The sequence below is a fragment of the Marmota flaviventris genome, chromosome 9 (assembly GCF_047511675.1).
Source record: "Marmota flaviventris isolate mMarFla1 chromosome 9, mMarFla1.hap1, whole genome shotgun sequence".
In the NCBI taxonomy this organism is placed as follows: domain Eukaryota; kingdom Metazoa; phylum Chordata; class Mammalia; order Rodentia; family Sciuridae; genus Marmota; species Marmota flaviventris.
This window is the reverse complement of record NC_092506.1, coordinates 57,637,077-57,709,165: the sequence shown is the minus strand read 5'-3', so window position 1 is coordinate 57,709,165 and position 72,089 is coordinate 57,637,077. Positions and strand designations below refer to the sequence as shown.

Sequence of the window (72,089 nt, the reverse complement as noted above, 5' to 3'; positions counted from 1 at the left end):
TACTTCCCAAGGCCTAATTTTCAGGACTGGGATAGCAGTCAGATTTCAGATGATGGGGCACAACTGGACAAAAAAAGATCTGTCCTTTTGTGCTTGTCTGTCTTCTGAAGAACACCTTGAGGTAGATAACAACCTCACCTCGCTGATCCAAGCTAGAACTGCCCATAAATAATGCCAAGGAGAAGAGATGGTTCTACTATACTCTACCTTGGAACACTGCCACCTCCTCCTGGACAAAAGGAATGGACCCACGGAGGGTCCCATGACTGCCTGGTTTGTGAGTTATCAGTGTTCCTGTACAGAAGTCCTCACTCAAGAATGATAATAAATCAAAGGAAAGGGAAATTACAACAAAAAGTAAAAACAGACAAGATTGATGACACCAAGGGACAATATCACTCCTTTCTACTGAGAATGCTTCAGTATAAATGGACAATAATATCTTAGCAGCTTTTTATAGACAAACTGTCAGGTCACGGCTGATTCTGAGAGAGTACAGGAGCAATTCTACCCCAAGAAGGAAACTGAACTAAAATGAGGCTTGAACAAGATTGTCTAGAGAAAATATGTGTTGCAGAATTTGTGGATTCTTATTGTGTTATTTCACAGCTAAACTGAGAGTGTCAATTCTCTTTACGCTTAGGGAAGAGGTTACAAAGTAATCAAGCATCAGCATACTATGTGGACAGGAATCAAAAAGATAATTTACCAAGAAAACTGCTTGGGGGCGTGGTGAAAGCAGATTTCTGTTTTACGATTACTGTGTCAGAGCCTGTCTTGGTCCCTGAACTATGTCAAAAGGTAATGTGGAAAGAACTGGGGATGGGTTGGGAGGAACTGGCATTGGAAGCCAGGTAGCCTCAAAAGCATATGAGCATGGGGTGGCATTGTAGTCTCCTATCACTGATAGCCGTCCTGTGGCATTTCAGAAGGGATGCTTGTGAGAAACTTTATGGAATACCCAGACTGAATTGGATATAGATAGAGTTTGTCCAATTGACAATTTTATGGGAAACCCAATAGTTTTGGATTCCTACTTTATAATTCTCACATAAACAAAAGAATTTCCCAAGCAAATAAACTGTGGAGGCTGGGGTTGTAGCTCAGTGTAGAGCACTTGCCTAGCAACTGTGAGGCTCTGGGTGCAATCCCCAGCAACACATAGAAATCAATAAGTAAAATAAAGGTATCATGTCCATATACAAGTAAAAAATAAATTAAAAAAAGAAAATAAAGTATAATTAAAACAACTATAGGGACAGAGGAGGAATCAAGTGATGTGGATACCATCTATCCCAAGTTAAATGGGGTATTTGGCAGTGAGCTGACTCTTAATTGCAGGACAGTAGGGGAAGCCATATGTCTAAGGAAATGTTAATAAAAGCAATAACAACTCAAAGTGTGTATAATCTGAAATGCATAAATTTAAGGAACTATTCCAAAAAAATTTCACAATTATTTTATTCGTTCTTCAAAACAACAATAATAAGATCAGTACCACCATTTTCAAGGTAAAGAAACCCATGGTCCATGAGATAAGCCCAAATTCATGAAACCTGAGTACACAAGTTTAGCCAAATTGTCTGATATGAGAATCAAATTCTAAAGATCCAGACTATCCTAGTGCTAGTCTTCACTGTATAAAAGTTAATTTAGAGCTGGCTATAGAAATAAGGCTCTGTGTTAGGTACTGTAAGAACAATAATAGCACCAGGCTCAGGGGCACATGCCTGTAATCTCAGCAACTTGGGAGGCTTAGAAAGGAGAATTTCAAGTTCTAGTCCAACCTAAGTAACTTAGCAAGACCCTGCCTCACAATAAAGACTAAAAAGGGTTTGAGGAGAGATGGAATTCAGTAGTAAAGTGCTACTGGGTTCTATCCCCAGTACCAAAAATAAACTAATTAATTAATTAATAGAAAGGAATGGGGATGTAGGTAAGTAGTAAAGTACCCCTGTTTCAATCCTCAGTAGAGGAAAAAATAAAGACATGGGGGAAAAAAACATTAAGGGCATAAGACATGATTGTTGTTTACATGTAATTACAAAGGGAGGAAGGAAAGATATGTAACATTAAAATATCCACTTTGTTGCACACATTTTAATCTTGATTTCCCTACATACAGAAAAATAAAAGTAATCATGTAGAATTAGAAAGATGAATAAAATACTGTCTCAGCTTAAAAGAAGATTAGGACATTGTCTGAGAAATATAGCTACTTGAGAGACAAAGTAATGACAGCTGAGAGGACCTGGAAGAAACTCCTTCTGTAGAAGGTGGCCTGTGAATTAAGCCTCGTAGGAAAGATGGGGTTTGGCAAATGAAGATATGAGTAAAAGAAGGTTGATATCCAAAGTGTCAGATGGTGAAAGAGAGACAGCAACATGGGCATAAAGAGCACTCAGGAAATAATGAGCAGTTCATTTTGGCTATAGTGGCAGAGAAAGCAAAGAAAGTTCAGGGTAAGTCGAAAAGTATGAATATGAAAAATCTGAAATTGAAACTTCTGTAATGTATGAAAATTTTTGAAAGATTTCAAATATAAAATAACTAATATTAATAAATATTAATATAATTTATTCAGCAAAGATAAGTATACAAAAGAAGTAGGATAGCTCAATTGGAAAAGTTGACAAATGATGCTTGGAAAAATCATGGGCCTGAAATCTTATTTTTTATCTCCCAAGAAACAGGCTACCACTGTAAAATATGCATTGGAGATACTGCACTAATATGTGGCATGATTAAGAAGGAGATCGCAAAATTTTGGAACACACTTTTCTATGGAAAAAAAAAAAACTCTATAGCTGTCTTTTCCTAGATGCCTGGAAAACTGTGAGCAGCTTTACCAGCCACAGCTCAGGATGGAGGATGAGTTACACAGAGCAGGGGAGGGCATAGATATGGCAGCATACAGATGCAGTTCTTGATGATGTTTCCTGCACACTATCTTAGTCTAGCAGAAAGGATAGGAACTGGAAGAGAAAAGAGGGCATTTCTAGCTATAACAAGACAGCAGCCCTGACCACAAATTGGCCAGTGATGATGGAAGGGTACTGCAGTGGATGGCAGATGGCCACGTAGCGGTCATAGGCCATCAACATGAAAGTGAAGGACTCCATCATCAGGAAACTGTCCATGATGAGCATCTGGAGGAAGCAGGCAGAGAAGCTGATGGGTCTCATGTCAAACCAGAAGATGGCCAAGACCTTGGGGATGACAGTGAGGCAGAGCACAATGTCCAGCAGGGAGAGGAGGCTGAGCAGGTAGTACATGGGCTCATGCAGGGAGGCCTCCAGCCAGATGATGAGGAGGAGGGTGGTGTTGGCCCCCATGGCCAGGAGGAAGAGGAGACTGAGGGGCAGGGACAGCCAGTGCTGCCAACTCAGGTAGTTAGGGAAGCAGATGAGGAGGAATTCAGAGATCAGTGCAGTGGAGTCGTTGCTGGACGATGACATAAAAAATATCCCAATCAAACTGGAAATATAAACTATCTTACAATGAAGTACTGAAGTATATGATCACAGAAAGTATGTATCCTGGATGTGGTGGACTTCGGGTTTACACTGGAGCCCAAACCTGTCTCAATGAAATTTTAAAATAATCACCAACATCATCATCATTATCATCATCATCAACATCATCAACAACAGCATCACATCGTTAAAATTATTAACATCATCAACATCATCATTGTCTAACAACAACAATTATCTGAGCATGTGTCCTGTGCTGGGCACTATGTTGAATGCTTTTACATTCATCATTTCATTTCATTCTTTTAAAAAATACTGAAGAGTAATTAGTATTCTCCTAGATATTTCACCAATAACAAATGGAGATTAGAGAGAACAGAGTGGTTAGATTATACAGAGCCAGTAAGTAGAAATGCCAGGACTATGAGCCACAGAGTCCAACAGTAGGATCCCTGTTTACAGACACTAATCTACTCCACCTCCAAAAGCATATTTACCTAATGGAACACTTTGACCCTTTCTTCTTTAATTCCTCTCTTGCTTCCTTTCTTCTGTGTTTAGAAGACAAGGCTATATGGAGAGCTTCAGGAATAATAAGGGTTTGGTTTGGCCAATTCCAGATAGACCCAAGGAATGCCCAGCCCTCTACTCCTCAGACCTGGACAGGTCCTGACTTGAGGATTCTTTATTTTCATTCTTCAGGAAGCACTGAAGTGTAGAGGCTGCCAAGAGCAATAATTTCTTCTCTCTCCAAAGAGGATTTCATTTGAAAGCCATGGTGTCTGCCATTCACTTACTGAATTATTTGCTGTTGTTTTTCTTTGTAAAGTCTCAAAAAGACTTTCTTTGTTTTGGTGCCTCTGGAGAGGACTATGATTATCTCACCCTAGTGACAGAGACTGGGGACACCAGGAAGAAGATGAAAACTTGTGGGTGCTTCTTCAAATGAATGGCAGGATCTTTGAAGAGCTTTTCAAAAACAGAACATACCTTGAATCTTAGAAGACAGGAGAAATATTTTGTTATCCTGGGAAGAAAATTAAGAGAGGTCCAGAGGCTTTGGGAATGATAAGGGTTTGGGTCTAACAGTACCCCTCCACATCTGGAGGTCTGAGTGGGCTAGCTACCTTCAGCTGGCCCATATGGGTCTCTTGATTTATACTGCTCTTATCAGGCTATGAGCTAATCTGTCACAGGAATATTGTGCAAGGATGAGCTGCTCTTAAGGTGCCTTGAGTGCTATACTTTTAATCCTTTCTTCTCCTTCTCTGAGAAGCACAGCCTCAGACAGTTCACTATGAAAAAGGAAGGTGAGACAGAAGTACTCCTGGTATCTGTGGAGTCTGCTCCCTACTCCACCATCTGGATGACTGTTCAGAAGGACCCTCTGAATTGTCCTGTCTCCAAATTTCATCAAGATTTTGCCTGCTCCTTAGATTGTGATCCCTTTCCTTATGTCAAAGGCCATTTCTTTATTTATTATGGACATTAAGACATGAATTGATGGTGACATATGGCTGTAATCCCAGTGGCTTGGGAGGCTGAGACAGGAGGATTGGAAATTCAAAGTGAGTCTCAGCAACTTAGTGTGAGGCTCTATGCAACTTAGCATGACCCTGTCTCCATATAAAAAAATTTAAAAAGGCCTGGGGATGTAGCTATAGTTCAGTGATTAAGCACCCATGGCTTCAATCCCTGGTACAAAAATGATTTGAAATGACATTCCATAATCAAAGTCAGAAGAATTACATGTGGGTGATGACAGAAAAGAAGCACTCAGGATTCATTATTTAACCATACACAAACATGTACTTGCCACTTGTTATCAATCAAGGTAATGTGAAACACACTGAAGAAAGATGAATAAGACAGGGCCTTCAATCTTATGTCACAGTGTTAGTGATTAGTTTCTATTTTTGAGCTTGTGTGACTGAAAAAATAAACTTTACTGAGAAATTAGAAATGAGAATGGGAGAGAGAAGAGGATTTCAAAATAGATTTATATTTAAAATTTTAACCCTGAGATATTGGCAAAATATCCAAGTAAAGTTTTCCAGATATCATTCAAAATATGATATGTCTAGGAAATTCAGAGTGCAAGTGAAAATGTGCTTTTTGCTTTTTTGAGGGGGAAAAAATAAGGTAAAGAAGCTATTGGTATGTTTTCAAAAGTGAGAAAGATCTAAGCATGTCTTTAAAGTTTAGACTAAGCATTTCCAAGTGGTATTGGTAGTTGTTAATTCAGAAGAAAAAGGAATCATTTGATGGAATAAAGTTTCAGAAAAGATAGCAGAGGGTTGTTTCAATATCATCAGTGAGAGCTCTTGAATAAAACAATGACAAGGACAGCGTTTCTGGCTTCCCACCACTCCTCTTTTCACAAAAGAAATTGTCAAGTCTGGAAGCCAAGAGTGAGTACTTATCCAAATGGTAAAACCTGTGGCTTTGTGTTGGGTAGTTTGGTGAAGGGGAAACAAACAAACAAACAAAAACAGAATGAAAACCATGAGACTGGCTCTCCCACAGAAAAAATAAATCCATGTTGGACCCCCAGCTATAGTAGTATTTTAAGTTGCAAATGAAAGCAAATGTCCTGTTACCTGGCATCAAAATGACTTTTCCTCTGAGATAGGAGGAAATTGTGTTCATAGATATTTTAAAGATAAGAGGGAAAGTTCTTTTTTTTCATAAAATACAGTTACTTTCTGATATCTTACCCACCTCTCTGCCCCAAAATGCATTTTATCTTAGAAATCTTCCAAAGATTAACTTTCCATACTCTGTACATATTTTTAAATCATAAATGTCTGACACAGCAAGAATTCCCAACATAGGTATCCAATAGAAGGCTCTGCCAGGAGATTTGATTACCATCAGGCCATCCCCTAGCCCCAGGGCAAACTCTCTCCTTTCTTTTCAATAACTATTTTCTTTGGAATTAATTTCACATCTTAATGAAGAATTCCTATTAAAGATAGAGTATCTCAAAGATTCTAAGGAGATCAAAACTCTCGCACAAGACACCTCTTTGAGGACCAGAACTAGATACCTTCAAGAAAAGTATAGAAATAGTTGAGGTTCACCAAAGGTTGAATAGAAAGTGTGAGTTTTAGACAAAAAAAGACCTAGGCAATTCATTTACCTTGTAAGTAAAATTATCAATGCTTCCCTTTTTCCCTGGCTGTAATTGTCCTAGTATATGGGATCCACATTCTGAACATTTATCTGCTAGGGTTCCAGTTGTCTCTTTGAGGGATACCATCTGTTTTTCCTCTGACTAAATAAAGAGCACGTGGTCAGGTACCTAGAAGGATAATGGCTACCACAGACAAGAAATCAAGAGAGAGCCAAGAAGTCCCAGCAGGATGAGAGAGAGGGCCACAGTCATATAATCCGTGTGGCTGGAATTACTGATCCTGCACACCTGTCCCATTGGATAAGTCTCCTCTAGGAGAGATGAGGTTTGTTTAAGAAAGTATCTGACTTCCTGAATAGAAAATAAAGATAATAAATCTGATCCAAGGACTTGCACTTTGAAAATCTCAAGCTTCCAAACACAGATTGACTGGAGCGGGTGGGAGGAGACTTCTACCCATCATAGGGCTTTGTGACAAACTAGAATTCAGGGCTTAAAACTGGAATAAGGACAGTTCTGTATCGGTTTTCCACTCCACTTACATATATGATTAGGAAAATGACTCTCAGCATGAATCTGAGAGGTAACATGCATAGGAAACATACCACCACTGGAAAGGCTTTTCCTTTCCAATAATCTCAGATATGACTCCAAAGAGTGTCTTGGTCAATTTGAACAAGTGAGAAAATCAGAGCACTTTCCCAAACTCAACCCCTAGGCTAGACCCACCCAAAATGTTCCTGAAATCTACCTTCATGTTCTGCTTTGATGATATCAGGAGCATCCAAGTATAGAACATGGATTAAGCAAAAATCGCTATCTTCTGAGAGCTTACTTAATTAATAGAGAAAAGTGGCTTTAGAATACACATTTAGAGTACAGTTGTGAATGTCATTTTTTAAATTTTTATTGTTGGTTGTCCAAAACATTACATAGTTCTTGATATATCATATTTCACACTTTGATTCAAGTGGGTTATGAACTCCCATTTTTACCCCGTATACAGATTGCAGACTCACATCAGTTACACATCCATTGATTTACATATTGCCATACTAGTGTCTGTTCTGTTCTGCTGCCTTTCCTATCCTCTACTATCCCCCCTCCCCTCCCTTCCCCTCCCCTCTTCTCTCTCTACCCTCTCTACAGTAATTCATTTCTCCCCCTTGTATTACTTTTAGCTTTCCCCTCACTTCCTCTTGTATGTAATTTTGTATAACCCTGAGGGTCTCCTTCCATTTCCATGCAATATCCCTTCTCTCTCCCTTTCCCTCCCACCTCTCATCCCTGTTTAATGTTAATCTTCTTCTCATGCTCTTCGTCCCTACTCTGTTCTTAGTTACTCTCCTTATATCAAAGAAGACATTTGGAATTTGTTTTTTAGGGATTGGCTAGCTTCACTTAGCATAATCTGCCCTAATGCCATCCATTTCCCTGCAAATTCTAGGATTTTGTCATTTTTTAATGCAGAGTAATACTCCATTGTGTATAAATGCCACATTTTTTTTATCCATTCGTCTATTGATGGGCATCTAGGTTGGTTCCACAGTCTTGCTATTGTGAATTGTGCTACTATGAACATCGATGTAGCAGTGTCCCTGTAGCATGCTCTTTTTTAGGTCTTTAGGGAATAGACCGAGAAGGGGAATAGCTGGGTCAAATGGTGGTTCCATTCCCAGCTTTCCAAGAAATCTCCATACTGCTTTCCAAATTGGCCGCACCAATTTGCAGTCCCACCAGCAATGTACAAGTGTACCCTTTTCCCCACATCCTCGCCAGTACTTGTTGTTGTTTGACTTCATAATGGCTGCCAATCTTACTGGAGTGAGATGGTATCTTAGGGTGGTTTTGATTTGCATTTCTCTGACTGCTAGAGATGGTGAGCATTTTTTCATGTACTTGTTGATTGATTGTATGTCCTCCTTTGAGAAGTGTCTGTTCAGGTCCTTGGCCCATTTGTTGATTGGGTTATTTGATCTCTTATTGTCTAATTTTTTGAGTTCTTTGTATACTCTGGATATTAGGGCTCTATCTGAAGTGTGAGGAGTAAAGATTAGTTCCCAGGGTGTAGGCTCCCTATTTACCTCTCTTATTGTTTCTTTTGCTGAGAAAAAAACTTTTTAGTTTGAGTAAGTCCCACTTGTTGATTCTAGTTATTAACTCTTGTGCTATGGGTGTCCTATTGAAGAATTTGGAGCCCGACCCCACAGTATGTAGATCGTAGCCAACTTTTTCTTCTATCAGACGGCGTGTCTCTGATTTGATATCAAGCTCCTTGATCCATTTTGAGTTAACTTTTGTGCATGGCAAGAGAAAGGGATTCAGTTTCATTTTGTTGCATATGGATTTCCAGTTTTCCCAGAACAATTTGTGGAAGATGCTATCCTTCCTCCATTGCATGCTTTCAGCCCCTTTATCAAATATAAGATAGTTGTAATTTTGTGGATTGGTTTCTGTGTCCTCTATTCTGTACCATTGGTCCACCCGCCTGTTTTGGTACCAGTACCATGCTGTTTTTGTTACTATTTCTCTGTAGTATAGTTTGAAGTCTGGTATCGCTATACTGCCTGATTCACACTTCCTGCTTAGCATTGTTTTTGCTATTCTGGGTCTTTTATTTTTCCATATGAATTTCATGATTGCTTTCTCTATTTCTACAAGAAATGCCATTGGGATTTTGATTGGCATTGCATTAAACCTATAGAGAACTTTTGGTAATATCGCCATTTTGATGATGTTAGTTCTGCCTATCCATGAACAGGGTATATTTTTCCATCTTCTAAGATCTTCTTCTAATTCTCTCTTTAGGGTTCTGTAGTTTTCATTGTATAAGTCTTTCACCTCTTTTGTTAGGTTGATTCCCAAGTATTTTATTTTTTTGAGGATATTGTGAATGGAGTGGTTGTCCTCATTTCCATTTCAAAGGATTTGTCGCTGATATACAGGAATGCCTTTGATTTATGCGTGTTGATTTTATATCCTGCCACTTTGCTGAATTCATTTATTAGCTCTAATAGTTTCTTTATAGACCCTTTTGGGTGTGCTAGGTATAGAATCATGTCACCTGCAAATAGTGATAATTTAAGTTCTTCTTTTCCTATTTTTATGCCTTTAATTTCTTTCGTCTGTCTAATTGCTCTGGCCAGTGTTTTGAGAACTATGTTGAACAGAAGTGGTGAGAGAGGGCATCCCTGTCTTGTTCCAGATTTTAGAGGGAATGCCTTCAATTTTTCTCCATTCAGAATGATGCTAGCCTGAGGCTTAGCATAGATTGCTTTTACAATATTGAGGTATGTTCCTGTTATCCCTAGTTTTTCTGGAGTTTTGAACATAAAGGGATGCTGTACTTTGTCGAATGCTTTTTCCGCATCTATCGAGATGATCATATGGTTCTTATTTTTAAGTCTATTGATGTGGTGTATAACATTTATTGATTTCCATATATTGAACCAGCCTTGCATCCCAGGGATGAATCCTACTTGATCATGGTGCACAATTTTTTTGATATGTTTTTGTATCCGATTCGCCAGAATTTTATTGAGGATTTTTGCATCTAGGTTCATTAGAGATATTGGTCTGTAGTTTTCTTTCTTTGAAGTGTCTTTATCTGGTTTAGGTATCAGGGTGATGCTGGCCTCGTAGAATGAATTTGGAAGTTCTCCCTCTTTTTCTATTTCCTGAAGTAGCTTGAAAAGTATTGGTATTAGTTCCTCTTTAAAGGTTTTGTAAAACTCTGCTGTATACCCATCCGGTCCTGGGCTTTTCTTAGTTGGTAGTCTTTTGATGGTTTCTTCTATTTCCTCAATTGATATTGGTCTTTTAGGTTGTCTATATCTTCCTGACTCAATCTGGGCAGATCATATGACTTAAGAAATTTATCGATGCCTTCACTATCTTCTAATTTATTGGAGTATAAGGATTCAAAATAATTTTTGATTACCTTCTGTATTTCTGAAGTGTCTGTTGTGATATTGCCTTTTTCATCCCGTATGTTAGTAATTTGAGTTCTCTCTCTTCTTCTCTTTGCTAGCATGGCTAAGGGTCTGTCGATTTTGTTTATTTTTTCAAAGACCAACTTTTAGTTTTGTCAATTTTTTCAATTGTTTCTTTTGTTTCGATTTCATTAATTTCAGCTTTGATTTTAATTATTTCTTGCCTTCTACGTCTTTTGCTGTTGTTTTGCTCTTCTTTTTCTAGGATTTTGAGATGAAGTATGAGATCATTTATTTGTTGGTTTTTCCTTTTTTTAAGGAATGAACTCCAAGCAATGAATTTTCCTCTTAGAACTGCTTTCAATGTGTCCCATAGATTCTGATATGTTGTGTCTGTGTTTTCATTTATCTCTAAGAATTTTTTAATTTCCTCCTTGATGTCTTCTATAACCCATTGATCATTCAGTAACCTATTGTTCATTCTCCAAGTGATGCATGATTTTTCCTTCCTTCTTTTATCGTTGATTTTCAGTTTCATTCCATTATGATCAGATAAGATGCATGGTATTATCTCTACTCCTTTATATTGTCTAAGAGTTGCCCTGTGACATAATATATGATCTATTTTTGAGAAGGATCCACGTGCTGCTGAGAAAAAAGTGTAACTGCTTGATGTTTGGTGGTTTATTCTATATATGTCAATTAAGTCTAGGTTATTAATTGTGTTATTGAGTTCTATAGTTTCCTTATTCAACTTTTGTTTGGAAGATCTGTCCAGTGGTGAGAGAGGTGTGTTGAAGTCTCCCATGATTATTGAATGGTGGTCTATTAGACTCTTGAACTTGAGAAGAGTTTGTTTGATGAACATAGCTGCACCATTGTTTGTGGCATATATATTTATGATTGTTATGTCATGTTGGTGTATGGTTCCCTTAAGCAGTATGTAGTGTCCCTCTTTATCCCTTTTGATTAACTTTGGCTTGAAATCTATTTTATTTGATATGAGTATGGACACTCCTGCTTGTTTCCGAAGCCCATATGAGTGATATGATTTTTCCCAACCTTATACCTTCAGTCTATGTATGTCTTTTCCTATCAAATGCATCTCCTGTAGGCAGCATATTGTTGGGTCTTGTTTTGTGATCCATTCTACTAGCCTGTGTCTCTTAATTGGTGAGTTTAAGCCATTAACATTTAGGGTTATTATTGAGATATGGGTTGTTCTTCCAGCCATATTTGTTTATTTATGTTACTAAATATGGTTTGTTTTCCTCTTTGATTATTTCCCCCCCTTTACTGTCCTACCTCCCACTGTTGGTTTTCATTGTTATTTTCCATTTCCTCTTCCTGTAATGTTTTGCCGAGGATGTTTTGAAGAGATGGTTTTCTAGCTGCAAATTCTTTTAACTTTTGTTTATCGTGGAAGGTTTTAATTTCATCTTCCATCCTGAAGCTTAATTTTGCTAGATACACAATTCTTGGTTGGAACCCATTTTCTTTCAGTGTTTGAAATATGTTATTCCAGGATCTTCTAGCTTTCAGAGTCTGTGTTGAAAGATCAGCTGTTATCCTGATTAGTTTACCCCTAAATGTAATCTGCTTCCTTTCTCTTGTGGCTTTTAAAATTCTCTCCTTATTCTGTATGTTGGGCATCTTCATTATAATGTGTCTAGGTGTGGATCTCTTATGATTTTGCACATTCAGCATCCTGTAGGCTTCTAGGATTTGGGATTCTGTCTCATTCTTCAAGTCTGGGAAGTTTTCTCGTATTATTTCATTGAATAGATTGCTCATTCCTTTGGTTTGGACCTCTATACCTTCCTGTATCCCAAAGACTCTTAAGTTTGGTCTCTTTATGTTATCCCATATTTCTTGGATGTTCTGCTCATGGTTTCTTAACAGTCTTGCTGAGCTGTCTATGTTCTTTTCAAGTTGAAATACTTTGTCTTCATTGTCTGATGTTCTATCTTCTAAGTGTTCTACTCTGCTGGTAGTATTCTCAATTGAGTTTTTAAGTTGGTTTATTGCTTACTGCATTTCTAGGATTTCTGTTTGTTTGTTTTTTATAACCTCTATCTCCCTGTATAATTGATCTTTTGCTTCCTGGATTTGTTTATGTAATTCATTGTTGAAGTGATCTTTCATTGTCTGATTTTGCTGTCTAATGTCTTCCTTGAGACTCCAGATCATCTGAAGCATGTATATCCTGAATTCTTTATCTGACATTCCATCTGCTGCAGCTGTTACCTCTTCTAAAGTTGAGTTGACCTGCACTGCTTGTGGTCCTTTCTTTCCCTGTCTTTTCATACTGCTTGTGTTTCTTTCTGCTTGGTGAAACTGTTGTGTTTTTGAAATTTTCCCCCTATATATTTATATTGCTCTTGTATAGTTGAAAAGTCTCCCTTGCAGGGGCGGGCAGCTCTGTTCCTCCTCCAATAGGGGTGATCTGTCTACCATGCTGACGGGCCGCTGGGCCTGTTCTGCCGGTCAGTCGCAGGTCTGCCTACCTTGTAGGCGCGGGCGGCGGCCCTGCTCTGCCCCTACTCCAATTGGAGTGATGTGACTACCACGCCCGCGGACCTCTGGGCCTGTTCTGCCGGTCGGTCGCAGGGCTGCCTACCTTGCGAGCATGGGTGGCGGCTCTGCTCTGCCCCTACTCCAATTGGGGTGTCATGACTACCACGCCGGCAGGTCGCTGGGCCTGTTCCGGGCACGGGTGGTGGCTCTGCTCTGCCCCTTCTCCAATTGGGGTAACGTGACTACCGCACCGGCGGGCCACTGGTCCTGTTCCGGGCGCGGGCGAAGGCTCTGCTCTGCCTCTACTCCAATTGGGGTGACGGCCACTGGGCCTATTCCGCCTGTTGGTCGCAGGTCTGCCTACCTTGCGGGCACAGGAGGCGGCTCTGCTCTACCCCTATTCCAAATGGGGTGTTGTGACTACCACCCCGGCAGGTCGCTGGGCCTGTTCCAGGCGCGGGCGAAGCCTCTGCTCTGCCCCTACTCCAATTGGGGTGACGTGTGTACCACGCCGGCAGGCCACTGGGCCTGATCCGCAGGTCGGTCGCAGGTCTACCTACCTTGCAGGCGCGGGCAGCGGCTCTGTGAATGTCATAATAGTAATTATAGAACAAAGGGAAAGGGACAAAATACAAGTGAATGAACAAGTGGGATATGGTATGGGAGTAATAGACAACTCTAGATAGGGCAGAGGTGTGGGAGGGGATTAGCAAGGATGGTGGAATGTGATGGACATCATTATCTAAAGTGCATGTATGAAGACACAAATTGGTGTGAATATATTTTATATACAACCAGAGTTATGAAAATTGTGCTCTATATGTGTAATATGAATTGTAATGCATTCCACTGTCATATATTTAAAAAATAACATAAATAAAATAAACTCGCTAGCATCCAGTTTTCCCATTTATGAAATAGAACAAATGATACTTAAGCATAGGTGTTACTGTGAGAAGGGAAAAATGCTATAATTTCCTAAAGTCCTGTTAGGTCAGGGAACATAGAAATCTAATAGCAAAAAAAAAAAAAAAAAAAAAAAAAAAAGGTGCAGAAAACAGGAGAATGAAATCTTTCCTTTTAGGCAATGATAATAACAGAAAGACCTGTGTAGGGTGATGATAGTGATGAGGCATTAGGAGCTGGTTCTTTAGAAGAAGGAGGCAGAGAGTAGAGTACCAGGGTACAATGTTTAAGGTAAGCAGGGGCAGCTTTGTGAAGATCCTTAGTCGTTTTTCTGAGAGTAGGCATCGTCATGTGCACTATAGGGAGTGAATATTTGGAAAAGGGGGAAATTTCAACATGGCGGCGGGTGCTGAGAGATCAGTCTTGTGACCTCCTCAGCTGCACTGGCAAAGACAGATGTCAGACAGACTGAACGCTGTTTGCTCAGGAACATTTGCAATGGTGGGCTGAAGTGGATCTTGAGTGAGCAGTTTGAGCCTCTCAGAGGCCACACTGAGCTTGGCATGGGTGAATTCAGGTGGCCCCATGTGCAGTTTCTGGCTGATTGTGTTCCACCACCAAACCACTACAACTCAGTGCTACAGAGACGCTCGAGCGGAAGAGAGAAACAACTCTTCAGTTTCCATAGGCCAGCAGACCCAGAGCTGAGGTGGGACCTGGGAGAGACAGACTGGACCCACCCTTCCCATCAGACACCCAGGCAGAGATAAAAGTGTCCACCATGGCAGAAAACTGATGTCACTAGAATTCGGCAGATGGGATAGCTCTGCAGTGAGAGCATTGACTGCAGGTGTGTGACCCTCGTCCCCCCCCTCTCCACACAGCCAGGAAATTTCAAGCACCCCTCCCAGCTCTCTATGAACATGATTGTCAGCCCCAAGACTGTCAGGAGGGGCACCTGACCCCCCGCTACCACTCCCACCAGTGCTGAAAACTGAGGCCTCTTTCACCACCTCCCAGGGGTGTGGCTGCCAGAGGGAATCAGGCAAAATAAACTGACGGCCCCCAGCCCCACACACCACAACCTTGGGGTCTTGGTGAATGGCAAACAGAGAGAGTGCCCAGTTGTTCAAGAAAATAGGGACCCAGGGAGAAGCAGGCCTGGTGTGTAGCTAGTTCTGTGGTGAAAGTCACCAGTGAGCAGGGCCTGGGAGCAAGAGAAGCGAGGAGGAGGCTGGAGACCAGGAAAGGCCCTGGGTGACCAGGATTGGAGATCCACAAAGTGGGGGAGGAAGAGCCGCCTCACAGGGATTGTTTCCTTCATATTGAGAGGAGAAGCTTGGCCCAGTGGGCACAGCTCCACCTACTGGAAGAGAAGTTAATCGAACTTTAAGAATGCATTTATCTTTTTTTTTTTTTCATTTCTTTTCAATTTCCTTTTTTCACTTTTCTTGTATTCTACCTATTTTCTCCTTTCTCTCATTCTCTTTAGTGACTTCTCCCTTCCTCTTCTTAAACCTTTCCTCCCAAGCATTCTGATTCTGTTTATGTGTAATTTACTAAATGTATATAGGTAAATGTTCTGAGGTGATCTATAGTGCTCACAAGTCCCTAGATACCCCCAAATACCTCGGACCATTCTCCTGTTAATATCCCCCTTCAGTAGAGCAATCTTCCAAGTTTGCCAAGATATACGAACCCCTATAACTTCACATCACCCGACCTAAACATAAAGTGCCAAGACCAAACGGCACATCACTATATGTCATCAGAATCCATATGCATTTTATGAAACAAATGGATCTGCATTAAAGTACAATAAAGCTACACATTTCTAGACATAGTCTCCCATCACAAAGGAGAGACCCCAGAGATATACAAAACCAAAATAAATTTATAGGAGTAAACACTAACCCAGAGTCAAACAGAGCCAGAAGTTAAATGAGCATCATGAAAAAACAAGGAAGAAAAGGAGTACAAACAATGCAGGACAGCCTAAATCTACAGGAGAACCTAGAGGCATCAGAAAAATGGTCAGATAAAGAACTCAAGGAATACCTTACTCAGATGGAATGGAATCTTAAAGAGGTCATTAGAAAGCAAATGCAAACAATGAAAGAACACATTGAAAATGAATTACATAAGCAGATTCAAGAAGCAAATAAGCAATTCTACCTGGAGATAGAGATTAGAAAAAAAATCAAACAATAATCCTAGAAATGAAGGAAACTATAAACCAAATTAAAAACTCAAACGAGAGTATCACTAGTAGATACTCTAAATGAACGTCAGAACGTCAGACAGTGAAGACAAAATATATCATCTTGAAAAGAGTCTAGCCAACTCAGAAAGGCTGATAAGAAACCATTAGCAAAACATCCAAGAGACATGGAATAACATAAAAAAAAAAAAAAAAAAAAAAAAAAAAAAAAAAAAAACTTCAGGGTTATCGGGATAGAGGAAGGTATAGAGGTACAAAACAATGGAATGAGCAATCTGTTGAATGAAATAATTTTAGAAAATTTTCCAGACATGAAAAAGGAAACAGATATCCAAATTCTAGATGCATATAGGATGCCGAGCATACAAAACCACAGTAGACCAACTCCAAGACACATTGTTATGAAGATATCCAATATACAGAACAAAGAGAGAATATTAAACCTACAAGAGAAAGGAGGCTGATTACATTCATGGGTAAACCAATTAGGTTAATGGCTGATTTTTCATCACAGATGCTGAAAGCAAGAAGATCCTGAAACAACGGATTTCAACACTGAAAGACAATGGGTGCCAACCAAGAATTTTGTATACAGCAAAATTAAGCTTCAAGTTCGACAACAAAATAAAAATCTTTCATGATAAACAAAAGTTAAAAGAATTCACAGCCAGAAACCAGCACTGCAAAGCATCTTGGGCAAAACACTACACGAAGAGGAAATGAAAAACAACAACCAAAACCAACACTGGGAAGTACCTCAGTAAAGGGAGGGTGGAAAAAAAACTAAATCACAGAGGGAAAAACAAACCAAATTAAAAATAAATAAATAGATACATAATCAAACATGACTGGACGTACAACCCATATATCAATAGTAACCCTAAATGTTAATGGCTTAAACTCACCAATAAAGTGACATAGGCTGATAACCTGGATTAAAAAAACAGATCCAACAATATGCTGCCTTCAGGAGACACATCTGATTCGAAAAGACATACACAGGCTGAAGGTGAAAGGTTGGGAAAAATCATACCACTCACATGGTCCTCGGAAGCAAGCAGGGGTGGCCATCCTCATATCGAATAAAATCGACATGAAGCCTAAGTTAACCAAAAGGGATAAGGAAGGACACTATATACTGTTAAAGGGAACCATTCACCAACAAGACATAACAATTATCATTATTTATGCACCAAAAAATGGTGCTGCTACGTTCATAAAACAAACTCTCCTCAAGTTCAAGAGTCAAATAGACCACAACACTATAATTATGGGTGAGTTCAACACACTTCTCTCACCAGTGGACAGATCTTCCAAACAAAAGTTGAATAAAGAGACTATAGAACTCAATAACACAATTAATAACCTAGACTTAACCGACATATATAAAATATATCAACCATCATCAAGCAGATATACTTTTTTCTCAGCAGCACATGGATCCTTCTCAAAAATAAACCATATATTATGCCATAGGGCAACCCTTAAAAATTGTAAAGGTGTGGATATAATACCATGCATCTTATGTGATCATAATGAAATGAAACTGGAAATCAACGATAAAAGAAGGAAGGAAAAATCCTACATCACTTGGAAAATGAACAATATGTTACTGAATGATCAATGGGTTACAAAAGACATAAAGGAGGAAATCAAAAAATTCTTAGAGATAAATGAAAATACAGACACAACATATCGGAATCTAAGGGACACAATGAAAGCAGTTTTAAGAGGGAAATTCATTGCCTGGAGTTCATTTCTACAAAAAAGAAAAAAAAAAAACAACAAATAAATGATCTTACACTTCATCTCAAAACCCGAGAAAAAGAAGAGCAAAACAACAGCAAGTGTAGCAGAAGGCAAGAAATAATTAAAATCAGAGATGAAATCAATGAAATTGAAACAAAAGAAACTATTGAAAAAAATTGACAAAACTAAAAGTTGGTTCTTCAAAAAAATAAATAAGATCGACAGACCCTTAGCCATGCTAAGGAAGAGAAGAAGAGAGAGAACTCAAATTACTAACATATGGGATTAAAAAGGCAATATCACAACAGACACTACAGAAATACAGAAGATAATTAGAAATTATTTTGAGACACTATATTCCAATGAAATAGCAGATAGTGAAGACATCAACAAATTTCTTAAGTCATATGATTTGCCCAATTTGAGTCAGGAGGATACACACAACTTAAACATACCAACATCAATGGAGGAAATAGAAGAAGCCATCAAAAGACTACCAACAAAGAAAAGCCCAGGACCAGAAGGGTATACAGCAGAGTGTTACAAAACCTTTAAAGAAGAAATAATACCAACACTTTTCAAGTTATTTCAGGAAATAGCAAAAGAGCGAGCTTTTCCAAATTTATTCTATGAAGCCAACATCACCCTGATTCCGAAACCAGACAAAGACACTTCAAAGAAAGAAAACTATAGACCAATGAACATAGATGCAAACATCCTCAATAAAATTCTGGCAAATAGGATACAGAAACATATCACAAAAATTGTTCAATATGATCAAGTAGGATTCATCCCTGGGATGCAAGGCTGGTTCAATATACAGAAATCAATAAATGTTATTGACCACATCAATAGACTTAAAGATAAGAACCATATGATCATCTCAATAGATGCAGAAAAAGCATTCGACAAAGTAGAGCATCCCTTTATGTTTAAAACACTAGAAAAACTAGGGATAACAGGAACTTACCTCAACTTTGTAAAAGCTATCTATGCCAAGCCTCAGGTGAGCATCATTCTAATGGAGAAAAATTGAAGGCATTACCTCTAAATATGAAACAAGACAGGGATGCCCTGTCTCACCACTTCTATTCAACATAGTTCTCGAAACACTGGCCAGAGCAATTAGGCAGACAAAAGAAATTAAAGGCAGAAAGATAGGAAAAGAAGAACTTAAATTGGCACTATTTGTGGTTGACATCATCCTATACCTAGCAGACCCAAAAGGTTCTACAAAGAAACTTCTAGACTAGTAAATGAAATCAGCAAAATGGCAGGATATAAAATCAACACACATAAATCAAAGGCATTCCTGTATATCAGCGACAAATCTTCTGAAATGGAAATGAGAACAGTCACCCCATTCACAATATCCTCAAAAAATAAAATAAAATACTTGGGAATCAACCTAACAAAAGAGGTGAAAGATTTATACAATGAAAACTACAGAATCCTAAAGAGAGATATAGAAGATCTTAGAAGATGGAAAAATATACCCTATTCATGGATAGGTAGAACTAACATCATCAAAATGGCGATATTACCAAAAGTTCTCTATAGGTTTAATGCAATGCCAATCAAAATCCCAACGGCATTTCTTGTACAAATAGATAAATTAATCATGAAATTCACCTGGAAAAATAAAAGACCCAGAATAGCAAAAGCAATTATAAGCAGGAAGAGTGAAACAGGCAGTAGATCAATACCAGATTTTAAACTATACTACAGAGCAATAGTAACAAAAACAGCATGGTACTGGTACCAAAACAGGCATGTGGACCAATGGAACAGAATAGAGGACACAGAGACCAATCCACAAAATTACAACTACCTTATATTTGACAAAGGGGAAAAAAGCATGCAATGGAGAAAGGATAGCATTTTCAACAAATGGTGCTGGGAAAACTGGAAATCCATATGCAACAAAATGAATCTGAATCCCTTTCTCTCACCATGCACAAAAGTTAACTAAAAATGGATCAAGGAGCTTGATATCAAACCAGAAACTCTGCAACTGATAGAAGAAAAAGTTGGCTCTAATCTCCATTTCGTGGGGTCGGGCTCCAAATTCCTTAATAGGACACCTATAGCACAAGAGTTAAAATCAAAAATCAACAAATGGGACATACTCAAACTAAAAAGGTTTTCTCAGCAACAGAAACAATAAGAGAGGTAAATAGGGAGCCTATATCATGGGAACAAATTTTTACTCCTCACACTTCAGATAGAGCCCTAATATCCAGAGTATACAAAGAACTCAAAAAATTAAACAATAGGAAAACAAATAACCCAATCAACAAATGGGCCAAGGACCTGAACAGACACTTCTCAGAGGAGGACATACAGTCAATCAACAAGTACATGAAAAAATGCTCACCATCTCTAGCAGTCAGAGAAATGCAAATTAAAACCACGCTAAGATACCATCTCACTCCAGTAAAATTGGCAGCCATTATGAAGTCAAACAACAACAAGTGCTGGCGAGGATGTGGGGAAAAGGGTGCACTTCTACATTGCTGGTAGGACTGCAAAGTGGTGCAGCCAATCTGGAAAGCAGTTTGGAGATTCCTTGGAAAGCTGGGAATGGAACCACCACTCGACCCAGCTATTCCCCTTCTTGGACTATTCCCCAAAGACCTAAAATGAGCGTACTATAAGGATACAGCTACATCGATGTTCATAGCAGCACAATTCACAATAGCTAGACTGTGGAACCAACCTAGATGCCCTTCAATAGATGAATGGATAAAAAAAATGTGGCATTTATACACAATTGGAGTATTACTCTGCACTAAAAAATAACAAAATCATGGCATTTGCAGAGAAATGAATGGCATTAGAGCAGATTATGCAAGTGAAGCTAGCCAATCCCTAAAAAACAAATGCTGAATGTCTTCTTTGATATAAGGAGAGTAACTAAGAACAGAGTAGGGACGAAGAGCATGAGAAGAAGATTACCATTAAACAGGGAAGAGAGGTGGGAGAGAAAGGGAGAGAGAAGGGGAATTGCATGGAAATGGAAGGAGACCCTCATTGTTATGCAAAATTACATATAAGAGGATGTGAGGGGAAAAGGGAAAAAAAACAAGGGAGAGAAATGAATTGCAGTAGATGGGGTAGAGAAAGAAGATGGGAGGAAAGGGGAGGGGAGGGGGTATAGTAGGGGATAGGAAAGGCAGCAGAATACAACAGACACTAGTATGGCAGTAGGTATAAACGTGGATGTGTAACCAATGTGATCCTGCAACCTGTACACGAGGGAAAAATGGGAGTTCATAACCAACTTGAATCAAATGTATGAAATATGATATGTCAAGAGCATTGTAATGTTTTGAACAACCAATAAAAAATATATAAGTAAATAGCAGTAAGATCAGTAGAGGGAAGAGAACAGGGGAAAGAGGAAGGGAGGAAAAAGGAAAAGTACTGGGGACTGAATTAGCACAAATTATATTCCAGGTTTTTATGATGATTTTTTTGATGATGATGTCAAAATGAATCCTAACGTTTTGTATAACAAAAAAATAAAATTAAGTTAAAAAGTGTAGTGTCAGTATAGAAACAGTTCCATAAATCAATGGAATAAAATTGTAAACTGAGAAATGAACTCATATTTATGACAACCTTCCATAATCATTCCCTGGAAGAAATAATAATCTCTTCAACAAATGATAGAAACACAAGTGGATATCCCTACTATATACAAAAATTAAATTAAATTAGATCAAAACCTAAACACAACTATAATAATAAAACTCTTAGGACAAATTATAGGAATAAATCTTCGTGACCTCATCTTTGGCTTCTTAAGTGGGACTATAGAAATGAAGCAGTTAAATAAATAAGTTGTATTTCATCAGGATCAAACATTTTTGTGATTCAGAAAATGCTATCAAAAGAGTGAAAATAAAATCAATAGGATAAGTTAAATTATTGAGAAGTCATATATATTATAAAGTCTAACAGCTAGAATATATAAAGAATTCTTACAATTCAGGAATGTAAAATAAACAACTTTAGCAATGCTAAAATAAACAATCAAATACGATCAAATGTCTTCAATACACATTTATTTAAAGAACATGTAAAAATGTCCAAGTGCCCTTTAAAAGATGCTCAATATCATTAGTCATTAGGGAAATGCACATCAGAAACACGGTGAGATACCACTCGGAAACTATTAGGATTGCTGCGATTTTAAAAGTTCAGAAATAACACATCTTAGAGAGGCTGTGAGAAGTGGAAACTCACACATTGTAAGAATGTAAATTTTGCAGTCATTATGGAAAACAATGTGGTGTTTCCTCAGAAAGCCAAGAAGAATTATAAGACCCCAAATTCCATTTTTGTGTATATATGCAAAAGATTTAGAAACAGCTGTTCAAATAAAAACTTGTGCAAAAAAAAATTTTTACAGAAACACTATTTATTATAGCCAAAATTTGGAAACGATACAAATATACATCCACTGATAAATGTATAAATAGAATATGATATATCCATACAATGGAATACTACCTAGTCATTAAAAGGGATGAGATATTTCTTCATGCTATAATATGTATATACTCTGAAACTATTAGGCGAAGTGAAAGAAGCCACACACAAAAGACTACATATTGCATGACTCCATTTATAAACCATACACAATAAGCTAAACCAAAAAATTTATAGAAGCAGAATTCAGAGTAGTGGTTCTCAGGAGATGAAAGGAAGAAAGAAAGTTAGTGACTGATTAATGGATATAGCATTTAGTCTTAGAGTAATGAAAGCTATTTGAAACTAAATAGCAGTGATAATTGCAAAACAAAAAAAATTCACTGATTTGTAAATTTTTAAATAGTAAATTGTATATCATATGCCTTTTGTGAAAATAAACAGAAAACAGTTACTGATTATATAAATATCCAATAGTTCCCAAAGGATTATTCCAAGTAGTTCATAAACTGACAGAAAGTTCAGAAAGGAGAGCAAAAGATTAAATGGGTCTTGTCATAAATATTATGTGCAATAACAAGAACTGACAACTGACTGAGTCAGAGTCAGAATGTTTAGAGATTTCCCTAAAGGTTCTCTTTAGCTGATGTAATGACAACGGGGAATTACTATTCACTTGAACAGGAGATTCTCTGGCACCTAGAGACTTCATTACTAACCCCCTACCTCAACTTTACTAACACGTTGAAGGTAACTGATGATTTTTTTCCAACCATATATATACACGAACTGAAGGCACAGTTGTTACATGACTCTCTGAGACAGAGGAGGAAATCTTGATAAGTGTTTGCAGTGTATGTTTAGACTTGGAATTTGGACTTACACAAGTTGAGTGGAGCATACTGGGTTAGGGAGTGAAATGTCACATATTTGTGATCTAGGAAGAGAGAAGGAAGAATAAGTTGGGAAGAAGTAAGGGGAAAACATCCTTGCTGGGCACCTACAATATTTCAGACATACATGACCCCATTTACCCCACCCAATACTATGGTGGATAGTACTATGCTAACTTATATATGAAACCAAAATTCAGAAGATGATGTAACTTATCTAAAGTCAGAAGGCTAAGAACGGAATCAAGACTCTATCCCATTCCTTGGTGCCACACATAAATAGCCTGTGTTTTGCTCATTCTTTCTGCACATATTGCCTTTATGGACATAGAGTGTATAATACACAAATTGATTTTTTTAAAACCATAGTAAGCAAAGGCTAAATTGATGAACTTGAAGTCTTTGCAGTTAGATGGCTGCACACACACCCTGCTAAAGAAAAGGGTGCAACCTGGTGATCAGCTCCTGGTATCTCTTCACACTTCATGCTTCAAAGAGATTAGACTGAAACCAAAATTGATTATTGGGAGATATGAATTTATGACTGAGTTCAGGGGCCCCACATAAGGAATGAGGTAAAATGATTAGATATAGCAGTGAAAAATGATAGCTTTGTAACTAAATGAACAAATGTATACTAAAGAATTTGGCTTTGCCCCAAGAGAGTTCTGACTTTTGCTTTTGGCTCCTGGGATGTAATCTACACCACACCTGGTAGGAGTGTCATTTTTTAAGTGGGGATTGGAAATACCAAGTCTTAGGATAGGGACTGGCCATGCCAGGAAGACCAAGAGTAGGATTTGGGGTGGAGGCTTTTGATCATTTGGCATCAGTTAACTTCAATATATGCAACAACATGCATAATATAATGCCCTCCTCCACTAAACCTCCTCCCCTACCATGTCTCTCTCTTCCTCAACAGCATTGGGGATTGAACTCAGGATTGCTCTACCACTGAGCTACAATCCAGCCTTTCTTATTTTGATTCTGAAACAGGGTTTCACTAAGTTGCTCAGGTTGGCCTTCAACATGTGATCTTCCTGCCTCAGCCTCCTAAATTTTGTGGATTACCAGCATGAGCCACCACACTCAGCAATATTTACTAATACTTGGGTGCTAATGCGTGTTTTGTTGTGTTCCACTCTCTTTTTCTACTCTTTTTTTGGAAGTAGGTACACTAACACAGTTTCATAGAAAGTATCAAATCCCAGTAGTGCAAATCTTACAGACTTACTCTCCTGTGAGGAAGTTTTGTCTATTCTAGATCCTTTTACTCTCCTCAGGCCTTATCTTTCTAACACTACTTCCATTAGCAAGTATTGCACAGTCAGATCCAAATCAATGTCACATAGCTTAGTTTCAAACTGTTTCCAAATCTTGGACTCTTCTGCTTATTAACTTCCAAACAAACGGGAATTTAATAAATATATTGAAAGCTTTCTCTTCCATAAAAACATATCTTGGTAGTATTTTGTGTCAGGGAATCATGGGGAGAACTAAACAAGATGATACCTGTAAATGACATCAGATGCAAAGAAAAATAGCATATGTCAAATTAATCATAGCTGATATATTGTGGTAGTGATCATTATCATCAGTTTTCTTATCCTTTATGATGTTCTTTTCTTGAATAAGAGGAAAGTAAGTACATTTTCTAATCTGAACCCATAATTTCACAAGAGGTATGGTGTTAGCTTCTAATCAGCTGCTCATCCTCTCCCACTTCCAGTACAAAAAAGGAGTGTCACTAGGATAATTTATGGAGAGTCAAAGGAAAGAAAAATAATCAAAGGCCTTTAGAGAAACATATTCCCATTATCAATCCTCTGTTCATAGCCTTTTATTGTTTTGAATTTTGTAGAGTTCAATGAAGTCTGGAGGCACTGTCCAATGGAAACTGGCAGCAATCTTTAAAGCCATGACTGCCCTCAGCCTGCAGAAGAATGTCTTCTCCCAATGCCTCTGAGTCCCACCCTTCCTCATTCCTGCTCTTGGGAATTCCAGGATTGGAGGCTGCACAGGTCTGGCTTGGTTTTCCTTTCTGTGTCATGTACCTGACTGCTCTTGTGGGAAACCTTGTCATTCTGTTTGTGATCTGGACTGATCCTAGACTCCACCAACCCATGTTCTACTTTCTGGCCATGTTAGCAGTGATTGACCTGAGTCTCTCTACCACTACCATCCCCAAGATGCTGGGCATCTTCTGGTTCAACCTTCAGGAGCTGTGTTTTGGGTGCTGTGTTGCTCAAGTGTTTTTTGTGCACTTTTTCACAGTCATGGAGAGCATTGCACTTCTGGCTATGGGCTTCAATCATTATGTGGCTATTTGTAACCCTCTCAGGTACACCACAGTCCTCACCAACAGAATCATTGGGGTGATTGCTGTGGCCGTGGTTCTGCAAAGCTTGTGTACGATTGCACCTATCGTTTTTCTCCTCCTGAGGCTGCCTTACTGTGGGAATAGAATCATCCCTCATACCTACTGTGAGCACATGGGTGTGGCACGTCTGGCTTGTGCCAGCATCCGTGCCAATGTCTATTATGGTCTAGGGAATATTTCTTTCTTGTTCCTGGATGTGCTTCTAATCATCATCTCCTATGCTAAAATTGTATGCACTGTCTTCCACCTCTCTTCCCAAGATGCACGCCTGAAGGCTCTCAACACCTGCAGTTCCCATATCTGTGTCATCTTAGCCTTCTTTGGCCCAGCTCTTTTCTCCTTCCTCACTCATCGTTTTGGTCATCACATCCCCCAGTATATCCATATCCTCCTGGCTAATCTCTATGTAGTCATCCCCCCTGCCCTCAACCCAGTCATTTATGGGATCAGAACCAAGCAGATCCAGGAGCGGGTGAAGAGTCTCTTTACTACAAAAGATTGAATGAGAGTAACTTATTTAGGTTATGGAAGCCAAAGACATAAAAGACTGAAATTTATGATAAAAATTAATAAAGAAATTTCTTTTGTCAATTTGACCTTCAATTGAATATACATATTAAATATACATAAATACATATATATGAAATATTGAACACATTTATTGGAGATGTGTGTTTGTGTGTGAGTACATATTCTCTATTGAATCCTAACACAGAATATGCCATTTAAGTGTAAGTTTCAAGGAGGAGAACTTGAATTCATTGAGGGAAGTACTTACTATTAGAACTATCTGACTATAGATTTCTTTAAGGTAATAACAAAATTTCCTTCATAGAGATATTTAATTAGAGGTCAAGTTAAGAGTTAAATTAACCAGGATGTAATTTGTCAATATTTACTAAAGTTATGATACCGTGCTGACTTATAATGTAATTCTAGGAATATAATATAAATTTTACTCACTAACAGGAGAACTGGAATTTGGGTAGTGATAATTCACACAGAGGAAGATATGAGGAAGTTTAATCACACATTATAGAGAGAGCAAGAATGAATATTTATTTATTTGTGTACTGGTTTTTAACTGGATGAATTTTAACATCAAAATGTTTAAGAAAAAAAGAACACTATTCATGAACTTCAAAAAAATGTAGGAAAATGGATGGTAACAGAAAACAAATTGTAAATAATCCTAAAAAATTTGGAGTATGGAAAGTTTAATATAATAAGGTATATAAAATGGACAAAGTACATAAATAATAAGTTCATGGCTTTCAAAAATGGCAACAGAAAAGATAATTACAATAAAGAGCATTTTAAAGGAATGAATAATGTAAGTAGAATATTGCTCAAGAAAAGAAAAGATCAAATTGGACTTTGGAAGTCACTATTAACAGCATTTCACTCACTTCTATGACAATCCTAGTGATTTCTATTAACTTAACATAAAACAAATATTTTTTTTAAATGTTATTAATGAGGATCATCCAATTTCAGTGAAAAGAGTTAATATTGAGGTAATTGTTAAAAATACTGTGTCCAAAAGATTTTATACTCATCAAGGACAATAATTACCAACCAAAAATCAAATAAAAAGACAACATTAAAAATTTCAAAAGAAAATCAGTGGGATTATAAAAGAAATATGATCATTATACACAATAAATTGGATGGTAAGATGAAATTTTTCAGCCATAAACTGGAAAGCAATAATAACCAGTGAATTTTATTTTTTGAAATTGCATTAATTTAAAAACATATTCAATAGGTGAGCTAACAGCATATCATACCTAGATGAAGAGATAATGAACTGAGAGTTATCAAAATAACATCTATAATAATTCCTAGAGAAATAACTTGGTAGAAAATATGAAAAACAATATAGATTTAGAAAATAATCAAGTTATATATATATATATATATATATATATATATATATATATACACACACACACATATACGTGGGTCATAAAAGAGTTAAAATATAGGTTAGAAGCAATATTTTTAAATGAAGATTATAAAATTTATTAAAGAAATCAAGCCAAAAATTTAAAACATGATTTATTAAAAAAAATTCACCTAAGAGGGTCAAAGTAAAACCACTGGGAAATAGATAAAGAGAAAATTTCAAAAAAGTCAAAGGGGTTGAGGGGAATATCTTCAACGAAGCAATAAGAAAACTAACAGCAAATATCTTTTTAAAAAACTATGAAATAAAGAAAATGGTAAAATATTTCCAAAACTATAGTGGAAAAATGAACTGCCAACCTAAATTTCTATGCCCAAGAAAATATCTTCTTCAGGGTATAGAAATCCAAGTTGGAAGTTTATTTTTCTACTACATTTTTCAATAGCACTATGAAACATGATAAGTCCAACAACTGATGTTTTGGACTTTTCAACTCAAAGTATAAATTTAAGGTAAACCAGGTAAACAATGTGGAACAATCAATAATTTTTAAATCCTCTTGAGTTATATATTGAATATAATAAATATTTCTGAGAGTTTATTTGCCCATTTGTTTTCATTTACAAATTATAACATAGATTCAAAAGATAAGAGCCAGACCATCTTAAAGAACTTTTTAGGGTTTATACTATTACAGTCCCAAATCCATTCTATAGCTTCACTAACCAGAGTTGTGGGATATGTGTACAAGAACAGGCAAACTGGTATAACAGTTTAGTACAGAACAAACACATCCACATACAGACATGATTTAGGACAGACAGCACTGCAGAATACCCAAGAATGCATAGTGTTTTTATAGATGGGGCAGAGCCAAATGAGAAGCCAATTTAAATCCATAGGATAGTGACTTGCCCTTGAATCACTTCCCTTTCAACATGATGTTTAACATTTTCCCATCAAGAGATGAGCTTATTTCCCTACCCCTTGAGTTTGGGCAGGAATATAACTTCTTTTGAAACCAGTAAATGTGATGCAAACAAAGGCTTAAAAAGAGCTTGTGAATTGGAGTTTCTTGCTGTACCACTTGAAACCCCAAAATTGTCATGAGTGAGTCCTAGTTGACCTGCTGAACTGCAAAGGGCAATGAAGAAGAGCCCAGCATTCAGCTCTCAAATTTCTGGGGAAGTTAGATGAAACTGTCTTCCACCATCCAGCCAAACTATGACTTGACTTATAGCAAATGCTGGAAGAGATAGAGTGAGAGAGCCTATTCGGAAATAATCTCTCATCCAACCCTAAGAATTTTGAACCAAAAGGGTTGTACTTTTTTTCTCATATGTGGAAGACTGAAGAAAAGAAGTCTCATGAAAATGGAAGAAGGGGATCAGGAGGAAAGAAGATAAAGGGGAAGGAATGTACTAGAAAATAAAATTGAACAAATTATATTATGTGTACTATGAATATGTCACAATGTATCCCACTATTATGTATAACTATGATACACCAATAAAAATTAAAAATAGTTTTTTTAAAAAAGAAAATGTGTTAAAAAAGAATTACTCTTTTTAAGCAACTTACTTTACAGAAGTTTTTTGTTTGGTTTGGTTTGGTTTGGTTTTTTTGTTTTTGTATTTTTTTTATGTCACTAAAGTTAAATGATGTAACAGAATGCAAAATGCAAACACCATGAGGCAAAAGTTTGGTTCATTGATCACATTACATAATCCTCCCTGATGGTACCCAACCAAGGAGATATGAAGGTTTCCTATACAGGACACAAGTAAGATGGAGATGGTGATGAAAACAGTTATCATCCTTGTGTAAACCATAGTAAGCCTACATAGCTGCCTACAAGATGGGGTACAGCAAGAGTTAAATTATCCAGGATGTAATTTGTCAATATTTAGTAAAAATGTGGTACCATGCTGACTTATAATGTAATTCTAGGAATATAATATTAATTTTACTCATGTATATAAGAAGTCATAAGAAACACAAAATTTTCATCATAGTTTAAAGTGAAACTAACAAGAGTTATATTGGTAAAATATTCAACAAAGCAGCAGTGCATTGGACTTCAAAGTCTTCAAGGAAGTAGGAGTATTGACTGTATTATGTCATGAGTATCAAAGTAGATTTGATTTTTAGAGATAAGGAGTGGATATTATTCCAGTGGTATCAATGAGAATAAATGAGGGAAAGTCTTCCCCAAGGCTTTTCAGTGTGAGGAGTTATAGTGGAAAAACATCCAATCCCTAAAAAGTTTTCAGAGAAGCAGTGTCCTCAGGGAATAGCCAGCTTTCTGTCTCACAAGTAAAATCAATAGAGCATCAAAATGGTTTAAGGCAAAAATAATACTGCTGTTTATGAAAATTTGATTCCGTAAGTCATAGTGAAATAATTTTTGGCATAGGACCAGATTACGATTTATACAATCATATGGTGTTATTACCCTCAGGTCTGGAATTTTCATATTCCAAGAATAATGTTATTCAATAATGCCTGAGCACTTCTAACATTTAAGGTATTATGCTAGATAAGGTGAGTTAAACACCACTGTAATAACAGTCCACTAAAATAATGGGAAAGATAGAAAACATTAAATTCAATTACACATGTCCATGTTATGATAATGTTTTACACTGATATGAAAATACAAGAGATCCAGAGATCATATCCATTTGGCTGATATGGAAGAATAACATTGGTTATTGAGGAACAGTTGAGAGGAAGTGGAAATAAGTAGTAGTTATGTTGTATGTAGGACTTTCAGTCACCAAATAAAAGGATATGCATTATGAAGTTAAGAAGTACAACTAAAGTTTAAAAGGCTGATTGAGTACTGAGAAAAGGACTTTGGCAACAACAGTGCTTATTGTATCCTAAAATTTCCCTTGTATATCATGGACAAAATAGAGGTCATAGGAAGATATTTTAAGCATAGACTGAATAGAGTTAGGCTCAATAGGGGAAAACAAATGGGGACACATTAGGGAAGATGGACTCAATGAGGGGAGGGCAGGAAAATAGAACATAATCTTCTCATTAATTAAAATGAATGAAATGAACAAGAGAATGTAGTGGATTGAACCGGAATCTCTTCTGGACCACAGATATTGCCATCTCTATGGTAACAACTCAAAAAAGACTAAACTTAAAAGAAAAAAAAACCAGCTGAATAATTCCATTGTCCATCAGTCTCTTTTATGTTCTAGTTGGGAAAATCAGAATCTGTGGCCTGCCCTGGTGTCACCATCAGGTCCACTTCACCACGTCTAGGAGGGACACCCTCAGGACACACTTCTGTGCTCTGGCTTGAAAAGACAATATCATGGTTTTCTTAGGAAAATGTAGATTTTTTTCCCACCATCAACCAAAAGAGCTAAACATATGTTTTTCCGGAGACTTTATGTTCACCATAGTTATAAACTGGGCCGGAGACTCGCTGGCTTGAAAGAAGCTGAAGCTGTTATCTGGAGGCATGCCCTCTCCCAATAAATAGAGCTGCCCCCATTGGGTCTCATGTGCTGCCACAGAGTCTACAGGGTCTGTTTGAGAATTCTACTCCTTCTTCATCCTTTGAATCCTCAATTGTGACAGTAGACAAACTAAATCTGAATTTATAAATTTCCATTAAACAAAACAGAACAGTTGCCAAGGGCAGTTTCCTAAGATGTCATACTTTGAAGACTTTATAGTATGAATTTAATATTTTCAGGGTTCCTGAGAGAGGCTAACTCAACATCATCTCCCAAACAGACTCCCCAAATCAGAATATTTCCATTCATCACATTCCATGCCACATCTCCTGCCCTGCACTTAGGGGTTATATCTGGTACAGTGTTTCTCTGCAGATGCAATAGTGTGGGGAGAAAGGGTTAGAGAGACTTAATAACCCTTGTCCATGTTTATACCCAGAGGAGTCTGAAGACTAAGCTCAGAGATTCTGGGACATTCCTTAGATTCACTATAAAGTTTTTTTCTCTGTGACCAGGTAGGCTTGCGGCCCAGAGATTTGAAGAGGCTTCCAAGCACCATCTTTAAGAACCTGGGTCATGTTGCAAATATGCTCCAAGTTAGAGCTGGGAAAAGAAATGTGAGAGGTAAGAATGCTTGAACAGGGAAGGTGAGATGCTACAGAGAGGAAAAGGAAAGGACAAATGAAAGAAAAGGACAGGAGCCTCCCTTTTGCCAAACAGTTATACCAAGTGCCATTAACGTCACAGACAAATGCATTAGAGCATGTAGGATTGTACAGCGTCCACAGCTGAGGACTGTAGCATACCAACGAGTAATACGCATATACAGAATTTCTTTTTTATTTTTGTTTTTTTGCCCTTTATATCCATTTATATTATTTTCCCTCTCTTTCTTTCTATTATACACCACCCACTGGCCAACACACACACAAATATTCAGATACCCAGTACACTTGCTCTAGACAAATACCACAAATATAATCATATTGACACCAACTGTCAAAAATAATGAAAATTGCTCAGACTAGCAAATTTACATATTACAGTGGGAAAGGCCAGCAACTAAACTCACTCTGGTTTATATAAGACAGAAAGACACCCCTATAAGACACTGTCATGTATTTGAGTTGGGGGTTGAATGGTGATTAATGTCAATTTCCAAATGGAATGACAAATATTTGGTCTGCACTATGTTCTTCAAATTTTGTCAACTTTATGAAACCAATTCCAAGCCTTTATCTGTATAAATAAATACCACTGCTACAGCAGCCAAACTGAGCCTGCCTCCCTAACCTATTTCATGACTCAGTCTTGAAAATGCAGAATTAAACCGTGCACTATACACCTGTAATCTCAACAGCTCAGGAGGCTGAGGCAGGATGATCATAAGTTAAAAGCCATCCACAGCAACTTAGTGAACCTCTAAGCAACTTATCAAGATCCTTTCTCAAAATAAAATATAAAATGATCTGGGGATTTGGCTCAGTGTTTCAGCACCCCTGGATTCAATCCCCAGTACCAAAAAAAGAAAAAATGCTTAAATAGAGATTATTACCCACACTCATCAACTGCCTTGGTTCCACAGAGTTTAGGAGATGAAAGAAAGAACACAGTTCCCCTCAAAGTGAGCAAAGTTGGGTTATGTTAATATTAATAAAGATTTAAAATGAGTATAAATGCCTTGCCCAACAACACTCTCTCTTTGGTCTCATATGTGACAATCATCATTCCCACCTCCTTCATACATACCATCTGAGAGTCAAAGATGACTTAATTATGAATGAAGGCCTTTTAAAAAGAAGCCTGTTATTTTTGCTACCACGTGATTTACTGTGTTAATATTGGGGCTAAAGGAAAATATAATATTGGGAGGCATTGATAATATAAATACTATTTTGGAATACTCTGAGAGCTAGTTCCTTGATTTACATTGATCTTATCAGCCATTAAAAAAATGTTACTTAGATTTATTGTTTCCAATGTTATGGATACAGAAACGAATCTGGAAAGTGAAAGAAATTTGCCTAAAAGTTTCCAGAAAGCAAATGATACAGCAAGATTTAAGCCATTTTAAGTTTGAATGGGTTCAAAGTACCAATACTCTTAATAGCATACTAGAGTCAGAGAAATGCACTAGTCAGCAGAGAAAAAGACACCATGGACTCAGTGATCTTAGCATTGGTGGACAGTAGAAGGGTAAGATCTTCAACTATTATAAATCTAGATTTTGAAATGGACTGTAGGGCTGGGATCTTTGTACCCGTCTAAAGCAGGATGAATGTGTCACTTTGCCTTCCAGAAATAATCTTCTGGATCGCACTGTCTGCCATTGTTTGTGGCTCACAGCTGCATCAGGAAGGAGGCAAGCACCCTGGTCTGAACTGCCACAGGGTAAGTGTCCGGATATACCATGAAAGACTGGTCTCCTATGCCACTCCCCTGGAAACTTCTTCCTCTGCTACTGAAGGGTCATACTGAAAATCTCCACCCTGAAGATAGAACTGACTCTGGACTGAAATTCCATGACCTATCACCCTAGATATTTCCTCAGACTATTCCAAGTTGTACAAGCAGTTTCTCTCTGATTTCTCAGCCTGGCTTCTTTCCCACAACACTGGAAAATATTATGCCCCCCTCAAACATGTACAATACTCTCCAGTTTCTCTGGAGTTAAAAAACACTCCTTTCCTTCTCATATAGAACAGGGGATTATTAACTCCCTTGCCTAGACATTTCTACTATGGGGTAACTACCTGGCAAAGTTACAGGACAACTGTTATATGCAACATGCATGATATAATATCTTCCTCCACTCACCTTCCTCAATCTCTCTCTCTGTGTCTCTCTGTCTCTCTCTCTGTATCTCTCTCTCATACACACACACACACACACACACACATAAACTAGGAGCTAAATTCTTTTATTTCAATGTTAGGTATATTAAAATTAATATTTCCTTGTTCTTTAACCTGAGTAGCAGCTATTCGGAAGGCAAGGAATGATGGAATCAGCTTGTGTTTGTTGCTTCAGAGTTACACAGTATCCTGGGGCTACAAAGGATTAAAATAAGATACTTTTCTTTGTTATATTTAAGGGACCAGGGAAGATTCCTTAACAATGATTTAATTTTAGTATCAATAAAACTTGTAGGATATTTGGTCTGTTTATATCTGAAAGAAGGCATGATTTTAGGACATATCATAATGTTAGATATTATACATTGATGTTATATGTTATAAAGAAGAAAAACATAATTTGTCTGATAGGTTACTGTAGAAAAAAATAAGAGACCATGAATATGGGATTGGAAACTAAGCAATCCAACAAGATGAGGAAAAATTTAAAAATTAAAAAAAGAAGCAATGCTCTCATAGAATAACAGACTAGTCAGGGAAGCACATTTTAAATGAAGAAAATTCTAAGACATCTGATTGATCTTCCTTTTGTCATGTGATTACATTAGACACTTGAGGCAAATCCTTAAATTTATATCAAATCAAAACACTGATAATGGTATACAGCAGCAATTCTTATTGTAACTTAGAATTTTTTCTTTTATTTTTCACCTGTTGTAGACTTTTTAAAAATTTTTATTTGTTTTCCTTATACTGGTACATTATAATTTTAGTAACAGTGGGATTCTTTGTTACTTATTTGTATGTGTACCCAATATAACTGTATAATTTAGTCCATTTTATTCCCCAGTACCACCCCTGTCTCTTTCTGGCTCATTCTTCCCCCTGGTCATTTTCTCTACTCTACTGATTATACTTTTTATTTCTAGACAATTCAAGAAACATTGGATATGGTGATTTCCTCAAGGTAATGGATAGAAGGGAATGCCATAAAACGTGAACATACACTACATTGTAAAATATTTCCTCAAAGAACTCATGAATTAGGAAAAAATAAAACCATGGACAATATTACCTGGGATAAATCTCAGAACAATAACCTATGTTGAGTGACTTTCTATTAATTTTGAAACGAACAAATTCCAAATGTGTGTAAATTAACACATATCATTCCATCCAGCACAATGATTGATGTTTTCCTGTCTCTCCAGGACCTAGAAAAGAGAAGATTCTAATGAAAGCAAGGATGCTTGTACTTGATAGGAATTCGTTGACACTTGCTATGATAAAGCCATCCATCAATAATACCCAGTTCCATCCTCCCTTCTTTATCTTGCTAGGAATACCAGGACTGGAAACTATACAAATCTGGATTGCTTTCCCCTTCTGCATTGTGTACCTGACGTCCCTTGTGGGGAACAACACCAATCTCTTTTTGATCAAGACTGAGCACAGTCTTCATCAGCCTATGTTCTACTTCCTGGCCATGTTGTCCATGATTGATCTGGGTCTGTCTACATCCACTATCCCCAAAATGCTGGGCATTTTCTGGTTCAGTCTCCAAGAGATCAGTTTTGGGGGTTGCCTTGCTTAGATGTTCTTCATCCACATGTTCACTGGCATGGAGACTGTTTTGCTGGTGGTCATCTGCAATCCTCTCCACTACACGGTGATCCTCACCAATAAAACCATCAGCCTTCCAGCCTCTGTTGTCATTGGAAGAAATTTAATTCTTGTAAACCCATTTGTATTTCTCATTTTGCGGCTGCCCTTCTGTGGCAATCACATCATGCCTCATACATACTGTGAGCACATGGGTCTTGCCCGACTGGCCTGTGCCCCCATCAAGGTCAACATAATCTATGGGCTTATGGTGATTTCTAATATTATTGTGGATGTGATCCTAATTGCCTCTTCCTATCTGCTTATCCTTCGAGCTGTCTTCCATCTTCCCTCTCAAGACGCACGACTAAAGGCTCTCAATACTTGTGGTTCCCATGTGTGTGTCATGCTGTGCTTTTACACACCAGCCTTTTTTTCTTTTATGACTCATCGCTTTGGCCATAACATTCCCCAGTACATCCATATTCTTTTGGCTAATCTATATGTGGTCATCCCACCTGCCCTTAACCCTGTCATTTATGGTGTTAGGACCAAGCAGATCCGAGAGCATGTTGTAAAGATATTTGTACAAAAAGAATAATTCTATTGAAAGTTTGGGTAAACATATCTATATGCAATTCAAGTTGTAATAATAATCTAGCTCCAATTTAAATATTTTATACCACCCGCTTAGGGTTTACACCTTTCATTTTTATTGGAAGTGGTTTAGAATTGACAACAAAACTTCTTTTGCTGCCCGTTCTCCTCATCTCCTTCCCGTATCTGGACAAAAGAAAAAGACTAATAGAGAAGATGCTGGAGGTGTCAGTAGCCTTGAAGTAGGAGTCTGGAGAAGATATTTCCAGATATCTTCTCATGCGGTAAACTTGGATCCTAGAGGAGAACAGATCTAATAACATTTTAGATGAAGAAATAAGGTTCAGTCCATGGGATAATGGCAATGTCTGGATGAAAACATCTAATGCTCCAATTTTCTAACCTTTACAGAGATACCAAATTTTATCTTCATCTCTAAAATCTTTGATTTATTTTAATTTTAATGTTCTGTCTGTCTTATTCTTACTCTGATTTCCAAGATTCAGTCCTATTTCCATACTCTAGATCTGAGGATGGTGTCTTTGCTTTAAAATATTCAAAGGAGCGCTGAACTGAAATTTGTGACTGACTATAGAACTCTCGTTTAAAACTCAGAAGTGTCCTTCATGTCCGGTACTTTGGAAACATTTTCTATGACTGCATGACAATATGTAAAATACACAAAAACATACCAGGAAAGATTATTAGGAAATAGGGCAGGTATAACCAAGAAGATAGAAGAGGAACACTATTCAGTTCCTGTGGACCTGGGCAACTCTTGGCATTAAATTTGACCCCAGCAAATACAATTCCTGCTGCCCTTGTGAAATTTCCTGTCTCTGTGCATGGGTTATAATTTGGTTTGAGTGTTTTTTTTGTTTTTGTTTTTGTTTTTGTTTTTGTTTTTTTTGGTAGCTGTTGTTGTTGTTGTTTTGTTTTGGATGTGTTGTTACTGATTTACTACCTTCACTTCAAATTTCTAAAATTTTATAGAAACATCAATTTTTAAAGATGGAAATACATTTAACATTATCCATCCCATTATCTTATGAGTAAAAAGGCTGAGGTCGAAAGAAACACAGGCGCTAATGTACATAAAATAGATAATATCACACTCATCTTTAATATCATTTTCACATACAAGAGAAGGAAGATCACTCAGATAAATTCTTTCGTCCAGAAATTCTTAACTCTTATAGAAGATTTAAGTAAAAATATTCTATGTAACTATATGAGGTCACATCATGGCCCTCAGGTAGAGATATCTAGAAAAATGGAAAACAGAAAGTAGCCTAGAGTTGGTGTTGATAATGAAGAGCTAGACTCAAGAATTTCTGTGTGGGAGCAGTAGATCACTAATAAACAGTGACTGAACTTGATCTTGTCTTTCTCACTGTGGTCCACAGTACTGAGTGGTGAGCATCCTGATCAATACCTATAACACACACACAAACATGCTAAATAAAAGGGTTTCTTCTTTCAGTGATATTAAGAAGTATGTAGCATGTGTAAGGCAATTTTCCAGTTAAATGTATTTATGGAAGTGGGAAAAGCTTAAACATATTAGTGCATACAGTGTGGATTGAAGCACATAGTAATGCTGGCTCTGAAGTGGTTCATAATCAAACTGCAATACCAAATTTACACGTGGGGATATAGCACAGTGATAGAGAATCTGTCTAGCATAAGCAAAGCATTGAATTCAATCCCTAGTACACCAGGGGGAAAAAGAAAGAAAATGCTTAGACCTGGCTAAGCAGAGTCCCTGATCTGGGTTTTCTTGTCAGGAAAACTTTTTGTGCTTTGGAGTAGCTTCCTCAAAATTTTAGAAGTCCACATCTGGTGCATGATAACAACAAGGATCTCTGGGTTGTATGCCCTGACCCTGAATCAAACATAGAAGTCCAATTCTCCTCTGCAGAGAACTCTGTTAATATCTTCTTCCTATAACCACCAGCTTGTGGAGTTACCCATTTTCCCCAAGAAGCTCTGTGATTTCTGCCTATTGGACTGTCCTGGGGCCTCATGGCTGGGACTTGGCTTCAAGAGAATGGTTTGGTGACCAGATGAGATTCCCTCTGAATAGTATAATTTTCTTTCATGGAATCACACAAGATGAGGCCACCATAAGGTGTTAATGTGCTAATGTGGTGTGATTCTTAGATCAGACTCAAGATGTAGTCAGGATTCTGGTTTACCAAAGTTTCATGGTTGAACCTTGGGCTCAAGCTATATGTTAGGGCTGTATGTTGTATCTCACCCATCTCTTGTCCAAAAGCAAACACAGCCTTCTATCTTTAATGCTCAGGGTGGCAGAGAGAACAGAAGACATTACCATCCCATGACCCTGGCACCTGGACTCAGAGTGGTCATTCCAACCCCGCAGCAGTTCCCACATAACCTGTCAGGCATTTGCACAGAAGTGGCTGCCTTAGCCTTTTTTTATATACCAAAGATTGAACCCAGGGATACCATGCTACTGCAAAGTCTTTGAGATCATTACTCTGAAATGCCACCATGTACTTTCAATCTATGTCCTGATTAACCCTCTGTGTATGGATGAGAATGTTAATCCCACCCTACCCCACAGCACATCTCCCCCTACTCTAGCTGGTGGCACTATTCAAACAGAAGCATTATGGTCAACATTAAAAGAGATCCCCTAGAAATGAAGAAACCAGGGTCTAAATAGTTCAAGTGGTTGAAAGATGTTTTTCTACACTTATGCTATAAAGTTCCTAACAAAAAAAATAATATGAACAGTAAAAATGATCATTCACATTTTAGAGGGAACGTGGGAGGAATAGACAAACTCTAGATAAGACAGAGGGGTGGGAGAGGAAGGGAGGGGGCAGGGGGTTAGAAATGATGGTGGAACGTGATGATCATTATTATTCAAAGTACAGGTATGAAGACACGAATTGGAGTGAATATACTATGTATACAACCAGAGATATAAAAAATTGTGCTGTATAAGTGTAGTAAGAATTATAATGCATTCCACTGTCATATATAAATAATAAAAAAAGATTGCTATGGTTAAGCCTGGTATTTGTAGTCAACACCAATGAAGCACTAAAAGAAACTTTGAGCCAGGCATGGTGGCATGTGCCTGTAACCCTAGTGGCTTGGGAAACTGAGGCAGGAGAATCCCAAGTTCAAAGCCAGCTTCAGCAACTTACTGATGCCCAAACCAAGTTATTTTTTATTATGAGACAGGGTCTAGAGATATGGCTCAATTGTTAAGCACCACTTTAATTAGCACTAAAATTTAATTAATTGATTGATTAAGTTTAAATATAGGAATCTACAGAAAAAGTTTAAGACTGCTTTGTCAGTATTAGTCAAGTCTCCAGGAAAAAAAAGTTGACAAATTCAAGTTGAGCCCTTTAAACTTGCCCAAGTATGTGGGCATTTTAGGGAAACCACAAGGGACATTAGTGACAGTAATTGTAGGATATTTACAGCTCCTCGCTGGAAGAGGGGCAGGGGTTCCTGGAATCTAGAGCCCAAGAGAGCATTCTGGAAAAACCTAAATATCAGGAATTGAGATTGATTGTGAGGCCCATGGAAACACTAAGGACATTGTCAGTGAGGGAGCAGGCAGAACCCGAACAAATTTCTTAACCACAGTCTCCCGCTGCCCTCCTGTTGGCATGTTCCCTTTTCTGAACCCAACCTGATGCCGTCAATCAAAGGAAACTATCACTGAAGGACATAGTCCTGAGTCCTCAGCAGAGTACAGAGTATACCTGGAGAGACAAAGGAGGTCACAGACAGCACACTGGCCCAAATACATGAAGAGCTGAAGGAAAACAGACTTTCATGAAGACCAGAGTTTTTACATATTCCCTTTTCAATTACTTCTTTGCTCTTTATTTCAGGATTTTTGTCTCTAATACTAGATACTGTGTCCCTTTGTGTTCTGAGTTGTTAGAATAGTTTTGCATTATTTTAGATATTCCAAGAGTTAACTAAAATGATGTTGATTTAAAAAATCATTTACACTAATACACTTTGAATTCAAATCTAGTATGTTTGCACTGAGGTTGACATGGGAAAAATGAAACAAACCTTGTAATCACCACACATATTACATGCTTATACTCCTAGGTTTCTCACACAATTTTATAGAATTAATTATACAAGGTCCAAAGTGGTGTGAAGAAACAATTGACATGTTGAGAGTATCCTTTCCTATTAGAGTATTCACAGATATTGAAGAAAACATTGCACTTTCTAAAGTTTTGATGAATGTGTAATTTAAACACATGAAAATAATAATGTATGGTGAGATTATCAAACTTTATAAATAATAACTAAATTATTAGGAAAAGTTACCTATGTCCTTTATATTTGTTTGTTCATCATAGTTATACAAAGTAGTGGTGTGCATTTTGACAGATTCATAAAAGCATATAACATAGTTTAATCCATTGCAATCCCCAGTACTTCCTCTTTCCTGCTTCATATTACTGTATTGCAAAAGAAATAAGTGCTTCTTCAGGATAAGATTGTTTTAACCTTGGAGATATGCAAGCAAAGATATGCCTAAAATACCTTCAAAGTTTGCAGTTAGCATGATAGCTCACAGAAAAATTCACTTTATTTGTTTAAAAACTGTACTTGATTTGATGATTACATATCCATTTTCCTCAAAAGACAAAAAAAAAATGTTAATTTAGCTTTAATTTATTATCCATTTATTATTATTATTATTATTATTATTATTATTATTAATTTTATTTTATTTAACATCTAATTATTATATTGTCTCAGCAGAAATTCAACAAATGTAGACTCAATTAATCAAGGAGCTTCAGTTTGGCATATGAGCATTACTGACATCTAGTGGTCAAACTAAATGCATTTCTTGAACAAATAAATGAGGGTCCTTTACATGAGCAATCTAGTAAACTAAAAAGGTAACTGCTATTGGTCCATCTGATATTTAATCTGGTTTTGAACACCAATAAATTCTATTTAAAATAAGTAATAAGAATAATGTTCATTTCAATAAGTGTATGTATCTGTTTTCAAACACACTGCTACTCTAGCCACATAAATCCTTTCACTTGTTAGAAAAATTATGTATATTGTCATTATTATGACTCCCGGGTGTTTTACAGATAAGCATTAGTTGCAGAGAGGTTAAGAAATGTTTTATCAACTATCAAATTACAGAAAATAGGTCTAAAGTTAAAGTAACCATAAACTATCTCTGACTTCCAAGTGTTAACTTCAAAGATAAGGTTGTTAAAAATTATAAAAATTGCCAGTGTTTGTTTATCAATAAATGCCTAATAGTTTCTGAGAACTTTGCAAGAATTACATTATTATATCGTTACAGAAATCCTATACATTGACACAATATTTTATCATTTTCCATGTGAGTAAACCAAAACTAGGACTTAGAATGTCACATGAAGTAGATCAAAATCGTAGAAAAAATTTAGTGGATCAGAAGTTATGTTTTTAATCTGTTCTCTAAACTTATTCCCTTTATATAAATATATATTTATTTTTATGTTTCTCTAAATTAATAACATATAGAGAGTTAGAGTCACTAAATGCTCACGGAAATCATGTAATATAATTCTTCAGTTATAAACCTTGAGATATATATAGTTCAAGGTTTGGAAACTAGTTAGAATCATATCTCTGCTACTTATCCATATTTCTGAGTTGACTTTGAGGAGCTTCTGGGTTTTCCTACAGTGCTCTTTTTTTGCCTGTGCTGCCTCTCTACCAAAAGTAACTGTTCATTGAGTGACACATTGGGATTTAAAGTGTTGGTGTGAGGCCACTATTACACCATTTCTGACTAGACTTATGGGGCCTGTTCAGGAGAGAATATTCACTAGAGGTTGCACAGATAGCAAGTGACTGGGAACCAGAAGTCTCTGACTAGAAAACAGAGCTCTGTCCTTGGGGATATGAAAACCCTCTATCCCAGGTCTAGAGACACCACCTTCTTGAGAAGGCTTTTCCCAGGGGACTAGAGTGGCTGTCAAATTTCTTGGTCTTAGCTTGTTAGAACTCAGTCACATTGAGTTTGCAGTCTGTGGCATCCAGTCTTTGAGAAATGACTTCTCAGATGCTGGGCAGAAGTAGGTGAGTCAGCTCCCCTGGTTTTGTTGAAAGAGGGCTCCAGTGACAATAACCAAAGCGATCCCAGGGGTGGTAGAGCTCCAGTGAATCAGCCAGTGCTTCTGTAGAGGGCCATTTCCAAGGTTTGCAGGAAGAGAGAGAGGAGTCATGTTGAGAATAATCTGGATCAATTGCCACAAGGCAGACACTACACAGAAGCACACAGCAAAATATGCACAGTGACAAACAAGCAATCCAGTTTTAGCAAATGCAGGAGCATATGCATAGACACAAACATATGAACAAATGTTATTATATGAGAACACTTATGGTAACCTACCAGTTGTCATGATTGATGTTTTTCTTTCTCTAAATCCTTTCATTTTGTCACTCAGAAGAGAAGCTCTTAGTAGTCAGTCATTCCAGGAGGAGAAGATTTATAGCATATTCAAAAATGGAGAACAGATGGGTTGTGGGATGGGAAGCCTTTAAGCCTGGGTAGAGAGGTTATTAAATATTCTGCCTCTGAGGATGGAAGCCAGTCACTAGGAAGAGTTCAACATAGCTGAACTGGGGAATTGAATATCTGAAAGGGGAAGAGAGGTTCAGAAAGGGAAAGGAAGAGAGAGCCTCAGAAAGTTATGGTGGAGAAAACCTTAGACAACATGCATGAAAGTGCATATTAAACAGAAAAAAGTACAAAGTATATAAAAGGTGAAAATTATTGCATTAGTAGAGGGCACAATGATGGCAGCAGTTTGCAAAGAAGTAGTGACATAGTAGAACTTTATTTTATTTTATTTTATTCTGCTGCTGTTAAGCTTATTAAATATTCTGAATTTGTCATATATTTAGAATATCAAAGAAATTTTAGAAAGAATATTAATAAATAAGTGGATTCTAATGACCGCAGAAATCTTGTTTGAGACCAGGAAGCAAAATATTGCAATGCTAGGATTTAAGCCCCATGAATTTGAGGACTTTGATTAAATGGCTGGTGTACATCTGCATTTGGTGCAGCACCTCCCACAGCATGCTATAAACGTTTCTCTTATGGGAACTTCTGTAATATACCTGATGGGGTCAGAAAATGGTAGTAGTGGTTAAGTTTGCAGATGATTCTGAATATAGAAGGTGGGAGACTTAAGTGACTAGAAGCAGCTAGAACATGTAACAATTTATAAGGTTTTAGGACGTTGACACATGACCTGTATTGCATATTAAAAACAACATAATAAATAAATACCTGTGAAATTAACATCAACCTCCACCCACTCATTCTAAGTGCTGTCACAAGGAGTCAACGGGATTTATAAAATATATATACATATAAATATAGAAGATATATATACATATATAAATTTTTGAGGATGTATCTATACATATCCTCAAACCCTTTCCCTTAGCCCCACACAGAGTTCTGCTCCCTTCTCCCTTCTCATAGCATGTGAATCACTGCTTCCCAATCTCAATGATTAATCTCATTAATAATTAAGGTTAATATGTTGATCAATTAGATGCTTTTCAAAAATGAAAAATATGAAGTAATTTTGGTGAAAAGAAATGAATTAGGGGGGAGTTGTGGTAAAAGATATCCTGTTATCTCAGTATCAGTAAGAGAAAGAAAAACTGATTGAATAGTAGTTTCTGAAGATTAAGCCTACTAAATTATTTTTAAATTGACCTGCTCCAGACAACCCCCATCACTAGCAGCAGGGTGCAACATAATGTCATCTCCAATCCAATGTCAGTGATAAACTTGTAACTGATTTGGCTACATGTATTCATACTTGCTTTAATACACTTTCTCAGTGCAAGCAGATTATGGTTTTTGAATTGCAGTTGAATCATGTTACACTGAAACTTAAAGCTTACATTCTTTTCCATTGTTCCTAAGACAAGATAAAACTTCTTGGATTAACCACAAGAGCCTACATTCTGGTTTTCTACCAACTCTCATCTCATCTATTCTGTGCCTTCTTTCTCAGCCAGGTTCACGCTGACCTTCCATTCCTTCATCTTTGCCTTGTTATTCCTCACCACTCAAATCTTTTCCTATTCTTTTCCATAAACTAAATTTTTTTCTCCCCAACTCACCCTTCATTCTCATCCTTCTGCTGTCAATTTAGCCAAAGCTCCTCAAGAAATCATTCCCCAAAAGTAATGACCAGATTAGTTAAGCCCCTAGTGTACAGCAACTCCTCTTTGTAATCCAGTTGCCAGTTAAATGATCTGATCAGTGTTGGTCCTCCTCACTAACCTATTTGACCCATAAGAGCAGGACAAGTCTGTCTAGCTACTTGAACATTGATACTGTGTACCCAGTGATTATCTAGTATTTAAGTGCACTTGAATGAAGAATTGATGAGTGTTTAGAACTGAAGAGTGAGGGAATGCAGAGAAGAGGAAAGTACTGAGGATGTCTCCAGGGTTTCTTTCATGGGACAATGTGTGTATCACACCATTAAATAGGGTTGAGGAAAAAGGAAGAGGAATGGTTTCAGAGAGGAGATGATCAAGTTGAAATGACCTTTATTAAATAAGATGTTACATCTGTGGAAGTTATTTTGTAAGCAGCTGATGAAGCCCGGGGCCATAGTTTGCAACCCCAGAAGATGAAGATTTCACTTGCTTCTGTAATGGATTTGATTTAAAAAGAAAAAAAAAACTATTTCAACATCCAACAGAGGAGAAAGGCTACTTTACATGTTAAACCTAGAAATATTTTTTTTCATTGATAAGAGAATTACTAGACATTTTTATTTGCAGAGTTTAACTATGAAAATGTTACTGAGGTTATTTGAGTTAATTCACTGTGACAGTGTTAGTGGGCAAATACTAACACCAAAGCTAGTTTAAAACATTAAGGAAACAATATAATTTTCCAATGCTAATTTTTTTCTTTTTAGTTATTTAATAGGTTCCTACTTATACATAACATTAGGATTTATTTTGACAGAATTATAAATGCATGGAATACAGTTTGCTCCAATTCAGTGGCCAGTACTTACCCTTGCCCTTTGCCTCCTTCCTCCCCTGTTCCCTACTGATCTTTCCATTTATCTACATTCTATTTATTACTATCTTGTGGCATAATGGTAAAATTCACTGTAATATATTCATATGGGTATATTGGAAAGTTAGGTCAGATTCATTCCGTTCTTTTTCCCTTACCCCTACTATGCATTCTCTATCTCAATTTCCTTTTTCCAAAGCTAATATCTTTAGAAAATATAGTTCTTGTAATAAGTATAACCTAAAGGTTAAAAAGAACAACAATTTGATTGAATGTAGCATATTACAGAAGAGGACATGAATTTAAAGTCATAGAAAGCTGTGAAAGTATAAAATGAAATTTAAATGTTGATGCTTTTGCTGGTTTTTACCATTGTGTTCCTGATGCAGCCAATTTTAGGTATTCCTTATTCATTCTTATTTTTCAGATAAGGAAAAATTATTTAGCTTTAGTCTTTAAGTTTTTTTCTGCTAAGTTCTTTCTGCAGCTTCTTCATTGAGATAACTAATATTATTGGGATGCATAACCTCTATTTTTATTTAATCTTTATAATTAGCATAGAGAAATTAAACATGTGGTTGGTCTTTCTAGAAGCCTTAGATTGAAGGAAGTATGAAGACTGAAAAACAACATACGACCATGTGGAAATAGCTCAAAAGAACAAAGATGGTCAGATGTTTCATAACAGTAAAAATGAAAATAGGTAGAAAAACAAAAAGTTGAACATGGATATAAATAGAACTTTCCAAAACTTAGCCAATGGGACATAATAACTATATGTGGAATGTCTAAAGATATGTCACTTTCTAGGTACAACTAGCCCAGTCTCTATCCGAATCCCACCCATAACCCAATCACAAAACATACATTGTCAAATTTCTAATAATGTCCTACCTAGACTCATGCACACCTAAGCACCACATCATTTTACAGCTTGCCTCCATGTCATAGGGGAAATTAAAACATAAGTAGAACACAAGGTACCATACATCTTCAATTATTATAGTAAACTAGCCTGCAGCCAACTTAGACATTTTATTTCCCATCACTATATCAGAAACTTGCTACAGAATTAATATAAACTAGACTGTTCTCAGGTTGAGGCAAGTTTTTAGCCTTGATCTTTCTCTAACTTTAAAAAAGACACAGACATTGCCACTGCCACTTCCCAGGTAGTATGAAGGGATTGTCCATTTACATAACATGGCATGAAAAAGAATAAATTATAAAAGGCTCTGAAAACTATCTGGGTGAATCCAGTGTTTTCTGTTCAGCTAAGGAACGTAATGTGGTGAAGGACACAATTTTTTAGTTATAGGAAGGAACATTGTTTTCTTGAAATTATATAATAACCTCCAGTTGCATCTAAATTTTGTAATTCCATCCCAAGTTCAGATCTAAGTATCAGTTATCCAATCCTCCACTTTTTCTGGATTTTTTCCCAGAAAGCCTCTTAATTTCTCAGAAATACGTTACAAGTATTTCTCATTGCTCAAACCACCAGACAGGTTGGGTGATCATCTCCCCCACAACCACTGTATCACAATCTGATGATATTTTACACACACACACACACACACACACACAAAATCTCAGTTATTCTTTACATCCTCATTAGTAATTATAATCAACAGTGAGTATTTGCTAATTTAATACCATATGCAGTTTCTTCCTTAGAGACTGAAGGGACAAAAGAGATGGAAAGTTCAGGATTATTGTTATATTTACAAATTTTACACATGGATTTTCTACAGATGAGGTGAATATTTCAAAGCAAATGTATCTGTTAACTGTCCCTGATATTCCCTCTCTAGGTCTCCTCTGCTGTGTTATGGAATTAAAAAACGGACATTCCATTTCTCCAAGAAATAGGCAACATGCTATGACAGAAGTCAGGGTCTGTCACTGGAAGCAAGAAAACTCCTGTCAGAAATGTGTCTATAACCAATTCCCACCAACATGCTTCAGATCAACAGCACACAGTTCCACCCTTCCTCCTTTCTTCTGATAGGTATCCCAGGGTTGGAAGATGTGCACATGTGGATCGGCTTTCCTTTCTTTGCAGTATATCTCATAGCCCTGCTGGGGAACATCATTATCCTGTTTGTGATTCAGACTGAGCGCAGCCTCCATCAACCAATGTTTTACTTTCTGGCCATGTTGGCCTGCACTGATCTGGGCTTGTCCACAGCAGCCATCCCCAAAATGCTAGGCATTTTCTGGTTCAATCTCAGAGAGATTGTGTTTGGTGCCTGCATCACACAGATGTACACCATCCACATATGCACTGGCCTGGAATCTGTGGTGCTGACAGTCATGGCCATAGATCGCTATATTGCCATCTGCAACCCCCTAAGATACACCATGATCCTCACCAACAAGGTGATAGCCATTCTGGGCATAGTCATCATAGTTAGGAATTTGGTGTTTATGACTCCTTTCATATTTCTTATCCTGAGATTGCCTTTCTGTGGTGTCAGGATCATCCCCCATACCTACTGTGAACACATGGGTTTGGCAAAGTTAGCTTGTGCCAGTATTAGGGTCAATGTTATTTATGGCTTCATTGCGTTCTCAGTGGGGTTCATTGACCTTTCAGTGATTGGATTTTCCTATATTCAAATTCTCCAAGCAGTCTTCCATCTCCCATCCTGGGATACCCGGATGAAGGCACTCAGCACCTGTGGCTCCCATGTCTGTGTCATGTTGGCCTTCTACCTGCCAGCCCTCTTTTCCTTCATGACACATCGCTTTGGCCACAATGTCCCTCACTATATCCACATACTTTTGGCAAATCTGTATGTGGTTGTTCCCCCTGCCCTTAACCCTGTTATCTATGGGGTCAGGACAAAACAGATACGAGATCGAGTACTAATGATGCTTTATCCTAAAAGCCATTGACATTTATCCCCAGGAGTATCTTCCACAGTAGTCCAATAAGGAGATAATGAGATCACACCAGAAGTAGAAAATGAAAATATTTGTGTTAAACTTCCCCAGTAAGTCAATAATGAGATCATAAATAGCAGGAACATTTTTGTTTAACTCCTCTGACATTCCCACACAAGCCAATCACATTATGTGTCCCTCCATTGCCCAAAACTCCAGTACACCCATTGAAAGGCATATCATAGAGATTCCCCAACAATCTCTCTACTATGAGCCATGAAGAGTACAAAATAATGTTCATGTTTAAACCTACTGGTATCTCAAAATTCCTGAAGGGAGTAAGAGGTTTTGCAAAAACTTGTTGCAGCAAGTACCTTGAACAACTTCCTCCCACCTGGAGATTCTCTCCATTCACATTCACAAGGTCAAGTTTATGAGCAGAAAAATGATGTGGGATTTCTTGTAAACCAACCAGAATACAGTGGCCAGAGAAATTAACTGACAGTCTTAAATTTTACATACACATTCAGGTTCTGGACTTATCTAGAAGTTTGACCAGAGAATTACAGTGAAAACTCTTTGAACATCAATATCCCTGTCCTTAAAATGTTACAAAATAATATTAATTCAGTACTAGGAACTTGAAAATACTGTAGTGAAAATCTTCCAGCTTGTAAAACATTAAAAGATTTGGAAAAAGAGTACATACTAAGGTAGTGTTGTGGTGCCTTCTAGCATTTCTTCTAGATTTAGCTTACTAAATCCAGTTGCTGTGCACAGTCCCTAGTCCCGAAATTGGTTCTTTTTGTGGTCCTCTCAGCCCTTACATTCAGAGACACTCTCAGGCAGGAGGACTGAAGCCCTGACTAGTTTAACGGCCTCTATCTGGGCTTGAGGGATCAGAGAAAAACTTTGCCTCACAGTCCTCCTTGAGATGAGCATTGAGAGAGTCTGCAATGGTGGCTCCTGCAAGAGCATAAAGTTATTCTCACTAGGGTGTGGAAGCTAAATAAGAGCATTGATTTGTTGGGTATTCTAGGAGCTGCAAATCATGAAACTGACTTCTAATTGGAAATAAGACCCTGGTTGAAACTCAGGGTGCATTGAGCAGAAATACACAGAGAATGGGGCTAAGGTGATAGTAATGTAAACTGAAAGAGGAGAAAGTGAAATTTGAAGAAATGAAACAAAGACACAAAGAAAAAAATGGTCAGGAAATCTGTCTTTTTTCCCCCAGTGCTGGGGAACCAACCCAGGACTTCCCATACACCAGGCAAGCACTGATCCTTAGCCCTTAATTTGCTAAATAGAAAGTTTGAAATACCAGAAAGAAGAGCTCAAAAGACTAAAATGATAACATAACAAAAAATGAAGATGACAAAAGAGTCATTTCAGATTGTCTTCCAAATAAATGTCAAGCCAATATAGCTTTTTTAAAAATTCTTTTATTGTTACATATGAATTACACTGAATAGTGGGTTTCTTTTTTTATTGGTTGTTCAAAACATTACAAAGCTCATGACATATCATATTTCATACATTAGATTCAAGTGGGTTATGAACTCCCATTTTTACCCCAAATACAAATTGCAGAATCACATTGGTTACACACTCACATTTTTACATAATGCCATATTAGTGACTGTTGTATTCTTCTACCTTTACTATCCCCTGTCCCCTCCCCTTTCATCTTCCCTCTCTACCTCATCTGCTGTTGTTCATTTCTCTCCCTAGTTTCCCCCCCTTTCCCCTCACAACCTCTTATATGTAATTTTGTATAACAATGAGGGTCTCCTTCCATTTCCATACATTTTCCCTTCTCTCTCCCTTTCCCTCCCACCACTCATCTCTGTTTAATGTTAATCTTTTCCTCATGCTCTTCCTCCCTGCTCTGTTCTTAGTTGCTCTCCTTATATCAAAGAAGACATTTGGCATTTGTTTTTTAAGGATTGGCTAGCTTCACTTAGCATAATCTGCTCTAATGCCATCCATTTCCCTGCAAATTCCATGATTTTGTCATTTTTTAGTGCTGAGTAATACGCCATTGTGTGTAAATGCCACATTTTTAATCCATTCATCTATTGAAGGGCATCTAGGTTGGTTCCACAGTCTAGCTATTGTGAATTGTGCTGCTATGATCATTGATTTGGCAGTATCCCTATAGTATGCTCTTTTAAGGTCCTCAGGGAATAGTCCGAGAAGGGCAATAGCTGGGTCAAATGGTGGTTCCATTCCCAGCTTTCCCAGGAATCTCCATACTTCTTTTCCAAATTGGCCACACCAGTTTGCAGTCCCACCAGCAATGTATAAGTGTACCCTTTTCCCCACATCCTTGCCAGAATAGACAAAGAACTCAAAAAACTAAACAATAACATAACAAATAACCCAATCAACAAATGGGCCAAGGAACTGAACAGACACTTCTCAGAGGAGGACATACAATCAATCAACAAGTGAATAGTGGGTTTCATCATGGAATATTCATACATTATTGAGTTTCCTATACTATATTAACAGAACTAAAAAATTCAAAAACTTGCAAATTCCATTTCAAAAATTAACATTATCCTTATGGAAAAATCAGAAAATAAACAAGAAAAAAAAACAGAAGAACGTAAATACAGAGAAGTTTTTCAAGAGAAACAGATACATAGATTAACCCCACATATAAAAATAGATAAAATTATAAATTTGACATCAATTTGCTTGCATACATTTTAATTAGCTTTTTAATTCACTATCACCTTACAATTAAAGATATTTTTGGAGTGCAATGTGATATTTCAACACATGTGTAGATTTTCTAATGATCAGATCACACTGATATATCCAAAATCTTATTTATCATTTCTTTGTGTTGGAAACATTCAATACCTTCTCTACTAGCTATTTTGAAATATACTATTAAATGTTGTCAGCCATAGTTACTTACTGTGCTAGAGATCATTAGACATTATATTTTCTACCTTTTAATTAAAAGGTACAGGTGTCCAATTGTAAACTATCCTCTATCTCCCCCTATCCTCCACCCTTCCCAGACTCTGCTAACCACTATTCTACTCTCTGTTTCTATTAGGTCAATGATTTTATCTTTGCATTTAAGGAAGAGTATACGGTATTTGTCTTCTGCACCTGGTTTATTTCATTTAATGAATGTCCTCAAATTGGTGCCAATGACAGGATGTCATGATTTTAATGGCTGAATAACATTCCTTTGTGTATTTATACCACCTTTGCTCTGTCCATCCACTCACCAATGAACATTTTGGTTTATTCATACCTTGGATATTGTGAATACTACTGCAATAAACATATGAGTGCAAATATCTCTTCAACATACAGACTTCCTCACCTTTGGATATGTACCCAGTGTTGAAATTGCTGTATCCTGCGGTAATTTTCTGAGGAACTTCCATACTGTTTCCTATAATGGCTCTACGAATGTATGGTCCCATCAAATGAGTTATCAGATTTTCCTTCTCTGCATTCTTGACTGAATTTTTACTTTTTATTTTTTATAAGTCATTCTAACTGGAGTGGGATAATATTTCATTGTGATTTTGATTTGTATGCAAATTGTTTAAAATTAAGTTTATCCTTATTTCAAAAGCAAATGAAAAGAGCCGGACAGACTGTGGAATGTCTGACTTTAAAAGTTAGCTACCCAATATGTGCAGAGTTGACTTTGAGGGGAATTAGAGGATGATTTCAAGATCTAGACAATAGTCCACAGAAAATGAGCCTAGGCTATAGAGGCCCATAGGCAACAATTTTTTAAGATGCTCTGAGCCAAGGAAATTATTTTTTTATAAAATTAACACAAAACCAGGAATTATAGTACATGTACTCCAAAGACTGGGCACTGATTTGAGATTAAGATTCATGGACAATTTTGAATAATGGGATCCAAGTTGAGTAGCAGCAAACATTTACTTATTGCTCATTAGCATTTTTCCCAAAAACATACTGAGAAGCCTATTTTTAGGGTTTAGTAATAATAATAATAACACAACAGCATTGAACCACCAACAAGAACCTCTAAGGGCTTTACAAACATGCTCACATTTATTTCTTCCATAAATAAACAAATTAGAAATATAATATTTTAATAATTTATGCAACTTGTCAAGTGGCAGACATGGAAGCAAAATTCTGTCCCGCCCAAATACTAGCCTTGAATCCTTGATTACAAGGAAGGGGACTAGTCAGAAAAAAGAAATCATTACCACAAGTTCAGCCATATATTTTACCTGCAGGAAGTAATGGAGTAAATTATGATAAGTTAAGAATATTGAGTCAGATTCAGGAACATTTTTGCCTGACAGAGTCTGGCAAATGGGGATATGAAGGCATCAAGTCACCATTATGATGTTAGACACCTGCCTAGAACTGGGGTTGTGGTGTGATGAGAGCTGGGCTTGCAACTTGGAAAGCTTTGTGGTTGAAGGATGAGGATCAGGTTTGAAAGCAAGTAGAGAAGAGCCCTTGGCCAGAAAATTGTCCAACTACCCTGAGGCAGCCCTGCTATGAGGGAGCCCAAGTTAGTCCTATGGAGAAGACTCAGAGAAAGGCCTATGCCTAGCCATTCTGCTGTGTTTGAGCCATTCCAACCCAGGAGGCAGACCTATAAGTAAAGAAGCCATATTGGGCACTCCATCTACAGTAGATGCCCTGGGGTCCAGGAATGTAACTCAGGGTTACATGGTGCAAGGTGATCAACTCAGACTCTCCCTAACACCTTGTTTTTAAAAAATGTGGGGAAACTGAAGAAACAGAAGAAGGTGAAAGAATGTGACTGGGAGAAATTAAGCAACTAGGATAAAGAGGATCAAAAAAGGCAAAAGATGGAGAGGAAAGGACATGAGGATGAAATGGAATAGATGTTCACTCTAAGCTCCTGATCCCCACCTCACCCCAGAAACAGCAGAAGCAGAAGGAAGGAGGATCTTTGGATGCCCAAACTATAATCCATGTTTCTCTGAAGGAGGCTCAATGGTATGGAACCAGATTGCCTTAGAATAATATGCACAGAGCAGAAGGCTGGTATCAGAGCAGGGATTCAACTCACTGAACCAGTTTCAATGAACCCGTTTCCAGATTCAAGATAATGAAATCACACAAGATATGGTATCCTGACTGGCTTGCTACTTTGTGAGATCATCTTTTTAGATCAGCCACAACAAGTGGTGATAAAAGGTAAAGTTTAAAATTCACATAGACTTCAGCATCTAGACAAGATGGAGTAAAAGGAACTGAATTCACATTAATAACTGGAAAAAAAAAGAGCAATCAAAACTGAGTGAGATTTATTAAGTAATGGTTCTAATACACCAGACATCATGCAAGTGAGAACAGGGACCCCTGCAATATGGGAAACAAGTGAGGCAGTTGCTCCAGTTTGCTGCCTTGACCCAGTTCCAGGGAAGAGTGAGGGACGCCAGGTGTAATTCAGTGGAGTTCCTGAATTGAAGAGGTCTAGTTGGAAGTATATAAAGGAGAATAAAGCTACAGTTAACAGGGCAGAGTTCTGGGGAAGAAAGAACTGCACACAGAGAGAATGGTCACAATCTTCAAAGGATCATCCAGTGATGAGTGTAACAAATGAGGAGGCTACATGAGGTAGGGGGAGAAACTATGGTACCCTGAGGATTAAAAAAGAGAGTATCCAGCTCTCACATGGGCCTAAAGAACAGCCATTCTACCAGCCAGAAAAGGAAAACAAAAACATAATTCATGAGGCTTCAATCAGAATACTCAAAGGAATCTTTCTTCAGTTGTGAATCAAAACTAGTTCTAGACCAAAATTTGTTCTGGTTTGTGCTAACAGAGCCCCCAAAGGTCAAATTGTTTCCAAGTAAGTTACATGGATTCAGAGAAAAGATTAAGAATATTTGCAGAATTAAAACTAAATTAAATATAGTATCTAAGCAAAATCCAAAATGTGTGATATACAATAAAAAGTTTCTAGAAATGAACATAAGTAGAAAATACAACCACAAATAGGATGAGGAAGGAAATTAATCGATCAAAATGATCAAATTAGAAAACAAAAACATTCAATCATTAAAACTGAATCCCATATATTCAAAAACATTAAGTAGAGTCATAGAAGACATTCAGAAGACAAGGTAAACTGACAAAGATGAAAAAGTAGATTGATGGCATCAAGGGTAGATTATTACTGCTTAAAGAAAAAAAGTTGGATTTGCTTCATTAAATTGAAAGATTCCTGCTGAATAAATTGCAGCATACACTATAATTTTTATGGCATTTTTAAAGTTCCATGATAAATGCCATGAGGAGTTAACTTTCATTCATTCAATTGAATAGGCTGTACCTATCTAATAAGCATGTGCCAGAAGCCCACAGAACTTCTGAATGAGTTTTTGGAATATGCAAAAGATGTTGAATGTGCACATGTAAATGAGCATGAACATACATAGATGAGTAAGTAAACTTTGTACCCAGGAGACCACCTGTTGCACATAGTCAGTATAGGGCTAAATTACCAGGAGAGCATTCAGAAAGAAAGAAAATCACTTTATTTTTTCATCCGCCTGCCTAACCTAGGAGGACCTTTTAGGCCCAGGGGAAGGCAAATTGAGAAGTTCAAAAAAGGTAGTGTCCCTGAGCATCTAGAGTATAATTATGTGCAGATACCTCTGGAACCAATCAGAGCCTCAATTCCTGTGAACCTGACCCCATGCTTCATCTCTTCTGTAAGTGAACCTTGGCACAGGATGCTGTACTGAGTTTAACCAGAAGACAAGACACCTATCTATCTCAATCTGTTTTTCTTTCCTGAGTCAGTACTGCTAAACTAGTCTGAAAAACGAGAAATACAGACCATCTCCTCATCAGGTAAGGAGACACAAGTGGGGGATCTATGCTTTTGGAACTTCTCTCCTTGTCTTCCTCTGGGCACTTTGTAGCACCAGAAATATAAAAGCTGGAGTTTATCGAAAGGAGATTAATAGCAGGTAGAAGAACTAGGAAGTGCATCATCTGGAACCCAGCTAAGAAAATTTGGAGATTTCAGCTACAAATATAGAAATTTAGGGGTTGTAAGACAAAGAATCTGCCTCTAAAATTCTTTGATCATTGGGTAGAAATTACATTTGGTCTATGTAACTTCAGAGGCAGGGGACAAAGACCACAGCTGGGTGGCAGTAAGAAATTAGTAGTTGAGCAAATTTCAGCACAACCCAATCAAATGGTAAAAGCTCTTGCTCCCAAATTCAGAAAATTGTACCCAGAAAAGCAAGGAGCTACCTATCACTATCTGCACACAATTGTATCTGGAACTACATGTGTAGAGATGTCTTGCATGCCTGAGTTTTATCGAGCTAGGTGATCCCTCCAACAACCTTTCCACTTCTTAAAACAAGGCTTCCCTGGTGCCATGCTGTGGGCCTGCCATGCAGCCTGGGGAAACGCTTGGGTTTCAAGGACTTTGTTTTAATTTTAGACTTTCAGCTGCCCTGGCTTCCTCATGCTGTCTCTGGCTGGAAACAGAAAACACAAGATCTTAGTCCTTATCACCAGTTTGGCCTCTTGCAAATGATTAGTGACATCCCGGGTAAAGTATATTTCATTTTTTTATAAGATTGATGGCAAGCATATTTTCATGGAATTATTTGCAAGGCCTAAAGGGGTTCTGGAAATTAATTATATCCAACCTTCTGTGTAAAGTGGGATTAGGATTAGAATAGTACAGTATGGTTGCCTACCAATACAGATTGCAAACCAAGATTAAAAGAGGAGGGGAAGCAAAAGGACAAGTGCTTTGCTTCTAGGGCTGAGTAAGTCATTCAAAGCTTTTAAGATGATTTATGAGTGAAGACCATGCAGAAATGTTCAGAGAAAGGAGAAGTAACTGAATGGGAGACAAAATAAACTTATTGTTCTTATATTGCCCTCAGAAATGCCATGCTAGCCTAAAAATAATTAAGGGACAAAAATAAAAAACACATATTTCTTCCCCTAGGCTTCTCCACAAATATGGCTGAATTCCAAGTCCTTCCATTTGACTTAGAATTCTATTTCTTACACATTTGAATCCTATCAGTTAAACCATATAAAAGGCATAATATCACTGAATCTGAACTTGCACAGTGAAAGACAGATGGCTAAAGTAGTCAACTTAACCCACCTACTTCAGGTCATTGTGAGTCACAAATGAAACAATTTGTTTAAAATTGATTTTGGACTTGCCAAAGTCATTGCTAATATACTCTATTATTAGCAAGAGAAAAAGACTTGGGAGATTTTCTAAGTATCAGGCAGGAGAGCCACATCTGTCAGACGTGCTTGGGGAAGCAGAGGTGAAATGGGGAGACCAGGGAAGGAATGCCCATCCTCCCTCCTCTCCTCGTAGAGCAGCCAGTATCACTAAAAGTCTCCCAAATGAGAAGAATCTGAGATGAGCCAGCTGACAGGATTGGAATGGCATTAGGGGAAAAAGAAATACATAACTGGACAAATGTACTATTTGAATCTCTTGAAAAAGGTATGCCTCTATCAATGTGTCAATATCACACAGTTTGGGGTCTATGGTAAATTACAACTTCTTTGTCACCCTACCTCCACCCCAAACTATTCCTTCTTTAAAAGATTCCATTTTCTAAATGGTTAGTTACATCACGAGTGAAGTATATTTCATTCTTTATAAGATTGATCAGCAAGCACATTCTCATGGAATTATTTGCGAGGCCTAAATGGGTTCTACAAATTAATTGTATCCAACCTTCTGTGTAAAGTGGGCTTAGGATTAGAACAGTACAGTATGGTTGCCTACCAATCTGGATCTTGAGCTCTCAGTTCCTTATTTATAAGATATATTTGATAATAAGATATATTTTACTAGATATTGATGATTAAATGTTATAAAGTTCTAGAATATTTGAACACACTTCCCAGGAAATAGTAAGGGTTCCAAAAATAATTATATAATTTTATGTTATATTGGTGAGCTTAATGAAAAAGAAACAGGACAGTTCTTAAATACTCAATGAAAAAGAGCTTCTAAATCCACAAAATAACAATTTAATAGAGATTTCTGTCCCAGTAAACATATTTAAGTACAAAGGACTATATGATTTGTAAGGCCTGACTAATACTTTTGCTAAGCTACAACACTCTTTGGGATCTCCTTAACAAATTTATGTACAATTCTTTTTCTCAAGCCTATCCCTCAGGTCAGAGTTAGCCATTGCTCTTGTACATATAATTATCATTGTTCATATTGGTTGTTCTCATTATTACCCATCAGCCTCAAGAGTTATTTTAGTTTCACTCCTTCACAGTAAAATTGTTTCTTATTTAATTTGTGGCCCTGGCACCTAATGGAATGCCAGGGGAAAGACTAAATAAAAAGAAAATAGTAGCAATATTGAACTACTGTCTGGAGGGTGAGAAACATGTACATGGATCATTATATTCAAGATAGAAAAGGAGCATGAAAAAGGGATGGAAGGCTGGAAAGGTGGGCTCTAGCACCCCTGCACCATTGCAATCACAATATTTCCACTTGTTCAATGACACTTATTGCTCCCTTGTAACTGTGTGAAATTGCTCATTCATTTTAAACTTGTTTCTTCCAGAAATTAGCTATTCTCCAAATATGAAGATCTATCTAAGAAGTAGATGGGGGGCAATTATGTGGTAGGATCCATTTTACCAAATAAAAGTGACCTCTTAGAAAAGTAGAAGTTAACTTTATTTTTAGTATATGATGAATAAAAATCTGTAATTAAATCAAAAATAAATTCAACTAAAATCACATAATGCAAATTGCATGGGAATTAGGGACATTTATCTGTGCCCCTTTTATGTCAGGCTCTACTAGGCATACTGTGAGAGTTAAATTGCAGATACGATAGTTTATGTGACTATGAAAAAGAAAACAGGAAAAATTTATAGATACAAATTGAGAATCTCATTTGTCCCCAAAGTGTTTCCTAAGTAATTTTTTCCTCTTAAGTTTCTGAGTGTACCCAAGAATTCAAGAATTCTATTGAAAGCATAAGTTGAGTAAATCAAGTCCATAATAAATCATATTATCTCAGTCCTCTGCACTGTTTAATGTAATATGAGTAGCCCTACTAGCATGGCATTATGGATAAACAGACAAATAAAAATGGCGTGGATATACTGCCACAAGTTGTGTCCATGTAATGAATGTTGTTTTATCTCCATGTACTTAGAGTCATTAGATGATTTTTATCCTCATTTTACAGATCACTAAAAGAAAGTTGTAAAAATTCATGACTAAATATGGTGGCACACCAAAATGACTCCGACCCCAGTGAAATTTCAGACTTCCTTCTGAATTGTTTTGTCACATCTCCTGGCTGGCAACTCTGGCTGTCCCTGCCCCTCTGTCTCCTCTTCCTCATGGCCATGGGGGCCAATGCTGTCCTTCTGATCACCATCCGGCTGGAGGCCTCCCTGCATGAGCCCATGTACTATCTGCTCAGCCTCCTCTCCCTGCTGGATATTGTGCTTTGCCTCACTGTCATCCAGAAGGTCCTGGCCATCTTCTGGTTTGATCTCAGGCTCATCAGCTTCTCTGCCTGCTTCCTTCAGATGTATATCATGAATAGCTTTCTAGGAATGGAATCCTGCACATTCATGTTAATGGCCTTTGATCGCTATATAGCCATCTGCCACCCACTGAGATACCCATCCATCATCACTGACCAATTTGTAATCAAGCATATCATTTTCATTGTGGCCAGGAATATCTTCTTATGTATGCCCATCCCCATTCTCTCAGCATGACTCTATTACTGTGGGAGAAATGTCATTGAGAACTGCATCTGTGCCAATATGTCTGTCTCCAGGCTCTCTTGTGATGATGTCACCCTCAATCGCTTTTACCAGCTTGCTACAGGCTGGACTCTACTGGGATCTGACCTTATTCTCATTTTCCTCTCTTACATCCTCATACTGCGAGCTGTGCTAAAACTCAAGGCTGAGGGTGCTGTGGCCAAAGCCCTCAGCACTTGTGGTTCCCACATCATCCTCATCCTCTTCTTCAGCACCATTCTTCTGGTCTTTGTCCTCACACATGTGGTCAAGAGAAAGGTCTCTCCTGATGTGCCAGTTTTGCTCAATGTCCTTCACCATGTTATCCCTGCAGCCCTAAACCCCATTGTTTATGGGGTGAGAACCCAGGAGATCAAGCAAGGAATCCAGAGATTACTGAAGAAAGGGTGGTAACAAGGGCAACTGACTCTCTGCTTTCCTAATGTAGGATGACTTGATAATCAGTTGATGGAAAATTGGGCTGAGACCCATAACTTAGAGACGAGATTTTTAAAATAAAGGTAAGTTCTAGTTCTGAAATAAGTTCCTGACTCCTTACTCTTTAAACCCAATAACTCTTCCAAAACACACACGCAAAAAAAAAAAGAAAAAAAAATTTCCAACATCTTTGTGACCTTTCAATGATTCCCTAATATTTATGATTCTATTTTGTCTAAAATATAAGAACTCAAGAAGATGAATACTAGAGAAATAACTCCCAGACAACACTAAACTTACATCTTTAAACATTTAATTTTTTAAAAAAAATAAAACTGTGGATATCAGTGGCCTTGATAATAAATTGCTATTATAAAGATTACTATTGTTATCCCATCTGCATAATGCAATTTTGAAGACCACGGTAGTTTAAATGTCAGCATTGACAGTGGTTAGAATCCATAATCTCTTTCATTTTCCTCTAACCAGACCAATACCTTTTTCTCCCCCTCCTCTTTTTCAAGCAAAGACCATTTTCTGTTGGCAGAATACTCAAAGGAATAAAGCTCCTATAAAAATTAAGGACCCATGGAGTAATGAGTTTTTCCTGGGTTAGAAGGAATTACCATAGAGAGCCTTCTCCTTAATGTCTTTGCGCCACTGTCTGTGCTTAAAGTTCACATGCAGGATTCACAGTGAGCCACTTGTGATCTGTGGACAGGACTCTGCTGCAGCATTCTCATATGTTACAATATCAGAAACCACCCTAGAAAGGACACTTAAATATACTAGGGTCTATTACCAATGAGGCACAAGTTTCCTAAAGCAACTTTTTTCTTCCTGGAACTTGGTTAGAGAACTTGGTAAGTATAAAGACAGATAGAACAATTGACAATCATTGAGAAACTCATATGGTATTTAGACAAAATATAAAACAATCTGGGACCTATGATTATTAAAAAATATTTTCTCCTATGTAAAAAGACAGGAAAGAACGGGGTACAAATCCAGACACAGCGGTGCACACCTGTTATCCCAGATATGTGGGAGGACGAGGAAGGAGGATGGCAAGTTCAAGAGCAAAACAGTTCATCAAAATTAAGAGAAATAAAAAATATGTTCATCCACATTAAGGGAATGACTCAAATAAGAGAAAACCTGAGATGTGAGATGGTGAGTTCCATGTTCTGCATTGTGGTGCTTGAACAACCATAAGTGACTTCTGTGGCTAAGACGAACCCAGGAGTATCACTCACAGCAGTGTATAGAAGAAAAGTACATGAATGAGATGTGAACCAGAAGTACTCAAAGCCTTGGTGGTTGCACCTCCCTACAGCAAGCTTATAACAGCCCTCAAAATGAAGCAGTAAGACAGCAAGATGAGCACCAGGTCAGAACCTAGAAGGCACCAAACACTCACAAATTGATAGAGCTTATTGAGGTGAATATCCCCACAGGAGAGCTTGGCTACAGAAATGTTGGCACATATACAGTTCTCCACCACGTTGCTGGCACAGTAGTTGAGCCTAGTAGTCAGGACTGGAGTAGGCAGTGTGGCTAGCAGATTGTGGAAGACAATGAAGATGGCTACATTGATGACAAACTGCTATGTGATGATGGAGGAGTATCACAGTGGGTGGCAGATGGCCACATAGAGATCATGGGCCATGACCAGAAAGGTGGAAGATTCCATGGGGAGGAAGGTATTCATGATAAACATCTGCAGGATGCAACCTTAAAAGCTGACGGTCTTCATGTTGAACAAGAAGATGAGCAGGACCTGCCAGAATCATTGTTCTCAAAAACACTGTATATTCATTATCATCTTAGAGCACCTAACTCTTATGAAAACGCTCCGAAGGTTTGTTAAAAGCAACCCACCCTCAAACCACAGCCCCACAAAACCCCTGGACAGCATCCTCATTTCAAATCCTTTCTAAACCCATCTCAATCTCCAAAGTCTAACTTATACCCTTTCCTAATTCTAGAGACCAACCTGTGGTTTTTAAAAAAAAAAAAATGCTTATTTGTAGCCCTGTCCTCTCCTTGTCTCTATGGTTCTTACCCAAACTCCAGTAGACTTATCTTCCCATCTCAGGAATTTTCAAGAAGTCCCTCCATACACAAAAGAAAACTTTCACAACAATGTTTCCTAACACAGTACAATATACAAATGTACATCCAATTACATTTAGAAAGGAAATTCTAGAGCCCTGGACTGTGGGAGTAGAATAATTCAGATGTTATGATAGATAAGAAGAAAATTTAAATTTTAAATATCACTTAGATATTGAGAGATGATCTGTCCACTGGAAATAATGAAAACCTAAAAAGACATGAACATAAAGAATAAGAGGGCATATCTGTGTGGGATCTGATGTAGTGGTTTTCCTTCAGGGATGGGAGGACTTATAGAAGCAAAACAACATACTGTGTAAAGAAAGAAGGTTGCAATCTGGAAACAGTATGTAGATTCCTTAGAAAATTTGGGATGGAACCACCATTTACCCAGCTATCCACTCCTTGGTTTATATCCAAAGGACTTAAAAACAGCATACTACAGTGATGCAGCCACATCAATGTTTATAGCAGCTCAATTGACAAGAGCTAAACTGTGGAACCAACCTAGATGCCCTTCAGTAGGTGAATGGATAAAGAAACTGTGGTATATATACAAAATGGAATATTATTACTCAGCAATAAAAGAGAATAATTCATGGAATTTGCAGGTAAATGGACGGAGTTGGAGAATATCATGCTAAGTAAAGTAAGTCAATCCCAAAAAACCAAGGCCAAATGTGATTAGTGGATGCTGATCCATAATGAGAGGAGAACCTGGGAGGAATGGAAGAACTTTGGATAAAGAAAAGAGGAGGAAGGAAAAGGGAGAGGTCATGGGGGTAGGAAAGATGGTGGAATGAGATGGACACCATTACCGTAGGTACACGTATAAAGACACGAATTGTGTGAATCTACTTTGTATTCAACCAAAGAAATAAAACATTGTGGTCCATTTATACACTATGAATCAAAATGCATTCTGCTATCATGTATAACAAATTAGAACAGGAAGGAAGGAAGGAAGGAAGGAAGGAAGGAAGGAAGGAAGGAAGGAAGGAAGGAAGGAAGGAAGGACGTTAGTTGACTGCCTGGAAGAAAGTCAATGGAGGGTCTGACATTGGGGATGACTGTGAGGCAGAGGATGACATTCAGCACAGAGAGGATGGCAAGCAGGTAGTACATGGGCTCATGAAGAGATGCTTCCTGTCAGATGGTCATTAATAAAACAATGTTGGCCCCCAGGGCCAAAAGCAGGAGAGGAGACAATAGGATAGAGAGCCAGTGCTATGTGTATCTTGCATGCCTGGAAAGCAGCTCACCAGGAATTCAATCACCTGTGTCCCTGTGTTGTTGGAGGATAATACCATGACCATCAGGTGGGGCTGGCGATGGCTGAAAGAAAAGAGTCAGAAATTATTAATAAATTCCTAAATGGTCTGTGTGCCTCTATTCTAGGCTTTCAGTTTTATCCACAATTCTACTGAATAATAGTCTCCATTAAGTTTAAATTAGACTATATTGTTTAAATTGTTCTCCCATAGTACTCAATACTTTATGGGTTAATAATACCTCCCTTCACATGACTATGTCCCAGACAGATTCCACAATTCATTGACACACACTTAGATTAGCCACACCAATAGGACATGGTTTACATTTTGTAAACAGTGTTGTTTTGTGCATATCAAGTCCCTCTGGAATCCAATATTTTACCATCAAAAAGTAACATCTGCTTGTCCTATTCTTATCTTCACCAAGATTGTACTTCCTAGAATGTTTTTCTTATTACTCATCTTTAATGCCTTTCCTTTTCAATGTTCCCCTTTGTATGATCCTCAAATACTCCAAGAACGTAGCTAGTAAAGCACTGAAAAACCTTGAATACACTCATGGATGTTTCCTGTTTTCCAAAAAGCCCTAAATGGAATTTTATCTTTTTATCATAACAGAGAAACATACTAGGCATTTAGTAACATAATAGTCATTCTATAAGGATATTTCAGACATATGAGACTGGTTATTGAAAGCACCATAATGCCCTTAAAAATTATCCTCTATTATTTAGAACCTCTGTATCTTGCTTGCCTAGCACCATTGCTTAGCACTCAGAAAAAGTTTGAATGATGCAAGAAAGAAACAATTTAGCAGTGATAAAAAATCAAAACAAAGCTGGGAATGATGGCACATGCTTATAATCCAGGTGGCTGGGGAGGCTGAGGCAGGAGGAGCAAGTTCAAAGCCAGCCTTAGCAAAATCGAGGAGCTAAGCAATTCAATGAGACCCTGTCTCTAAATAAAATACAAAATATGGCTGGGAATGTGGCTAGGCGGTCAAGTGTCCATGAGTTCAATCCCTGATACCCACGCCCCTCCCAAAAAAAAAAAAAAAAAAAAAAAGACAGTTGTCTTGGGCTTGGAATGTGGATCAGTGGTAGAGTCTTATCAACTTCACTTTGATATCAGGCACACAGCTCCTGGGAATAAAGGAATTCTCTTGTGAGACAACAACAATGTTTCACAGAGCCTAAACCTGACCACATAACAATAACTTTATACAATGGACTTTCTTGAGAGCTACACAAAGCTCCTAACTTTGCACATTGCAATTTAGTATGTAACTGAGAAATAAGCTGCATAATGTTACTAGTCTGTAACCTGCCTAGTAATACAATGAACAATAATGTACTACTGATTCCAATGACCTAAAAATAACTTATTGATATAAATAAAGCTGGCAGCTTGGCCATTCTGCCAATCTGCCATCTTTCCTGCCTCTGCATCTTCTCTTTGTGTCTCTTATTATTTTCCTTACATTAAATCCCAAGTACCCTCCCCCGACAAAAACTCCAAGCAAGTTAAAGGTGAAAAAAATAAATACTAAAGACACTTGTGTAATAGCTTTTTTGAGTGTGAATTTGGTAACTATCAAAAAAAAAATCTTTGTTTTCAGGCAAAGGAGGAAATTAATGAAATTAAGTTTATCAGACAAAGAGAAACTGAAGGAATACCTAACCATACCCTAGACATGATGCTCCACAAACTGGAGCCGTTTTCTCTATAAATCTCCTTAACTAGCCAGGAACTGACTGGTGAAGTAGTTGTCAAGTTCTTCTGTGTTCTCCTCAGAACCAGGGAGAACATCTTTGCTTATAGTTGGATCTGGAGGGTACGTTGTTATGGGCACCTAGGATGTAAGATGCAAAATATTTCCCAAAGTTTGAAGCTCTTATTTTTTTCTCAATATATAGTGTGGGCATCTCTTCAGAATTTTCTTTTCATCTAGACCATTGATTCTCAAAGGAGAGTATGCATCAGAATCACCAAAGAACTTGTTAAAAACACAGATTTCTGGGCACAGCCCATTTCTGTAGATGTAGGATGATATGGCTTTCTAACTAATTCCTAGGTAAAGCTGATACTGCTTTTCAGGAATAGGACTTCAGGAATAACCTAACTTCTCATTTAGGTTAACCTTAATCCAAGCCATCTGTCTCAGTTCATAGAGCCTCAGCCACAGCACTGCTTAGCTTCAGATATCAACTTGGCCACCTCCCCATGACCTTCTGTTCTTACAGTATGATTCTGGCTTTCTGATTTGAAAGCTGTCTTCCACCCATGGATTCTCTGAGAATACTATATATTCCTCTTTCATGGTTTTGTCTCTCTGACTAGTTTCATAACTTAGCCATCTCTCCTAGAAGGATCAAAACTCATTAAAGTCAAGGACAAGGCATCCTTCCTTTTCCCTTCTGGCAGTTGGAACAAATTCAGATGCTTGCATTATGCCTCTAATAATCAAAGAAGGAAACCTTCTGTGCTGTCATCCTCCCTGTTAGTGATACAGCATGAGCTAAGCTGATCTACATCCTCACATGCTCATGTTTCTCTAATACCAGTGATCTCTACAGAGTACAATAACATTCTCTGAAATAAATAATGAAGAAAGTCAAAGAACAAACTCAAAGTGTCACTCATGCTATTTTTTCCAATATATTGTTCCCAAAAATACTTAACAGAGAATGTCTTCTTTACACAGCACTTTTGACCATCCAATGCTTTTCAGGTAAGGTATTGCTCCTCAGCTTCTTGCTAAATCCTATGCTTGTGGCTTTGGCCTCTGCATCCATTTATGAAAATGTTATCTGGATAAAGCCATTCTCCTGTGACCAGAAAGACAATGCATTGGTCTTTGGGCTCCCAAGGGCTCTTGTGTCCCTATAGATACACAAATATTTTCAAGATGAAAAAGGAGATTTCTGCATTTATATTCAAGTGGAGTAAGAAAAGTAATCATATAGTCTCCCTGGAGGTGACTGAGAATTACATAAACTGTTTACAATGGGAAGGCATATCACCCAGGAACAAGGAGGATATATCTAAGAGAACCTTTAAGAAGATAAATTACAGTAGACTTACAAAACATACTTCATCTAACATGTAAAAGCTGAATTCTTTAAAAAAATTTTAAATGGTTAATATGTGATTATTTCCTTTATGATTAATTTTTACTAACTTCTATAAATATCTTACACAGGGATAAATATATCACATTAGGAAAATAATTTTACACATTCTTGAACATTCCTTTAACTTACATATATTGAATTAGACTATAATATGTCAATGAGATAAGTTGTTTTTTCTAAAGTTATCAACAAATGAATGATAAAACACTGAAGGAAAAACTGGTTATTTCCATGCTGGTGAGACTGAAAATTAGTGCAATTACTATGGAAAGCTGTATGGAGATTCCTTTGAAAACTTGGATTGCAACCACCACTCGACCCAGTTGTCTGACTCCTAGGTTGATACCCAAAGAACTTAAAAATAGAATACCATAGTGACACAGCCACATCAATCATTGTAGCAGTTCCATTCACAATAGCCAAAATATGGAACCAACTTAGGTGTCCTTTAACAGATGAATGGATAAAAAAAAACTGTGGTATACATACACAATAGACTATTACTCAGCCTTAAAAAAGAAAAATTATGTTATTTGCAGGTAAATTGATGGAACTGGAGAATATCTCATTAAGCGAAATAAGCCAATCCCAAAGACCCAAAGGCTGAATGTTTTCTGTGATATGTGAATGCTGAATCACCATAAAAGGAGGGAAAGCTAGAGAAGAATAGAGGTACTTTGAATTAAACAGAATGGAGGGGAGGGGATATGGGGGCGGAAAGGATAGTAGAATTAATCGAACATTATTACCCTATGAGAGTATATGATTACACGACCAGTGATATTCTACATAATATACAACCAGAAGAATGAGAAGTTATACTCAATTTATGTATGATGTGTCAAAAAGCATTCTACTGTCATGTATAACTAATTAGATAAAATAAAAACAGTTTTTAAATAGTAACTCAGTTGTGAGTTTCCAGCAGTCAACACTCCTAAGTCCTGGAGAACAGGTACACTGAAACACAGTATCCATTAAAGAATTTACTGGGGTCCTGGATTGTTCTGTGACAATGAGAAGTCTGAACTCCAGAGCACTTTGGGATTTCCAAGGTCACTGAAATGAGGTTTCCTAACCCAGCCCTAAGAATGTGCAGGATGATGCAGGGGTCATAATTAATAGTAGACAGAGTGAGCCCCTGTTTAGGTGTGGGTTCAACTACCTGCTCTGCCTCTCTTCCTAACCACCCATCCCTGAGGACAGTATCCTTAGCTCCACACACCTCCTGCCAATCTTCACACCAGTTTGGTTTTGTCCAGGCTTGTCTAGAGCCCTCTGGGACCTGAGATTGGTAATAACACCCTACCTTCCCAGTTCTCTGTCCACAGTCACTGTCCCTGCCTTGGGTAAACAGCAAGAATGGACGCTCAAGGTAAAAGTAAGAGAACGAGCCATGAGACAGTCCATGGGATTTCAGGTGCAGAAAATGAGGTCAGATTTGGGACTTATTTTTGAAGGTCAGACTACTGAGAAATTTTTTATTTCTCAGAGCCCTTGTGATGGGGTCATTTCTTGGCCTGGGTAGTGTGGTGCTGAGTCTCCCAGTGCCTCTGGTTTAGCGTCTCTTAGTTTTATTTCCTCCTGAGACAGAATAGTTGTTTTCCCCAGGTCTGACCTGGGCACTGACAGGGAGAGACAACATCAAAAAGAGAGATCAGAGCAGGACACATTGCTGCAAGCCAACCTATGGGTTGACAGATAACTATAGACATCATCAAAACTTTGGGGTTAACCTGAGGCAGTCACAGGGCATTCAGCATGATCTTGGCTTGGCATTCTCACTAGCACATATAGTGCAGGAGGACATAATCCGTGCTAGTCTTGCCAGGTCTAGAACTCATGTTTTCTAACTTTGGGAAACTTTAACTGCACAGACCTTGAGTGATGTCTTTGGGTTTCCCTTGAGTGTCAGAGACTTCAGTGAAGCCTTCTGAACAAAATACCTGATCCTCATTGTTGGTGCCTAGCTAGTGCAGAAGGACATCATGGGAGTCTAGGAATCCCTAGAGCTAAGCAGGTAAGGCTGTAGTGGAAGGTTTCTGAGTCCAGGCATTTTGTCTTTTTCTCAGTTCTCTCTGTGTTGCTGAGTCTCTGTCAAAGCTGACATAAGAATAAACTGTGCATTTTCAAGAGACCAGGGAACAGTGCTGTCAGGCATAATGAATGAATTATCTGTGTGTCTCAGGTCTATTCTCTGGAGCTCTACCTCTTTCTTATTAGGCCAGTATCATGGACACTCTGCTTCTGTGTCCTCCTCCAATAGCTATGTGTGCTCTTGTCTCTCCCTCTTACTCTCATAGAGTCCAGGCCAGTGTCAACAAGAGAATTAACGAGAAGGGTCAGGTCACATCAAAGAAGAGACTTTCTGCTAAGTGACAGTAGCAATCCCTCGTGATCATAGGAATTCCCTAATATCTGACACACTTCTGGGATTCCACTCTCTCCTCTCAGGTCAGAGAGGTTCAGCAAGGCCAGTTCTGTCACAAAGCAGGGTGAAGAACACTGAGGCTTAGTGTTTATAATTATGAGATTCACCTGGAGATCTCAATAGTAACATCACTGCTTTTGTAAGCTGATTCTGGATGAAAAACAAATACAGGGAGGTACATACCCACCAGGCAGTTCATATTTTATTGCTGATATTTTTAGAGTTTTGTGGCCATATTTAATCATTATTGATTTAGAAAAAGGCACACGGAATGATCTATGGGTGCTCACTCCACAAAAACTGAGACCTTCTTGATTATGTTTACATATACATGTATAAACCCTCAACACAGAAAAACATTATTTCAGAGTGCAAACTGTCTTTTAAAACCAACATGTAGACACAAACGTACAGATTCAGATTTTTGTGTTGGTGCTTCAGGGGTTAAAACGTGGTTAAGTAGAACCCTAGTTATTTGGCACTTGATGTTTACATTGAGGGTGACAGAGACTGAGTTATTATAGCATCATGATGAGAGACACAACAACAATCTGAAACACAGAAAGAGATTCATGTAGATAAAGAAAAAAGAAATCTGTGGTCTAATACTAAGTCATCCCTTATATTACTGTTAATAACTATCATTTATAGAATTACTTATGTATCCCGACTTTACATGTAGTATTTCATTAATATTTATTATAAATCTGTGATTTGATCTTATTTATCATAAGATAAAGACTTTGAGAGTTTAAGTAGACTGAAAACAATTCATTCCTAGAATATGAAATGGACACAGCTTGCACCTGAATCCTTTAGTCCCCGATGCTTGTGTTTATCTTACCACATTGTGAATTGTATACCATGCTAACATGTAATTACCAAGCTTAATGAACTATGATCCTTCCTGTTGAAACAAACCATTAAGATATTGAAAGGGATTTTATAGTAGTGATAAATCAGAAATTGTGGATGAACAAAGGATGATCCTATTAAGAGTTACTAATATAATAGGCATTACCCTAATACAGTCAATGAATCTTTCCGAAGGGTGGGGGAGAGTTGACTCGAGTTTGGTGGATGAGAAGTATCAATTCAGATAAAGGAAGAAAATGAAAGAATACACGAAGGGAATATATGAAATACAGTGGTCCAATGGTAATCGTAGGAGTTTTAGAATGTCTAAAACAAAACATTTAACATATGGGAACATGTTGAGTGTAAGACACAAATACACAAAGACCGTCTTCAAAATTTCATGTGCTTGTCCTAAAAATATGACTATTCATACAGGGAATTCATGAAGAATTTTGACCATTCGAGGAACATGATGACATCTGCATTTTAGGATAAACCCTTTAACTTCAGGATTAAAACTAGATTGGGGAGAGACCCAAAGCTAAGGCAGAAACACCTAATGATGAAGTCCAGATGAAAGATCTTGGGAGTGTGAGCTAAAGCTGGCATTTCAGGGGTTGGGGAAAAGGAGAGGCTATAAGAGATGCATAATGAATAAATAAATAAATAAGTCAATAAGAATTGGTGAAGGGACAAAAGAGATGAAGGAAAAAATGAGTCAGGAGACTTTCCAACTCTCTGGATGAACTTGGGAAAGTAGATAGTGGTATAACTCACAAAAATATTGACAAGACTTAGAGAAAATTTGGGAAGGATAGGCAAATTTGTCCAGTCTTGGATATGTTTACTGCATAGTCTGTAGTAAAGCAAATACAAAAATATCATTTGATTCAGAAAGATATTTGACTTAAAAACATAAGTTTGGAAGAAATGGAAGTATTTAAATGTTAAAAGCATGTGAATGGGTGAACTCAATTCAGAGATAATATATAATATTGTGAAAGAAAGAGAGGAAGGAACCCTGGAATCAATCTCTAATAAGGTGGAGAAGATGGTGGGCCTGGGGTCAGAGGAGGAACAACTGTAGAGTGCCATGTTGTGGAACCTGAAGGAGACTAGTTTCAAAAGTAACATATGGACTTATTAAACATCCAGAGAATGAATGAGGAGAGATCTTTCAAATGCACAGTTCTGAAATACAAATAATTGAATGGTAAAGTGTAAGCATCTCTCCCAAAGGCAGCATGTGTTTATTCTTATCTCTGAGTAAAACTAGATTTATCCTAATTCAGACATGTGCAAGTCTCACCCATAAGGAGAGTATCTTCAGGAAAGGAGATATTTTTCCTTGTCGCTAACTGTATTCCCTTGTGTTGCAGCTCAAGGTGCTTCATTCTTCTGGTGCAGAGGCAGCCAGAGCTGGACTATGTGGTAACATATCAGGAGTGAAAAAATCATGACGTTGGTTCCTTTTCCCTCTCTAAGCCCTTTATGATGGCCCTTAGCAATTCCAGCTGGAGGCTACCCCAGCCTTCCTTTTTCCTGGTAGGTATTCCAGGTCTAGAGGAGAGTCAGCACTGGATAGCTTTCCCCTTGGGTGTCCTTTACTTCCTTGCTCTAGTGGGCAACGTTACCATTATCTTCATCATCTGGGCTGAGCAATCCTTGCACCAACCCATGTACCTCTTCTTGGCCATGCTAGCTGCCATTGACCTTGTCCTGGCCTCCTCCACTGCACCCAAAGCCCTTGCTGTGCTCCTGGTCCATGCTCATGAGATTGGGTACGTGGTCTGCCTGACCCAGATGTTCTTCATCCATGCTTTCTCCTCCATGGAGTCAAGTGTACTGGTGGCCATGGCTCTGGATCACTATGTGGCCATTTGCCATCCTCTGCACCATTCCACCATCCTGCATCCAGGGACCATAGGGCACATTGGGATGGCAGTGCTGGTGTGTGGATTGATCCTCCTCATCCTCTTCCCCATCCTGCTTCAGAGCCTTATCTTCTGCCAGACCACGGTCATAGGCCATGCCTATTGTGAACATATGGCTGTGGTAAAACTTGCCTGTTCAGAAACCACAGTGAACAGAGCCTATGGGCTGGCAGTGGCACTTCTGGTGGTTGGGCTAGATGTCCTGGCCATTGGTGTCTCCTATGCCCTCATCCTCCAGGCAGTGCTGAAGGTACCAGGGAGTGAGGCTCGACTCAAGGCCTTGAGCACATGTGGGGCTCATGTTTGTGTCATCTTAGTCTTCTATGTCCCTGGAATATTCTCCTTCCTCACTCACCGCTTTGGCCACCATGTACCCCATCATGTCCATGTTCTTCTGGCCACCCTGTACCTCCTTGTGCCACCTGCCCTCAATCCTCTCATCTATGGGGTGAAGACTCGGCAGATCCGCCAGCGAGTGCTCAGGGTTTCTATATTAAAGGATTGATCTGAATCCATTCTAGTTACTTTCTTCAGAGGTTCCTGACACAGGCACAGCCAAGAACTCATGGTTGTATGGATTATATGGATAGAGGCCATTCTACAATGAAGAGTCCTTCTAGTCCTACTAGCCTCGTGCCAAGAACAGCCCACAGGCTTTTGGCTCCACGTTCTGTTAGGATGTATCTGGATAGCTGGATCATGAATAATCCCCGCTCCTTGACACACACACACATGTTTGTTTTTTTTCCTGGTGCCCACAGTTGTCTACTCCTTTTTTCAGAGTGACTTCAGAATAAGATAAATGACAGCTCTGATTTATGAAAATTTCCTGCAACCCTGTCTGGAATGGGAATGGAAAGTCCCAAGTTTTGCTCAGTTTTAGAGAATCTTCAAACCCTCTAAGTTTGACAGTGAGCTCCAAATCACTGGACTCCTGGGTAGCAGCAAGGTCTCTTCAAAGCAGCTGAGAGGGGCACTTTTTAAGAAAACACCCTTTATCCTAACA

At 37.8% G+C, this 72,089-nt stretch overlaps 4 protein-coding genes and 3 pseudogenes across 4 annotated transcripts; 5 read left to right on the top strand and 2 right to left on the bottom strand.

Annotated features, from left to right (window-relative positions):
• Positions 1-2,859: 2,859 nt before the first annotated feature.
• On the bottom strand, positions 2,860-3,556 carry LOC114084303 (olfactory receptor 56A4-like; annotated as a pseudogene).
• A 20,251-nt stretch (positions 3,557-23,807) lies between these two features.
• On the top strand, positions 23,808-26,149 carry LOC114083578 (olfactory receptor 52E8-like). Its single transcript, XM_027924866.2, has 2 exons — positions 23,808-23,815; positions 25,207-26,149. The coding sequence occupies exons 1-2, from the start codon at positions 23,808-23,810 to the stop codon at positions 26,147-26,149; spliced, it is 951 nt and encodes a 316-aa protein (XP_027780667.2).
• A 9,026-nt stretch (positions 26,150-35,175) lies between these two features.
• LOC114083577 (olfactory receptor 52E4-like) lies at positions 35,176-36,096 on the top strand. Its single transcript, XM_027924865.2, is given in 1 exon segment — positions 35,176-36,096. A coding segment is annotated over 1 exon segment (921 nt).
• An 11,061-nt stretch (positions 36,097-47,157) lies between these two features.
• Positions 47,158-48,099, top strand: LOC139707117 (olfactory receptor 52E5). The gene has a single exon (XM_071617146.1). It carries the CDS (start codon positions 47,158-47,160, stop codon positions 48,097-48,099), a length of 942 nt encoding a protein of 313 aa, XP_071473247.1.
• A 10,263-nt stretch (positions 48,100-58,362) lies between these two features.
• Positions 58,363-59,310, top strand: LOC114083929 (olfactory receptor 56A3-like; annotated as a pseudogene).
• A 1,276-nt stretch (positions 59,311-60,586) lies between these two features.
• Positions 60,587-62,762, bottom strand: LOC139706987 (olfactory receptor 56A1-like; annotated as a pseudogene).
• Positions 62,763-70,625: 7,863 nt separating this feature from the next.
• Positions 70,626-71,588, top strand: LOC139707116 (olfactory receptor 52L1-like). Its single transcript, XM_071617144.1, has one exon. The coding sequence runs from the start codon at positions 70,641-70,643 to the stop codon at positions 71,586-71,588; it is 948 nt and encodes a 315-aa protein (XP_071473245.1). The 5' UTR covers positions 70,626-70,640.
• Positions 71,589-72,089: the final 501 nt, after the last annotated feature.

Bases quoted from the DNA above. Each gene is read 5' to 3' on its own strand.
- LOC139707116 (XM_071617144.1), top strand. From the start codon at position 70,641: ATGATGGCCCTTAGCAATTCCAGCTGGAGGCTACCCCAGCCTTCCTTT.
- LOC139707117 (XM_071617146.1), top strand. From the start codon at position 47,158: ATGCTTCAGATCAACAGCACACAGTTCCACCCTTCCTCCTTTCTTCTG.